Source organism: Amblyomma mixtum, chromosome 9, assembly GCF_055824585.1.
Source record: "Amblyomma mixtum isolate Tamu chromosome 9, ASM5582458v1, whole genome shotgun sequence".
Lineage (NCBI taxonomy): Eukaryota > Metazoa > Arthropoda > Arachnida > Ixodida > Ixodidae > Amblyomma > Amblyomma mixtum.
The window spans coordinates 66,765,162-66,836,629 of NC_143020.1; the positions used below are offsets into that span (position 1 = coordinate 66,765,162).

Genomic DNA, 71,468 nt, shown 5'->3' on the forward strand with positions numbered 1-71,468 from the left:
TGACTTAAATAATGAGAGAAATATTTCATATGCTTGCTGAGCAGTTTTGCACGCAATAAGCGGACTCCAGCTTAAACTGCTTATTTCATTCCCAAACACCTCTAGGGTCCTGGAACTTATATCTCTGACAGTGTACGAATCAGAGTGGCTAACCTTTCTTTTAAGAAATGTATTGCATTTGTAGATCATGTATATCGGAAAGTGATCACTTAGTCCCGTAATTATTCAGCCCGACTTAACACAGTCACTCATATTATTAGTCACAAATAAATCTAAAAGGCTCTCTGAATGATGGGTGATTCGTGTTGGCTCTGTTATGACATTGCCACAAGATAAGGAAGTAAGCAAAATTTGAAATCCACGGGAGGCAGCAGTGTTACCCAACAGAATAATGTTACAGTCACCGCCTAAAATGATTTGCAGCTTATTCGTAATTATGAAATTCAAGAACGTTTCTAAAAACTTAAAAAAACGGTTTATGTTCCCATTAGATGGTCGGTAAATGACAGCAAACAACTTATTTTCACTTTGAGTCATTATAACTTAGTAATCAGCATTAATTTAAGAAAAGTCTGGCTGTACAGCACATGCAAACTGTTTTGATACCAGCTGTAGCACACCGCCACCACGTCGGTGGGACCTGTTCAGAAAAAAACTCTCGCATCCCGGGAGATTCAAAACATCAGCTGTAGAAGATTACCACGTTTCGGTAACCATAAAAACTTGAAACTTGAAACGGAATTCGGCAAGAAACATAACCAGTTCGTCGTATTTCTTTCACGCACTTTAGGCGTTGCAATGCAGAACACTGATATAACTGTTGCCAGAAGGACAGGTAACATCGTGAGGAGCAGCTATCAAAAATAATCATACAAGTACAAAAGAGCACGCCATAGGCACTCAGGGAGAGGCGGCTACATTCCGCATCTTATCCAGGTCGGACTCACAATCAATTCGGATAACTCGGGACGTTTCCGTTTTCCGTGCGTAAACCCTGCGGTTCCCGACCCATGCGCAACGCCAGGCCACCTCCCGTTTCTTGCCAGTTGTCATCCCAAGCAACTTTCTCATTTTTGGGCACAGACGCTCATCAACAAAGACAGACTTTCTCTGAGAAACCCAGTTCATCTGCACCGCACCGAATTTTTCGTGCTTCCCGAAGAATGGCATCGCACTTAGCGCGGTTGCTGAATGCTACTGCAATGTTGCCGTTACTATTCGTTTTTTGCTGCGGCCTTTTTTTCGACAGTATCGTCGTCGCCATCTTTCTGGTCAGCAGCAGTGTTTCGCACAGGAACCCTGTGGCAGATCTCAATATCTTCTTGTGTTATACAATCACCAAGTGCGTCACCAAGCCTGCCCAGAACATCCATCAAATTTTCGTTTTCGTCCTCAGGAATGCCTCTAATCTCAAGAATTTTTTTCCTCGAGTACTGATCCTGTGCGGTGATCCACATCGAGTTTTCATTTGCCATTTTTTTTAGTTGTGCAAGTTCTTTGATCAGCTCCTCATTTGTGACTTTCAGAGCGGCATTCTCTTTTTCCCGATCACCACAGTCTCTCCGAAAGTCCTCAACATCTTTGTTCATGTGCTCTAGACTAGCCTTCAGTTCCCTTATTTCTTTGCGCATTTCACGCTTCAAGTCAGCTATCTCAGTTCCGATGATGAACAAGAAACACGTTTACACTGGTCGTAGGTAATAGCAAATGGTAACAGCAACTGGCAGCAGAAGCAACGGGAACGACTTAGAAGTACTAATGCAACAAAGTTGCGAGAATTCGAACCTGCGAAACAAGCAGAAAATGAGCGTGTGTTCGGTCCAATGCAGAAAAGCAGGAAAGGAATACGTATGTGGAAGCCTTTTGTCTTGTTCATATTCGCGATCCGGTGGGGGGAGGGGGGGTCGAATTTTGATGGAGGCGAAATTGTAGAGACCGCTGTGCTGTGCGTCACTGTCATGTGGTGAAGCGTTCAGGCCAGGGTACTCGTAAATACCACGGGGAAGCCAACCGAAGTGCATAGTCGCGACGAAATCCCCATAGCGTGCTCTTATTAGCATCACAGCAGGCGTTATAGGAACCATGTCTTAGAAATCGACGCTATTCTCCCCTCCTCTCCCTCTCATCAACGACTTTACTCCTGCAAGACCCTGTTTCTGGCACTGAACCTCATGCAAGCTGGGGTAGAAATGGCCGCTTTGCATATAGGCTGACGTATTGGGTCAGTGTATACACTTTCAGGGCCGCCTCGAGAGCACTCGGTACAAGTGTTGGCCTCCCTCGGCACGCATCGACGGCGCACTGAAAGCTTTATAGGTTTTCCTCTATCAAGGCGGTATTATGCACGCCTGTTCCAATGCGACGTATGCGATCAAGGCAGCCTATGAATACAATTAAGCAACGATTTAGCAAAGAGGTCGTGGGGCCACTTCGACTTCGTTATAATGAAAAGCAACGGTGCATATATTTCGCCGACGTGTACTTTGTATTGCGTCGTTGTCATCATAAGGCGTAGAGTCGAAGTTCTGAATCCTTTGTGTGAAATAGTTTAATTCTTTTAGCGTATACTGATGTATACTATATTATTCTATTCGAACCCTGCCCTCTCGGGTGCACTCTGTACGGCGAAGTTAAAGTAACTGAATTTAACCTAAAATTAACTTTCATATGAGAGCTTAGGGTTCGCAGCCATTGCTTGAGGCATGGCGTTCTTGGTCAGACAACTGGTCTTGCTACCTTGCCTCGTGATGACGTCACTCACGGGAAAAAGAATTCGAGAAAGCCTCCTGATAACAAGTAACCTTGCGATGTTATCAAGGGAGGAGAATCAAGATCAATGCCTGTTTTTCAGCAGGGCTTATCATTTGAAGCAGTGCGAATGCGCAAACGAATGAAACACGCCCCTGAGGTCATAGCATAGCTTTCGCTCTAAATTAGCGATGTGCCTGGACTCATCAGCTGGGAAAGAGTTTTGGCGGATAGCGGCACCAAAAGCTATCCCACAACAATCATTCTTCTTTCACTCCTACCTTCCTGCCTTCCCTTGCGGCGCGTTTCAGGTGTCCGCCGAGATATGTGAGACAAATACTTCGCCAATTTCCTTCGTCAAAAACCAATTAACCAACAATCATTATTTCGCATATTTTTTAGCGTACGGGATCAACACGTGTGAGTGACACAGCTTTCCACCGGCGACAGATTTCGCTCGGCGCGCAGTCCGGCATACGCAGCAAAAGCGGCAGCCGATAACCCTGCGATAATCGCCCTGGCAAACGGGGAGGGAAAAAAAGGAAAGACGTTACTGCGATCCTTGTGGCGGCGGAATACGCATTTCTTCGACGCTCAGTGCAACGAGCGTAGGTCAAGAACGATGCCTGCTGCAAGCGCGCAGAATGCGACAGTGGGATTTTCCCCTGAGCTCGACTGGAGGGCACTGAAGTTCGTCGAACCCCTGCCTCCACATCGGATATGCAGTGCCTGTGGCCTGGTGAGGAAGAGAACGGCCCTGCTACCATGCACACACGTGTTATGCGAGTGCTGCTACGAGCAGTGCGTGCGGGATGCATCGCATGCGTGTCCGCTGGACGGCAACCACTACGAGGATGAGGACGTCGCTCTGGTGGACTTCCCTGCGGAAGAGCTGCTTCGGAGAGAGGTAAGCGAAGCAGATAAAACATCCGAAATGTTTGTCCAAAGGAACTTTTCACTAGAACAGCGCTGTATCAAATAGGTCATGATTTGTCGCCAGAGAATCGTGTGTAAAGCGAAATTAATTTGTTTTTTGAGTTGGAAGAGGAGTTTGGTCGCGACGAACATAGTTGGTCGAACATAGTGTTTAATGCACGTACTCCTTTGCCGCGGCAGAGTGAGACCTGCATGCCTGTTTTCTTCGGTTTCTCTGAAATTACAGGGTTGTACGTACAATGCTCACATTTCTCGCGTTCAGCTCTCTTATTAATTTCATATAACAGCAGACATTACGCGAGAACAACGCAAAAACTGAGAACGAAAGGGCAAAAGGCGCGACTTGGTGCATTGAAATACACAAGACACCTGACTTCCGGGACAAGCCGTCCAACTGCCGGTGGCCTCACTCGCGCTCGTCTCGGAAAGCGGGAATGCGGCATCCAGCCGCCTAGTGGAGATCTGTGGGCGTAGACGCTGTGAGCGAAAGACAGCATGAGGCGGCGCACGTGCTTTGTAAAGGTGCAGAAGCTTCTACTTTTTGCTGAAGCCATCTAGCGGCGCTGCAGAGCTGTGACGTCACCTCTTGCATGAAAATAAGGAGGGGCGCGCGAGAGAAGAATAATTCAGGGCGGGCGCTCGGCGGGCCTAAAGCGCGGAGAGGCGAAAGCCGTAAGCGCGGTGTTGTTGCTAGTGTCACTGATGTCTGGTTACTATGTTAAGCTTCGCCTCTGAGTATGGAACTCGTAGCGCCATGCAACCTTCCAGGGAGTCCTCAGAACGACATCGCCCATTCGGTAAATTAGTTTTTGAGGAGAGTAAAGGAAATGTATGTCTCGCATGTCTCCCTGGAGACTTGAACCTCGCCCTAATGGAAGGGAGGAAGATGGGAGTGAACGAAGACACCGTATTCACTAGACGCGCTTTTGTTCATTCCGAACCATGGAGCTGGCATGCCGGATTTTTTACCGTGCTCGTCTCGCACTCCGGAGACCCTGGTTCGATACCCCAACTCGACCAATTTCCTACTGTTTTATTTATTGATGTGGTCTGGCTAGAAAGCTTAATTAGAATTGGTTGATTAAGCAATGAGCTAAACTCAGTCCCACTTAGTTGGAGGATCACTATGCGATACCTTTAATTTGTTGCATGGTTAATAGCCAAAGTACAATTTGACCCGTTTGAAATTCGCGCACTGTGACGTCACAATCATTTCGACCAATTGAAAAGCGTGACATTTCTGTCTACAACTCCTGCTTACAACGATGAGGCACTAAAGGCTTCCGCCTTAATAAATGAACCATGGGGGAATGGTGGCACAGAGGTATCTGCTACAGCCAGCGTCGACGCTTCAGGGGACGCGATTGTTGCGACGCGCGTCTGTTCTTTTACTCTTTCCTCTCATACCTTTCAACAGGTGCGGAAGCGTGCGTTTCCGAAGTGAACGCAAAGAACCATGGGAAAATCGTCTGTCAGCTACTGCCGGTTATAAATTTTTTCCAGGCTCTGCCTTGTGCATAGCAATTGCCGTACATTCGTGTATCAATTATTCCCTACTCTATTTGTCCTGCGACATTGCTTATTGCACAGCATCACTTTAAGATCAGCGCGTGCTGCGTATGAAAGCATCCTGAACGCGGAAAATGCAAATAACAAAAGTTGTGTGTTTATTCGTGGTTATAATATGTCAGCGTAGGCTGGCTGTTCTGCGTAAGCACGGCACTTGGTTGAGTAGGCGGTTAAACTAGTTTAACGCGTTGGTCATTACATATTAGTTTTGTTTTTTTCTCGTGCGAGCTATACTTGTCGTGGATGAGCAGTTTCGCGAGAGAGCGCATGAGCGAAGCTGCGCATGCGCGAGGAGGGAGTGACGTCACAGCTGAGCAGCTGTTGCGCCGGAGGCGCCGCCGCGCACTTCAGAACCGTAGATTCATAGACCTGGCAGACGCACCGGCGCCGGCGCGCTTTCCAGAGGGTAGCAGACGCCCTATGGCTTCAGCGTCGTGTTTCTGGCACAACATTGTAAATGCCGTCGCATGCAGCACACACCTGTCACTACCGCCACTTAGCTTAAAGCACATTTTGAGGTGTCCACTGTTCCAAGAGAATGGTTTTCCGCCTTCCCTGTGGTTCAGGTGTCCACCGAGATGTGGACACCTCGCCCTCACTTAAAGCTACGTATATCCTGGTATAGCAGAGCTAAGCCAGCGCAAATTTTTATTGCGAAAGCAATACTACGCTAAGTTTTGAGCCTTCAGCGCGGAGCGACGGTAGTTACGGTGGACCTTTCGCTGAGTGACGTGATACCAGCTGCGAAAAAAAGGGCCCCCAGCTCAATCCGTCGGCGGAGGGCGGCGGTAGTCACGGCGGAGAGCCTCGCGCTCCTCTCACCAGTGGCGCTACAGTCGAAGTGACGTCATACCAGCTGCGAAAAAAAGGGCCCCCAGCTCGATCCCTCGGCGGAGGGCGGCCGTAGTCATAATAATAATAATAATGCCTTTATTTTCCATCACAAGGATGAGGGAGGGAGAGAGAAAAAGCTTGGGATGTAGCTTGACGAGCTCTCGCCTCCCCAAAAATAGATAGAAGTTCTACAGGAAAAATATGCAGACAGCATAACAGCATACCAGCAAAGATTAAAAAAAAGAAAGAAAAACCCAGCAGTAATACTAAAGAAATAAAGGAAGCATGAACAGAACCTATTTTTTGATACAACTGTAACACTTTGTAGCGCGTAAAAATGAAACGTAAAGACAAAATTACATAAAATGACAAATTGCAAAATTGTAATCACATAAATTTAAACACAATTACAGGAATTACCATTCAGAAGTTACAAAATCACAACCACAAAAAATTATACAAAATTACAGAAATTACGATTCAAAAGTTACACCCGGTAACAATATATTTGAAACAAAGTTTTGCAACTCTTTTTTTTTTCGAGTGCTCAACAGTCATGTTGTGGCTATGGGAGAGGTTAAGATAGTGCAGCAGACTATACCTATGCATCTGTTTGCCATAACCTGTTCTGTATGCATAAATGTGCCATATTTCGTTGCTTCTTGTTTTGTACGATGCGTGTTTTTTGCATAATGAAGCCAGTGTGGCAATGAAAGGAGTATTGTTTTTATTTTCGGTTTTCTAATTAGAGAGTAAGCAGTATGCATATAAATCAGTAATTGGCATTATGTCGCCTTTCTCAAAAAGTGGTTTCGATGGGTGGTCATATGCTACATTATATACTATTCTAAGAATTCTTTTTTTGGGGTAAATAATCTTTGGAGGTTTGTGAAAGATGTATTTCCCCATACCAAGTGACAGTAATTTAGATGCGAGCAGAACAATGAATTATACAGGAGCATTTTTACATTTACAGGGAGAATGTTTTTGTGAGCGTAAACTGTTCCTATGACACGGGATAGTTTAGATGCTATGTAATCTCTGTGCTCGTCCCAAGTCATTTTCTCATTGAAAAATACACCTAGTATTTTGAGAGCTAACAACATCTATTTTCAAATTATCAAGAAATATACCAGCATTATTTTGGATGTTCTTGTTCTCGGGCCGGAAAATAATGGCTTTAGTTTTTGAGGTAATAATCTTGAGGGCGTTAAATCTTGCCCACTTTTCAAGTTGAGTAAGCGTTGTGTTTGCTTTTGCAATCATAGATGAGGGGCATGACCCGGAAAAAAGCAAGGTGGTGTCGTCTGCATATATTACAATTTTTGTTTCTATGTCTATTTCTGTTATGTCATTCACATATATATTGAAAAGGAATGGGCCCAAGATGCTGCCTTGGGCCACACCAGATAAGATAGCTTTGACATCTGATCGGTGACCGTTTAATGCTACATACTGCGGTCGATGCTTAAGATAACTGCTCAAAAGTAACAAGGATTGTCCACGGAAACCTTATACTTGAAGCTTTTTAAGCAGTAACATGTGGCTAAGATGATCAAAGGCCTTTGAAAAATCTACATATATTCCTAAAGCTAAACATTTGTCATCAAAAGAGTTTAAAACGAATTCTTTTTGTTCTAACAAAGCAAGTTCCGTAGAAAGATTTTTCCGAAATCCAAACTGTGAAGGTGTTACTATATTATGCTTATTACAGAAGTTATTCATCCGGGACAAAATTATTTTTTCAAACCCTTTGGAGAAAACAGGCAATATTGACAATCGCCTATAGTTTGCAAAGTCATTTTTGTCTCCCTTTTTGTAGACAACTGTTACCTTTGCAGTCTGCATCTTCTGTGGAAACACACCATTTGCTAGACAAAGGTTAAATATGTGTGTGATATAGGGTGCAATTCTGTCGAGGACATGTTTCACAGGTTTAATCTTAACACCGTCAGCATCGCTACTTCCGCTGTTATTTAATGCCAGAAATACTGACACTACTTCAGCCTCTGTAACAGGACTTAAGAAACAGGTGTGATCCACGGTGCACTTTATGTAATTCAAAGCCATTTCATCATAATCAATTCTTTTCAGTTCCACAAGTCATTAAATGCATCTGCTAACTTCTTGCCAGACCATTCTTCATTTTGGTCACGGCGGTGACCCTCGCGCTCCTCTCACCAGTGGCGCTACAGTCGAGGTGACGTCATACCAGCTGCGAAAAAAAGGGCCCCCAGCTCGACCCGTCGGCGGAGGGCGGCCGTGGTCACGGCGGTGAGCCTCGCTCTCCTCTAACCAGTGGCGCTACAGTCGAGGTGACGTCATACCAGCTGCAAAAAAAGGGCCCCCGGCTTGATCTGTCGGCGGAGGGCGGCGGTAGTCACGGCGGTGAGCCTCGCGCTCCTCTCACCAGTGGCGCTACAGTCGAGGTGACGTCATACCAGCTGCGAAAAAAAGGGCCCCCAGCTCGATCTGTGGGCGAAGGGCGGCGGTAGTCACGGCGGTGAGTGTCGCGCTTCTCTCACCAGTCACGCTACAGTCAAGGTGACGTCATGATCATCATCATCAGCGTGACTACGCCCACTGCAGGACAAAGGCCTCTCCAATGTCTTACCAATTAACACTGTCCTGCGCCAGCCGCGGCCACCTTATTGCCGCAAATTTCTTAATCTCATCCGCCCAACTAATTTTCAGCCGCCCCCTCCTACGTTTGCCTTCTCTTGGAACCCACTCCGTTACCCTAAAGGACCAGCGATTATCTTCCCCTCGCATTACATGCCCTGCCCAAGCCCACTTCTTCCTCTTGATTTCAAGTAGGATATGATTACCCCGCGTTTGTTCTCTCACCCACTCCACCCGCTTCCGATCTCTTAACGTTACACCTATCATTTTTCTTTCCATAGCTCGCTGCGTTGTCCTTAAAGGGACACTGAGGAGAAATTGAAGTTGGCTTGTATCGACAGAATACCAGCTCCTGATTACAAAAACGCCACTCATACTGATAACAAAGCTCTTGTAACGTAGAAAAGAGCAAGAACCAAAATACAGGTATCGCCGCCACAGGCAAACTCGCAAGTACAAGCGTGATGAGATCATAGAACAAAACAGTGTTGCTAGAACGAATGGTTCTAGCAACACCAGGAACCGAGAAACCATGCATCACTGAGGCGCAGCCAATCATGCGCAAATCTCCTTGACGTCGCCAGATGGCGCCACGTGCCCGGCTGCTACGCGCGCTCCTGAAGCATCGGGACAAATCAGCGCCTTTTTTCCGGCGGTAGGCGGGCTCCCGGTATTCCGCTAGCGGTAACAAGGTGCACGGTATGCTAAAGGTGTCTATTTGCGAGAACTTCGTTAACGACTTCGAGAACGAGATCCATCGTAACGCTGGCAAAACGCCAGTGCAAACTTAATCGAAGCGACTGTAGCGACGGCCGCAATAGCCGATAGATGCCTTCAACGTGCGGCCGGCGGTAGCTTTCTTTTCGGCTGCTGCTAGGCCGCACTGCTGGCAGCCAGAAATCACGGAGTCTGCGTTACGTCATGTGCACGTCATGTTTCACGTCTCTTAGTCCTCTGTCGTCATAGACGAATCCCAAGTTTGAATCAGAGCGGCGGGAAAAACTTTTTCAACTTCGAATCCAAATTTCTTAGAAATAAATGCATCTTTCGCTGCCGACCAAGTGGCAACAAAGCCATGACATGCCGAACTATCGGATTTTACTATAAAAAAAATATTAATAGTGCTCTCCTCAGTGTCCCTTTAAGCTGAACCCTCTTTGTTAGCCTCCACGTTTCTGCCCCATAGGAGAGTACCGGTAAGATACACCTGTTGTATACTTTTCTCTTGAGGGATATTGGTAAACTGCCATGGATGATCTGAGATAACCTGCCATATGCGCTTCACCCCATTCTTATTCTTCTAGTTATTTCCCTCTCATGATCTGGATCAGCTCGATCTGTCGGCGGAGGGCGGCGGTAGTCACGGCACGGCCGGTCTCGACGCGCGCGCTTTCTCGCTCTCTCCTTACGGCCTGAGCAGGCGCCGAGAGAACAAAGCATTTTTTCTGCGCTGCACCACCGCTGATGTCCGCGAGAGGGCGCTGTGAGCCGACCCGTAACCCGTCCAACCCGACCCGGCGCTGGAATCGAGGCACCCTAACCCGTCCTGCGGCTGCGCCAGAGCCAGTTTTGAGCAGTCGGCGCGCACGGGCCCATTTTTTCACGTGTTGGTTTTGTCGCTGTGTTTAGCTCGTCAACGAAAGGATTGCGATGTGTCTCATGCTTTGCGCGTCTTGCTTGCAGGGTCACGTTTCTCAGCAAGTTTGCTGCAACGGACTTTTTATGGATATTCGTTTCAGAAACTTGTGAAGTGAAGCTGCGCATATGGTGTACTGCTGTGTCGCTGTACTTAAACGCGTGTACGAAAGGTTTTCCACGTGATGTCATTTATGCGCCTGCCTCATGCTTCGCGCGCCTTGCTAGCGTGCTTGTGACGACGAACAACACTAGCAGTCCTCTGCACAAACTTCGGCGTACTCAACAGAATCGTGAAGTTCACTATCCAAAGCCGTAGTTTCTAGCTCTCCTGGAAATGATTTCGGCGTCTTTTGTTTTTAAAAAGGCGGCCAAGTATCTCCCTTCGAAAACAGCGCAAAAAGGAAACGGACGACACAGAAGAGGAGAGGACAGGCGCTAACTTGCAACTTTATTTTCGGAATGCCACCACGTCTAATATATAGGAGCCCATCACCAACATCAAGCGATGAGCATGAGCAAAGAAGAGCACAATAGCGTGTGGACAATAAGCAAAAAATTCCGGTAAATTAAGAAAACGAAAACACGGTGCCGGGGGAACACCGAGAGAAATGAGACATCGTGTACTGAAACTTACTGCAAAAAGCGCTTTTCAAGCTTGTCAAAGTTAACAGCCAAACAAATAACGCCGCAAAACGGGGAGACAAAAATATATCGGCTAAAAGATGAAAGGATTGTACAAGGCTCTACACTAAGACAAGCACGTGGTGAAGACAGAATGACAATGAGGAAACTACATTTATGGGATTGGCAATGGAAGTAAAAGATAGCAGACAATTAGGCCGAAAACAGGTAAGGGATGTGATACTGTACATAATAAAATGGAAAAAAAATTAAAAACTAGGAACCGATGAAGAATATGTGCATGAAAAAATACAGAAAGACCGATACAGAAAAGGATAAAACGAGAAGTATAAAACAGGAGTGTAGAGGGCTCCACGAGAAAACAACGAGGGGGGGGGGGGATATGCAAATATGAGAAATGGCAAGGACAAATGAAGTAAAAGCCAATAAAATGGCAAGGAATAAAAGCAGTAAGAAAACGAAAAGGAAAAGCGGGACCGTTCCAGTTCACAAGAAAGGGTGCTTACGGTAAGCAGTCTTGAGACATGGTTCACACCTACAGATAGCCAACAAGGAATTCAGCTTCACTGTCCAGTAATTGAATACAAGGTGCGCTAACGCAGTTTTTCCCAGCTTTTCTTATAAAATACGCCTCCATGACTTCACGCTCTGTTTTTCCTTTAGCTGATGTTAAGAATTCTGTTTTATCTATTTTTGGATAGCCTCCGTTCTCTCGCTCTGTTTCACATGCTTTGCAATGGTCGGCTAGGTTGCTTCCTGATTTGTTGCGTACGCATAATCTTTGTTCTCTTGCCCTCTCATTGAAGCATCTTCCTGTCTGCCCAATGTGACGCCCGCAACTGATAGGAATTCTGTACAGAACGTTCGCCTGACATTCCGTAAACTTCGTTTATGTTTGGTCGTGCAGTCATCTCGTTTTACCATTTTCTTAGTGCAGATCTTGGAAAGCTTACATGAGGCAGAGAAAACTACTTGTACATTATAACGCGCAGCCAGCTTCTTGAAATTATGTGAAAACCTATGATAATATGGTATTACCTGGACCTTTTGATCCCTTCACTCCCCTGCTCACTACAGGAATCCTTGGGGGCTTTCGCAACCTACCAGGCTAAAGATAAGCCCGCGCCAATTTTTCATATTTCATAGGCTTTATTTAAACTACGAAAAAAAGCACCATGTAGAAGATACGTTGCTGCAAAAACAGGATCGGTTTCTTGCTTTACTCCCTCTCCAACGTAAGGGAACGCACGTGACGCTGAAATAAATAATAGAAAATTTGCATAAGTGATCTTAGGTAATTAACAAATAGAGCGGATTTGAAAATTACTATGAGGATCCCCACATGACGGGAAACAATATGTTGTTGGTTTCGCCCAGCTCCGGTGAGCCAATTTTGTAGCGAGAGCTACACCACGCAACCAAATCGAGCATTTTGCCGCGAGCCTGCGAGGCTGATAGTGCGCATGCGCGCAACCATAGAGGAGCAGCAGGTGCGCGGCGCATGACGTCACAGTTCGCCGCCGCCGCCACGCGAGAATGAGCGGCGGAGACGCCTGTGGAAAGAGAAGAACGTCTTGCGAGGCGCAGACGCCAGGTAGCTCTCGCTACGTATATCCTGGCATAGCTGCGCTAAGCCAGTGGCAACTTTTTTTGTCATTTATTCGTGGTACTTGAAACAATTTGCAGGTATGCAGGGTGTCCCAACTTACTTGGACAAAGATTTAAAAACAAAACCGAAGCTTTCTTCAGAGCTGATATTGCGATGATGTTGTTGGTGTTTATCTTAATTTACAGTAACATTTTTTTCGCTCGTCCTATTTGAATAATTTGTCTAGATAAATCAATTAACTTTTTTAATATAGCACGAAACGCGCGAAGCGAGTGATGCATTTTTACAAAGCACGCATGAGAGCACTATAATCGCGGCGCATTCGGGCGCAAGGGGCTCGTTGCCACGTGGTATTTTTTTATACTCCGCGGGCTTTCGTTTACCCCAAATAAAAACGGCCACGCTAAGCGTATCTCGTTGTCAGTGCCTGGGTTGGACAATATTTTTGGAACTCCACAACTTTCCTATTGACGCCTGAACGTATCAAGTTTAAAAAGTTAATTTATTTATCTCAACTAATTATTCAAATAGGAGCAGCTAAAAAAATGGTATCGTAACATCAGATAAACCCCAACAACATCCATGCAATTTCAGTTCTGAAGAACGCTTAGGTTTTCTCTTATTCGCTTAAAACTTGGTCCACGTTAGCTGGGACACTCTGTATATGCTGCTCCGTGAACGCGCGGAGCAGGCATAGTGAAGGTTGTAAATTGGTACTAGCATGCTTGAATTGCTCGCAGATATGTTACGAACATTTATACAGGGTGTCAAGCCTAACTTTAGCCAAGGGTTAAAAAATAAGACATTTGAGGTAGGCCAGGTAAACCACTTACATACAGCTACCAGCCAGCTTGCGCATCCAAGGCAATTTTTATTTTGTAAATAATTAATTACCTATTAAGATCATTTTTCTCAACCCCTAAATATTGATATTATACAGCAGATGTGAATAGCACAGTTGGAGAGCACCTTCAGAAACACCCATTGCATTTATTTGGGATAAAGAAAGCCTCACGTGTATCTTTTTTCCGAGCTGCAAAGAAAGCACGCGAAATGCAAAAAACAAAACAAAAAAACACGTGACTAGCGCATTCGCGCGTCACGATTGTGCTGATGTCAACCGTGGCTTGAGTGAATGAAGTCAGCTGCTGGTATGGCGCGACGACCTCATTTTTCGGGAATACCGATATGTCGGCGGTGGTTGCGGCGCCCGCGCGCGCCAGTCTGGAGCGCGATGGGGGAAGTTGCACTTTCTACATTTCCTTCAATTATTCAATGCAGGTTAGGTGCTGGAACGAAGTCAACGGCTGCGAGACCGTGGTGGCTGCTTCCCAGCTCCCCCAGCATTTCCAGCGGGAATGTAGACACCACTCTGCATGGTGCCCCAAGTGTTCGGCCTCGGTTCTGTGCAGCGATGTGTGCTCACACCTGAGATCGGAGTGTGCTGCACCGTCGACGCCTCTTGCTCCAGAATCTGGCCATCAGCCCAGCGACACGGAAGACGCAGCACTTCCAAACTCCTTCCAACGAGTCATTCAGGAGAAGGCGGTGGAAATGAGAGAGCATCTTGGGCAGCTGGTTGCTGATGTTCAATGCCGCGGTGATAGACTAAACGAAATGTCTCACGGGAGAAACACCTTTAAAGAAGCGCTCAGAGATGAACTGACCCAAGCAACGAGACAAATCCAGGAGAGTGTGACAAGGGGTGTGCGCGAATCCGCCAGTGGTAACGAGCAGTTGAAAGAGCAATTGATAACGCGTACTGATAACCTTTCGAGCAACCTAAACAAACTGGAAAAAATAGTTAAAGATGAGTTGGCGACTGCAAAGAAAGAGAGCTGTGACAATTGCTCGCGAATTCTAGAATCAATTCATGAAATGAAAGTTGAAACTGTGGATAATAGCGAGAGGACTCTGGACCGCATTAAGGCAGTGCTTGGAAGGCATGAACCACGACCAGAGCATACAGTCTTCTATGTCAGAGGCATCGAATCGCTCGAAGAAAAAGTGCTGAGAGAAGGCCATGCTTACTACGAGAGCGACCAGGTGTACATGTGTGGATACTGCATGTCACCTGGAGTCTACTTGATAAAGGATGGCGAATCAGTGCGCCTGCACGCCAGTCTCCGCTTGCATAAGGGTGACAACGACGGCGCTGTTGAGTGGCCATTCCAGCACAGAATACGGCTGGGCGTAATACACCCGCAAGATAAGAGGCAGTATCTCGTTGAAATTAAGTCACCCCGTGAATATCCATGCATACAAAAGCCTACAACACCAAGTAACTCAGCATTTTGTTTTTCTGATCCTTCGTTTAGGCTTAGCACTCTCAGGCTCAGTGGCGTCGTGGTGGAGGACCAGCTTCAGATTAAGTGGGAAGTGCTGCCGTGAGCCGCGCTGGCGGAAGGCGTTGGATGGAAGCCATTCTTCCCACAGGTTTTGCTTTCAGCAGTTTGTTGTTAATATTTAGCGCATTTATCATGGACTAATTCGCCCGTCTATTCAATTTCTTTCACGATGTGCATGCGTTCAGTTCGCTTCTTTTCTTTTATTCTGGTCTAATATGAAGAAATCGCATTAATTGCCAGTGAAACGTGTGACGCAATGTCCTAAGCACAGAGTCTTTATCTAGTTATTTTCTTAAGCAGTGTTTTTTGCTTCATGTATTTGACTTAGTAACTATAATAGGATACAACTTATAAAAACAGCAGTTGCTAACACTGGGCCACGGTCCGCGGCGTCTTGTATTACTCCGCTGGCGAATCGAAACTGTAAACGAAATCAATTTTTTAATGCTTGACTATATCAAACAATCCACGTATGAAAACTGTAGAGCTCGTAACTTTTTTCTTGTGCTAAGCTTCTTGTTTACGTAACAAGAAATGTTTCAGCCACAGACTACTTTTTCGTCGTGGAGGAATTCTGCGCGCGGAGCCTGAATGTGGGCGGAGCTTCACTGCAGACTTGAGTTGTATCCGACTATAGACTTGTGTAATTGGGCCCGCGTCAGCCACAGTGCACCGAAAACAGATGTTTCTCTGAAATGATACTGAATGCTTACGAGGATAGATGGTGCGTTACAAAGTAAACAGCTGGGATGCTCCAAAGCGCTGCCTTTTACTTTAGCTACGAACTGGAGGGAATAAATGCACCATAAAAAATAAATTCACGTTATTTTCGTTCTTTGGTTTTTCTTCTTTAGTGTACCACGTATTTCAGCGTCTGTATAGCAGAAAGCGCAATTTAGCAGGAGGTAAACATGCCCTTGTAACCGGTTTGGTCGTGATGAAAATAAATAAAAAGCTTTGATTTGAGGGGTTGCAAGCTTCATTTTTTCCCGATTTAGCCTTTGTGGATGAGCCTGTCACAGTGGGGAAATAACATTGACAAGTGTACGGTTTTTCGGAGGAGACGAACATTCGTGTCTCAAAAAGTTTGGCAGGAAGTGGAGTTTTAAAAGCACTTCTCGTTATACTGAGCGCTTAATTTTCCGGTCAATGCTCAGTGCCTCATTGCGGTCTGATAGATGAAGAAGCCTACCGCACGAGAGCTTATTTATCGCGTTGCACCGAATCCTGGCAGGAACTTCATTTTTCTCGAGCAGCTCCTAGTTCAACTTTTAATAAGTAGTTCGATCATGCGCAGTGGGAACGACCATTGCTTTATTGATATATATTTATTGCTTGGTTTTGCACAATACGTTTCCGAAAAGAGAACTCCATAAATAATCACAGAAAAATATGAGAGTTAAGCTTTTAATAGTTGTGCATGTACCGATACTCTTTATCGCGTTATGGTCAAAATATATGATCACTCCACGCCAAAACGACCCGGAAGTTGCGCCTGACCTCGTCTGTCTGTTAAAGAAAATGCACGAAAACTCACCACAACGAGCGCAATGTTAGTCTGCAGTATTTTTGTCGGAAAAAATTCATTCTTGAGGGGAGCGCAGCTTGAACATTTCGAAATGACGTGAAATAAAGCACCGCTCAGTAATTGAAAAAAAAAACAAAATAACATTTTACAGCACAGTGCATAGTTATTTTTAATGGCATTGCAAAGAATCTTGTTTTTTTCGAGATTCGAGTCATGTATTTTTATACGCATTGAATATTTTTTAGAATGTATGCAAATGTAAAATTTACACCATTTCGTTTTTCGTTAATATGAAATTGCTCTCAGAAATTAGAAAACATCCGCTTGGTTTCCCTGGACGTCTATTACCTGGAGAATTGTTACAGCTGATGAAACTGAGCTCGTCGAGCTAAAAAATAGAACTGAAGTAGCAGAAAAGTGAGGTTTGAACCAAAAACGACCGTTCATTCATGTCCTAAATCACATCTAAAGCCGAACTCTGTCATTACGCTATTTATGGATATGAAGCATTGTGGAAAAAAAATTATTTTTGATATGTTATTGTGCGTTGCCAAGCGTCATACCTTTCCTAAATGTCCCGAACTGCGCTCTCCTCATGAATAAATTTTTTTCGGCAAAAACATTTAAGGCCTGGGTTACGAACGTTCTACTAACTTTTCGTGATTTTTTTAACAAATCGTAGATGGTTCAGCGCAATATCTGGAACCTTTGGCGTGAAATGACTAGAAAGCAAAGGCATTGTAAACGCATGGTAAAGGCATCGTAACTCCATGGCCGAGGTCACCCAATGAGCGGCAGAGTACGCGGCACAACTCGCCGACTCGAACTGGGTGAACCGATTACACCCGACTACACATCCACCACCCAACACTGACGGAAGAGCGCGTACGCATCCCCGAAGTCTCCAGAAACACCCTGCACGTGCGTCCTCTTCCAGCCAACATGACACGTGACGACCACAGTGGCAGGTGCCTTGCGCGGACCGAGGCACTGACCCACCACCAGAGAAAGAAACGCGGAATCCTCTACGTGGACGCCTCCGGCCCTCACCATGGGGGGTGGTACATGGCCGCAGTCATCCACCAAAACGTCGTGGTGAACGGCCTATCGTTCCGGGCTCAAGACATAACACATGCGGAGGAGGTCACCACTGCGCTAGACGCCGCATATCAGGACTCGCGAGTCATCATTACCGACTCTAGAGGGGCCTGCAGAAATATTCAAGAGGGATACATTCCTTTCTTTGCGTATCGCATCCTTAAATATAGCGACTACCACGAGGCCCCCGCGTCTCGAACGATAGTATGGGCTCCTGCTCACATGGGCCTCAAAGGCAATGAAACGGAAGATGCCGCCGACCGCACGCTCACTCTCCGGGCAAAGCCTTTAGATCCTTGCGAAACTGATCCTGAACCCAATCCGGCATTCACTTTTCGACAAATTACTGAATTATGCCAATCCGGCCATGCAATTTATCCTAAGCCCTGAAAGGGCCTTGCAATGACGGAGGAACGCAAACTCCTCCGTCTTTACACGAAAACACTGCTGTGCCCGGCAGTTCTAAAGCAATATTGGTCCCGCATGTACAGGAAAGTGTCCGTACTGTGCGAATAAGTATTCGGACATCTTCTACATGGTATGGGCATGTCATTCAACTCCGAACTTCGTCCCAAAACCCAGCCCCACCCGGCAGGACTGGGAGGCAGCCCTGCTCGGCTGCTCCGACCTGGTGAGCGAGAAGGCCCTGGTCGAGCGCGCCCGAGCCGCAGCCGTCGCCAATGGGCTCCTGTACTCAAGAGCGCAACTAGTGCTTGTGAGAGGTGGCCATTTCCGGGATACCTCAAGTATGTAACGATAATAAATTCCAGAAGAGGGCAAAAACGGGCTGGTTGGTACATGTTTTCCGAATTGGAAAAAAAGCGCAATGAAAGACGACACAAGAGAAGGACAAAACACCAGCGCTGGTGTTTTGTCCTTCTCTTGTGTCGTCTTTCATTGCGCTGTTTTTCCAATTCGTAAAACAATAATAAAGTTTTTCAGACAGAGAGACTGGTAAACGGCGAGCACTAAAGTAAAGCAATACTAGCTGCTTGAAACGACATGCCGGCGTGGACCATATGCATTCATGACAGCAGTTTTCGGGGCCTTGCAATTTTCAGACCAGCTACACCGATGTTAAGTTATGTAGCGAAAGCTACACTGCTATAGCTTCTACTATAGCTATATATGTCTCAGTGAGCCACCGAATGGCGTTGAAACGACCTCGAGTTAAGTCATGGCTAGTGTTGCTATGCACGTATACCTAACCACGCATGGTCCGCTTAGTGGGCCACCTTTCACCTTGAACATTGACCTCCAACTTTTACCGCGACCTTTGACATCAACCTTTGATCTTTCACCATGATATTTGATCTTATACTTTTAAGTTGAACTTTGAGCTTGAACTTTGACATGGAATTATCACCTTTCAAGTAGTGCGCAGAGGCTTCAAGAAAGCCACGTGGTAATCAAGTTGTGGCCCCTGATTCAACTCACAGTTGTGACGCCAAGTATTGAGTATATATAGCGACAGCTGCGCGCTATGGATGAAGGAGAGCGCGCTGAGGATCGCACGCATAGTGAACTACGTCTTGGAGCAATGCGGCCAGCTGCTTCTAGCTTTCGCTGTGTGAAACTGGGTTCAACAGGGTTGAACCACTGGCATTTTTGATCTTAGGTTACCTCCCTTTGAGCTTAACGCTTAATTCGACTCCTTCTATATTCATTTAACCATGACATAATACATAACGAGCCCGGTATGTGGCTTGCGAGGGTTGCTGCAGTCCACCTTGGCACGTGACCTTGACGAATGCGACATTCTCTCCAGAAACATTTGGCATCGATCATAAACGATTAAAATGTCGCTTATAAGCGAGAACGTAAGAAAATTCTTCGCCGTAAGGAAAAAGAAGAAATGAAAGTCATTTAAAAACACGCCGGCTCAAAGTGGAGCTCGAAGCTTTGATTAGGGAAGTTACCTTGTAGAAAGACGCAACCAGCTATGCAACAGGCGACAACGCGGTCACAGTTCGTATCCTACTAATCAGGGAGTAATCACTCATCGCCATCCACCCAAGCGCTGCAATATGACGACAAAGGAAAGGAAACAAACGCAAAAAAACTTCATTGGTAAAGAAAAATGCCCTCCCTAGTCCAAGGTTCGAACCAGTAGCCACAGCCTGACTGGAGCAGCCGTTTACCAAGTGGGCGAAACGCGACTGTTGGTCCGTCGCTTCTCCGAAGCTCCTTCGCACCACCAGTCCGTGTCCCAAGTTGGGCAACTCTGCAAAACAGCGCCACGTTTCCAATAACCGGCAGAGCCCGTTGGTTTCCTGTTGCGAAGGATGCGTCTGCGGAGGCGGCGGGCAGCAAGAGCTTAAATGTGGACGAATGGACAGAGCAACTACGAGTCCGCTGATGACGAGGATACGGCCCGGGGTATGCGGGGCAGAAAAAGGGCCGGAGGATGCTGCAGGAAGCAGATACCACGACGGAAGAAAACTTCTGCACACCGTGCCCTGACGGCAAAGTTGTCACCCCCATACTAAATATTTGGGAATGCCCACCGCGGTGGCTCAGTAGTTACGGTGCTCGGCTGCTGACCCGAAAGACGCCGGTTCGATCCCGGCCGCGGCGGCCGAATTTCGATGAAGGTGAAATTCTAGAGGCCCGTGTACTGTGCGACGTCAGTGCACGTTAAAGAACCCCAGGTGGCCGAAATTTCCGGAGCCCTTCACTACGGCGTCTCTCATAGCCTGAGTTGCTTTGGTACGTTAAACCCCAATAAACCAACAAACCAAACCAAATATTTGGGAATGATTTCGGCACTTAGTAATCTGCAATCTCCGATATTGTCTGGCTGACTCGGGAGAAGAAGGAAGATAGAACGGAGGAAGGAACCTGCCTGACTCAAGTTGTGAGAGAAATATCTTCTTAGCATAGTCCCGGACTTGCTGCCTGTCACAGCTTCAACGCTGACAGCGTGAACGCGTGAATGTGGGCATGTTGGTTATCCATGCAAACAGCTAGCGAAAGAAACGGGACGACAGAAAGAGGACACACCACGAGCGCTCGTGGTGTGACCTCTTTCTGTCGTCCCGTTTCTTGCGCTAACTGGTTTCACTCACGGTGTGGAAGACATGATTGTAAAAGGAGATAAAATGCCCCGCAGACCACAGTCTTACCTGTGGCGCTTGAACATTCCGGTCTAGAATGTTTCTAGACACCTTCGTTATTTTTTCTGAAATAGCTGGGTAAAGCCTGCACCTTTATCAATACAAGGGCGGAACTACCCTTGTTTCGTCAACCGGGTTCGAAGTCCCTAAAACAAGGTGGATTTGTGAAACGTGGTTTGTGGTTTATGGGATTTCTCGTCTGAAAGCGACGCAGGCTATGAGGGAGGCACGTCGTAGTGAAGGGCTCCAGAAATTTCGACCACCTGGGGTTCTTTAATGCGCACTGACGTCGCACAGTACACGGGCCTCTAGAATTTCTCCTCCATCGAAATTCTACCGCCGCGACCGAGTGTGAAAATACAACCGAGGTTACACATCAACGTGTATTTATTTCTGTTAGGCAGCCGCGAACACACAGCAGCAGAAGGAGCCGAGTTAACTCAGTGATAGTGACAGAAGCCTCAAGGAATTAATGGGTTAGGGTCTACAGCACTGAACTAATAGTACTGGCAAAGAAGGAATTCTTATTTCATAAACCTTTAATAATGAAAGTGTTCCGTGAGAGCCCAGACGACGAGTAATACACATACATTAGAAACAGGTAAGTGGCTTGACAGTGTGAGCATGTTATAAATATATTTACCAGAATTAAAAGCTCTAAATTCATGCATGCGTTCCTCGCCTCTTTTGGGATCAATAACTCTCCGCCTTGGTTTGTGCTGGAGTGGCTACTGAACAAGTTCCTCCATGTTCCTATTATGCAAACCGAGCCTTATGATGTTAAAATGCGGACCTGAGGGCGGACCTGAACGCTGTGCGCAGCGTCAAGGTGCCACACCAGACGCAGTGCGACACCTACGCGAATACGGCGATGCCGGCGCACATACACCACTAAAAAGTGTCATCATCACGAATGAATCTGTCCAGCTTACAATGACTTCTAACCTTTGTGCAGCCACGTTCAACCTATTAACACTTTTGTTTTTGTAGCGAAAGCTACACAAGCCTAGCAGGAGCGCATTTTGTGGTGCCTGCCAAGGGCCACTACTGCGCATGCGCCGTTACCATGGCAACCAGTACTATGGCAACCATGGAGCCGCAGGGGCTCTGGTTCACAGCGCATGCGCAGAGTCGCACCGCGTAGCTGGGATACAAGCCGGAAGCGATGCCCTCGCTCCTCAGACGCCCACTGTGGGAGAAGGAGAGCGGTCGTGCTCTTCACGGCAGCAGTAAAGACTGCGTGGAATTGAGTCTACCGATCCAGAAGTCGTCCCATGGTACAAGGCCGGCCGACCGCGTGAAACCGAGGAGAGAAAGGCTGAGCGGGTGGCCGAGACGCCCGAAGAACGCCTCGCAAAGACACGCCGTCAAGCTGCTCAACGACAACGACGGCGTGTCGCAACTGAAATCTCAATACACGACATTGCTTTCGCTACGTATATCCGGACCTATATGAGCTAAGCCACTGCCGATTTTGTTTTGATAGTCTTCTGTACGTTGCGGCTCAAATAATTGTGAAAGACCCATAAAAGAGGAATACTTTGTCAGCCCATACTGATATAGGTTCTCATCACGAAGTAGGAAATATGCCGTTCTCACGGAGAACAATGCCTTTGCGTGTGCGAAACAGCGTCAAAGCGAAGTACTTATTGCTCCGCCCTCTTAGATTCATAGAATTGTGGCTGGTGACGTATTTATGCGCTTTCTTGAGGAGCACTATATCGCCGTCAATGGTCACTTACGTTCCAAACATGAGCAATGCAGCTTGGCCAAGGAGCCAACGAGCCACAGCAGACGACGGAGAGAACCTTAAGACGCAAGCACGGGTTCTGAATCATTCGCATCGCATTCCGTGCACCCAGGCTGCGCGTGGTCATTGTACGCAGCAAAAAGCACGAGCTCTCAAAAGCATTGACGCTCTGTTGGGCTCGTTAGGTGGCCGGTGACGCGGTTTCCTTCTTACTTCAGTCGTTTAAACGGCTACTTTGTGCAGGCTGCGGCCGGTAAGGAATTCCAAAAGGCCTGTTTCATTATTTTTACTGGTCGGTCAAGCATACACGCGCACGCATACTCTTAATAGCTATATGAAGCGTGATGCGAGCTCGTGGTCTTGCTTGTCTTCAGAGCAGTGAAAAGGCCGATATACTTTAATAAATGCTCAAAAATATCTGAGGAGTACCACACGCATGCGCCATCACCTCTCATTTGGCTCAATAAAGAAAAATGTTTCCCAGCACGGGTCATCATACACGCAGTATGTGAAGCCCCGGCAGGCGAGAAAGGTTCTTCTGGCACAAAGCGTCGTACCGCCGTTCATCAAAGATATGTGCGCATCCCCTGCCCACAGCTGTGGCCGGCAGGCGGCGGACTACACTGAGGCGGATCGTACCCTAACTAATTTCAGCTTGCTACCCGCAGGAAGCGATTCACGATCATAGAGACTGTTAATCACAGAGTTAATCACAAGGTTTGTCTGCGTTCATAATTACTGCGTACTTAGTCAAAAGCATGCGATAACCGATAGCTCAGTGCGCCGTTAGATGATAAATGAGCGTGCCGTTTTTTTCACTCAGATGTGGCGTTGAATTCCAAATTGCAACTGCGACTGCTGCGACTGCTGCTCGCATACTTTTGAGGATAACTCGAAGCTTGCGTGTACGCTGCATGATGTGAAGGAGTACTGAAGTTTGGGCTAGTTGATGTTGATGCATAATACAAAAATCTGTCGCAGCGCGAATGAAACAGGGACAAGAATAGAGAACAAACACGACAGGGCTCGTCCTGTCGTGTTTGTTCTTTCTTCTTGTCCCTGTTTTTTTCGCGCTGCGACAGATTTTTGTATTACGCTCCATGACAGGACATAACACATGAAATCCCAAAATTGCACACAAAATTGCACTGCGCTCTCAGTAGAAGTTGCGGTCAGCTTGTACCAAGAGCGCCGAGCAATCGCAGACATTTTTGAGTTCAGCTTCCATTGAATACTGGTCCCGGTGTCTATGACCAAGCAAAGCACTGACCGAGCCGGTCAACTCAAACATCAGTAGCGTATTTTTCGTTTTTAATAAACAAACACTGCTTTCCAAGGTGAAGTTTCAACGTCGCAGCGTGAGAATTATTATCTCTCAACGAAATCGCATGTGCTGGCAGCCTTACAGAAAGATTGTGTACATCATTCGCGCAGACTCTGTAAAACGTTCGACAAGAGACTGCAGAGTGGGTGCAATTAACGCCATGTCCACTCTTGATAAAGAAAAGAACGATAAAACAGCGCTTCATGTGCCGAAAAAAAAAAAGCATTTCTTGAATGGATCTTTGTAGTGAGCGCCTCAGAAGAGCAATGGACGCTGCAAGTTTTCGGTGCACACTCGTTGGGTTCTCTCCGGAACTCGACTGGAAGCCGCTCAACTTCGTCAAGCCTATACCACCAAACCGGGTTTGCAGCACCTGTGGCCTCGTGCGAAAGGTCACCGCTTGGCTGCCCTGCATGCACGTGCTGTGCGAATCTTGCTACGAGCGATGCGGCCAGGACGGCCTGCACGTCTGTCCACTCGACGGCTACGAGTGCCAGGATGGAGACGTCGACTGGAAGGAATTCCCTGCCGACCAGCTGCTGAGAAGAGAGGTGAGCTGATATGATTAAGAGGCATCGAGCTCGCATGTTTTAGTGCTCTAGCTCATTTAGTGGCCATTCCCCGCATATAGGCGTTGTTTGTTTGTCTATCTCTCTGCTTGTTTGAAGTCGGTTTTTTGGCAGGTTGCTCGCCTGCATACCTGGTGGTGGGCAACCCGCCAACCGTGTCAGGCGGTAGACCTTTTATTCGTGAGAGGCTGCTCGGGAAGAGGAACTTGGGGCGCAACGCAACCAAAACAACCCAAGCCCAACCGATGGCAGCACCTTCCAGAGCACCTGCCCTGTGCCACTGCGCCACTGGGGGCTTAATTGCCAATGTGTAGCCGGCGGGAAGGTGAGCAGTGGCACAGTTTCACAAGGCAGGTGCTGTGGAAGGTGTTTCCATGTGCTTCTTTTACTTTTTCATGAAAGAACACACACGTCAACAACCACCTTAACCTAGCAGAGAGGCGCAGCCCCGAAACACGTCACGCTAGCTCACATATCAGCATTTGACCTAATTACCGAAATCGACTGACATTTTTTTTTTCTTATTCTCGTTTCCAATTCTCATCGTTGCACACAGAAAGCTTTGCACGGCCGCTGCTCGTGTCCAGTGGATAACAGTCTGAGTGTGCAGAGGAGATGAATTCTCTCGTTAAAAAGTGTGAGAGCCGAGCAGTTTAAACGCACACGATGCTGTGAATTACGTGTTCTGGCTGTAGTGAAGCCAAAAACACGGCAATCAAAATTCGGTTTTCTTCGCTCAGCGTCGCATGGTTTATTCGAGTTCGGGCAATTAGGTATCAGGGGTTGTTTGTTTTTTTACGAAAACACGCAATGCCAGGTAATTCATTTGTGGCCCGCGTAGCTCACGCCTGGTCACCCCCCTCATTCTACTGCATGAAACTTCTAAACGTCGGAAAAGGGCACAACTGTTACACCTTATGAGAGTTCCAGCGATCGAGACGATTTATCAGCCACTATGCAGTCGCTGAAACTAAACCAGGGGCGTGGAATTTTCTGGAAGTTGGATGCTCAATGCAGCCTACTCAGTGCTTCGATGTTCATGTTTCTGTTGGAAGCCGCCAGAATTATTCTAACCTTAGGGATGGTGTGCTTTGACAGGTTTCGTCCACGTGCATAAAAGACTATCTAGAAATTAGTTTTGTAATGTCATAGTGCTTGGAAATCTAGTACCAACTTTCATTTGAGCGCAACACGCAAGAATACCATATTACACGGCTTCCATTTTCGCGAAAGGCAAAAGTTAGGAAATATTCTCTTATTTCTTTAGTATAATCTTGCGCACAAGGCTGGCGAATGCAATGCCTTGTCAGCCTCAACGAACCCGCTGCTGCAATTGCTTGCGAAGCTCTGAAGAGACGATATGAATGAGCATCTCCTTTGTTCAGCACACGACGCTCCGAGTGCACTCCGAGTGCACACCGATTGCACAGGTGCGATTTCCTGTCTCCTCCTGCTGTCGTAGTGCTTTAAATGCTGCTAAAAACCCACCTTAAGATAGCTCAAAACTTCGAGAGCACCACAGATTAGTTCATAGAACAGCAGATATAATTGCTTTGTACACACCGTTTCCATTATCCCTGCAGGTGACTTGCTGGAACAAAGCGAGTGGCTGCGAGACTGTGACGTCTGCTTCGGATATCTCCCGCCATTTTCACACCGAAGGCGGACACCACTCGGTTACTTGTCCCATGTGTTCAGCCAAGGTTCTTTGCGTGGACGTGTGCTCTCATCTGACATCAGACTGCTCTACGCGAAGGAAAGCAGTTGAATCCGAAGACCAAGAAGGGCAGGCAACAAGGAGGAAAAACCAATTCTCCCTTCTTTCCCAGTAGCATTTCACCACCAGGTAGTAGAAATTAGACGATGCGTAGAACAAATAGCTGTTGAGATTCGCACGCACAGTGATAGCTTCAGCGAAATTTCACAAGGCATAAATAAGTTCAAAGAAACAATGAAAGATTAACTGACCCCTAAAACCGAGCCAAATGGAGAGGTTTCAAGTAAATTTCTTCGTGAGCTGAACGTCCGTAATGAAGACGAACACAATGGTTTGACAGCTGAGCTTGATACAGTAAATAATCTTCCTGGGAGTGTAACGCTGACAGACGCACTGGTTTATGTGACAAACTCTACTCGAGAACATATGAAAAGCATCGCTGCTTCGTTTAACGCCGAACTGAAAGAATATAGCGAGACGACACTCGAGAGAATCACAGAAGGATTGAGATATACGCACCTCCAAGTAACGGTCGGCAACTTTATTGTACCAGGCGTGAATGCACTTAGAGAAGAGGCGCTTCACGAAGGCGTTGAAAAGTATGACCACAATCAGGTGTATCTGCGTGGATATTGCCCGTGCCCCGGAATCTGCCTCAGAAAAGTTGGCGGATCTGAGAATCTTTATGTGGTCTTGGCTCTATACAAGGGGGATATGGACGACCTTGTTCCATGGCCGTTCCGGCATAAAATGAGCCTAAGCGTTGTGCATCCCAAGGACTGCTCAAGAGCGGGCTTCCAAGTTATGGGGAGTTACGGCAAGTGGTTTGAAAGGCCCCAAGAATCGCAAAACGCAAGTGCTTACATAGATGGCGAATGGCTTAACCTGGACAACCTCATCACTCGGGGCTACGTTGCTAACGACAACCTCCACGTCAAGTGGGAGCTGCTGCCGCCAGATGCAGTGAGAGGAGGGCGAAAGAAGGCTTCCTCAAAGAGTGGCACTGCTCGGAGAAATATTTCGTGAATCTTCCGCTTGATGCTGGACGTATTGCACAGGCTTCTTGGCTGTGACTTAACTTGTCTGTCCTTACCATTCTCGTTTTGTCACCGAATTTGAAATCATTGTCCACTTCTTTTCTGTGCTTCGCTGCGATTTTGACTGGATCTTGAATGACTTGCCTCATTGCTACAGTATCTTTGGCATCCTGCTGTGTTTTGAGAGGCGCAGTGTTTGAATCCAAACACCGGCAGGCCCACTGGAATGGAAATTGAAAAAAAAGATCGGTCATGCACTTATGATTGCTTACATGTGGGAGAGTGGAAGCATGAGGCTGTGCGGCGTTTCCGTTGGCCGATGTCAGACCCCGCCCCCCCCCCCCCACACACACACACACTCGTGTGACACCACCCGGAAGGAGGAACAGGGTGTTGGTACACGTAATCCCCACCAGGGCTCCGCACTGCCGCACTGTACAGAGACGTCCGTGATGGTCCGTGACATCAGCGGCCCGGTCCGTCGCAACCTTCTTCGTGTTCGTGTCCGCAGAGCGCAACAAGGTCTCCCATTCCGCCCAGCCGGTCAGGTACTCCAGGCTCCGCGGTGCAGGATCCTCCGGGCATTGGAGACGGATATGAGCGAGGGGGTCGTGTAGGTGGATGTCGAGAGAGCAGGGGGGGGGGGGGGTATAGGCTTTTGGGGGGATCCAGGAAAGGATATAGGGGAATGGGATGGTCACTATCCGGAGGCCCCAGCAAGTGTAGAATAACTGCTGCACCTGAAACACATTAGACCCGTTCTTGAATATGCCAGTGATGAGTGGGATACGTGTATGGTTGCATTATTAGGTCTTTTAGGAGGCGTACAGTGCCGTGCAGCTCGTTCTGTCGCCAGTAACAACAATTTTCAAAACAGCGTTTGAGCCATGAAAGCATCTTTTGGTTGGGAACTTCTTAGTACTAGGCACCTGTGCAGTGAATTATAAATGTTCTACCCATCTAGTTCGATAAAACTCGGATTGATAAAGCTCTGTGTTCTCCTGCCACATTTTGAATCGGCACGTTGTGGCCACGCTTTTAAGATACAAGAATGCAGTTGTCAAAGTAACGCTTATAAGAATTCAGAATTTTTTTTCACATGACATATCTGTGGAACAAACTGCCTAAAAACATCGTTGACTTCACAAAAGTTGAAGTGTTTCATTTCATAAACTGATTTTATGCTAAGATTCCACAATTCAATGTACGTGTGTGTTTGCGTGTTTTTGATGTTTTTATGGCTGTTCCATGTGTCCTTCGAATAGTACCATCATCTGACTATGGCACTTGTAATGCTTCATTTCCTTGTACATCACCCCTGTAACTATGCCTTCGGGCGCTCCAGTAGTCCTTGAATAAATAATAAATAAAAAAGACGAACGGTTGCATCACAATCTTTATACGAACGTGCACATGTCAACGTTCGTATCCTTGCCCCAAGCTGGCTTCTAGCTTCACAGGCACATCTAAGATATACGAAACGAGAAATCGTACGACACCACCTGAAATGTTTTACGACAAAATGTTGCGCCACAATTTTGGAACGAATTTCGCGAAAGCTGGTGGCGAGTATACCAGGTGTCCCAGCTAAATGTAAACAAGCTTTTAAAAAACACGGGGTGTCCTAGCCGTCTGAAACCAAATGAGGGTTGTTTAGAGTCGCGTGACCTAGCCTGCAGTTTTTTTTTGCTCTTCAAAGTTGACTAATTGATCATCATCATCATCATCAGCCTGACTACACCCACTGCAGGGCAAAGGCCTCTCCCATGTCTCTCCAATTAACCCTGTCCTTTGTCAGTTGCCGCAACTGTATGCCCGCAAACTTCTTAATCGCATCCGCCCACCTAACTTTCTGCCGTCCCCTGTTACGTTTCCTTTCTCTTGGAATCCACTCCGTTACCGTTAAGGACCAGCGATTATCTTGCCTTCGCATTACATGCCCTGCCCAAGCTCATTTCTTCCTCTTGATTTCAACTAAGATGTCATTAACCCACGTGTGTTCCCTCACCCACTCCGCCCTCTTCCGATCTCTTAACGTTACACTTATCATTTTCCTTTCCATAGCTCGCTGCGTTGTTCTTAACTTAAGCTGAACTCTCTTTGTTATCCTCCACGTTTCTGCCCCGTAGGTGAGTACCGGTAAGATACAGCTATTGTATACTTTTCTCTTCAGGGATATTGGTAAGCTACCATTCATGATCTGAGAGAACCTGCCATATGCGCTCCACCCCATTCTTATTCTTCTAGTTATTTCCCTCTCATGATCCGGATCTGCGGTCACTACCTGCCCTAAGTAGACATATTCTCTTACTACTTCCAGCACCTCGCTACCAATTGCGAACTGCTGTTCCCTTGCTCGGTTGTTGAACATGACTTTGGATTTCTGCATGTTAATTCTTAGCCCCACGGTTAATCAACTAACTTTTTAATTACTGACTTGAGGAAGAAAGTGTCAAAGGAAAAGTTGTAGATCGCTTTGAGAAACACCTTACTGAGACATTTTCAGCAAAGTAATATTTACGTAACGTAGTTTTTTTACCCGCCTTTAACCATAACCCGCACAATAAGAAAAAGCTTCCGGATGCCAACTGTGCCACTTCAACGTCCCAAGACGCGCCTTAAGGAATAACATTTATTTTTTTCTGAAGTCTTGTCTTGTCCTCGATGAGACTTTGGGTGCACATTGGGGCAGAGAAGTGAGCGAACAGCAGGTCACGTAACAGCTTTCTTTTAAAGCCGATAAATGAAGCTACGTGAATCGTAACTTGACGGAAACAGCGCTACTAGCGGTTTTTCGAGGTCATCTAAAACTTTTGCATTGACACTTTCTCCTTGCAGTTAATAATTAAAAAGTTAGCTAATTAAATTTAACTAAATAATTAACTTTGAAGAGCGAAAAAAATACTAAAGACTAGGCCACGCGAATATGAATAACCCTGAGTTGGTTTCACTGGACTAGGACACTGCGCCTTTTTTTAAAGTTTGGTTACATTAAGGTGGGACAACCGGTATATATATAGACGAACAACGCGCACAACATTTGTTTGAAGTCGGGGTGTGCGTTTTGCTCTGCGGGCCACACGGCCGCTTGATGACGCCACCTTATTTTTAAGGCGAAAGCCTATAATGGCTCATATTGTCGTCCGTCCACTAACAATGCGTGTCACACGCGTTTAACTCGGGAACTAAAAAAGATAGATGAAAGCCAGTTCCTGCTTCAAATAGAGGATGATAATATGAACGCAGAAGCAGAGTTTGACGACTCTAGAATAGTTAGTTAATTAATTATAGGCAAAAACGTCGAAAATGCGTCGAAATAGCGCGGACGCCGATATAGCCACGGGAATGGTGTAACGCCACATCCACCGGAATTCATCACGGCAGAGTGAAAATTCTCACAGAATGGTCGGAGAACCGTCGGATGTGTGTCAAATTTGATGGAAACCTGTAATCAAACGTAAATAACTTTAAGGATCATCGTAAGATATATAATTTGAAAAAAGAAAAAAATCGAAAGAAAAAAATCGCGTCAGCAGCTACAAAGGTCCAGATACAATCGGGTGTACACAAGTTCACGTAATAGAAGCAGGAAAATAGACGATTACCAAAAGATACAATACATCCGCAGTACAAAAGCAGTTTGTGTCGGAGAAATGAAACATAATTAAACCCATATGTTTTAAAGAATAAGGTATTTCTGCCACTCGTACTTGCTAATGTTATTTATGTCTATATTTTTATTTTGTAGGGACATCAAATGTGTATGCATGTGGTATTGCAGCATGTGCCGACACTGATTAGTGCGGGAAGATGGTATACACCAGTATTCTCTGTTTCTGAATATGTGGGGCACTGCTAAAGGTCGATGTAAACTACATAAGTTGAGGAAAGCTTCGTTGTTAGTTTGAACACTGTGTTTGTACTTTATAACGAGGTTATGTTCATGTAAGTGGTTTATGGGGAGTACATGAAACAAAGCAAAAAGGTCTCTAGTATGGGCGTCATATGAGGCATTTGCTACATGACGAATTGCTTTATTTTGTAATAGCATTAATTTGGAAAGTTTGGATTGAGTTGTGTCCGTCCATACAAGACTGCAGTAGTTAACATGCGAGCGCAAATTGAATTATAAAAAATTAACTTAATTTTAGTCGGAAGATCTTGCCAGGTTTCCAGCGACGCGTTCCACGTGGGCATTCCAATTTAGATGTTGACTGAACGTCACACCCAATGTGTTTATTTCTTTAACGACTTTTATTTGTTCGGAACCGAGTTTTATGTCGATATCCCGAATAATAACCTTCTGTACAGGAGTAAATAATATGGTTCTTGGTTTAGAAACGTTAATGTGTAAACTATTGAGTCAATTGAGAGAATTTTTCAAGTGTAACATTTGCGAAAGCAGTGAGTTCTTCGATACTAGCTGACTGGAAAAAAATGCTTGTATCATCTGCATAAATGGTGTAAGATGGAAGTGTGCTGGTCTTTACTATATCATTTATGTAAATATTAAATAAAACCGGTCCGAGTACACTGCCTTGCGGCACACCTGAAGTGACATTTAATAGGGAAGAGTGAGCTTCGTTGATTACGACGCATTGCTTACGGTGGTTTAAATATGACTTGAAAAGCTTACCAGAAACTCCTCGAAACCCATAATGCTCTAACTTTGTAGATAAAATTTTGTGGTCCATTCTGTCGAATGCTTTCGATAAATCGATCAGAATACCTAGGGTCATTTTGTTATTTTCAAACCCTCTAAGTATTAATTCCTTCTGCGTCAACAAAGGTAACTCAGTGGACATGCCTCGACGGAACCTAAATTGCTGTACAGATAAAAGCTTGTGCTTATCACAGAAACTGGTGATTCGCTTGCATATTATTTTTTCTGGACCTTTTGAAAAAACGGGCAACACTGAGATCGGTCGATAATTTGAAAAGTTATTCTTATCGCCTGATTTATATATAACCTCTGCTCTTGCACACTGCATAATATCTGGAAAGGTACCAGTATGTAAACACGCATTGTAAATTTAACAAAGAGATGCTGTCAGCAGGTCTAAGACGTATTTAACGGGCTTAATTTCAAGATCATCAATGTCCTGGGCTTTACTATTCTTTAAGGACATAAAAATAGAGTAAATTTTTTCCCCAGTTGTCGGTTCAAAAAAGGTAGATTTAGGATTAGGTGCACCTAAATATTTTTTTAATTTCAGCGCTGTCTTGTATAGGTGTTCCTGAAGAGAGATTTGTAAAGTATTTGTTAAACTCGTCCGCGAGGTCCTTCCCTTTCTGTGTTTTAGCATTTAGTATTAGTTGAAGTACTTGATTGTTTCGTGTGCCAGTATTCAATATTTTGTTAACATCGCGCTATAGAATATCATTCTGACTAGTTGAACCATAACCATAATAACTTGAAACTTGAAACGGAATTCGGTAAGAAACATAGCCAGTTTGTCGTTTTTCTTTCGCGCACTTTAGGCGTTGCAATGCACAACACTGATATAACTGTTGCCAGAAGGACAGGTAACATCGTTAGGAGCAGCTATCAAAAATAATATACAAGTACAAAATAGCAGGCCATAGGCACTCAGGGAGAGGCGGTTACATTGCGCATCTTATCAAGGTCGGACTCACTATCAATTCGGATAACTCGGGACGTTTCCGTTTTCCGTGCGTAAAGCCTGCCGTTCCTGACCCATGCGTAACGCCAGCCCACCTCCCGTTTCTTGCCAATTGTCATCCCAAGCAACTTTCTCATTTTTGGGCACAGATGCTCATTAACAAAGACAGACTGTTTCTCTGAGAAAACTAGTTCATCTGCACCGCACCGAGTTTTCCGTGCTTCCTGAAGAATGGCATCGCGCTTAGCGCCGTTTTTGAATGCCACTGCAATGTCGCCGTTACTATTCGTTTTTTGCTGCGGCCTTTTTTTCGACAGTATCGTCGTCGCCATCTTTCTGGTCAGCAGCAGCGCTTCGCACAGGAAACCGGTGGCAGATTTCAATATCGTCTTGTGTTATAGATTCACCAAGTGCGTCACCAAGCCTGCCAAGAACATCCATCAAATTTTCGTTTTCGTCCTCAGGAATGCCATTAATCTCAAGGTTTTTTATGGGAAGCATATTACAATAGGTAACCCAAGCGCTTCGTGACGGTTACACGCCGTGCACACCACGTGATACAATGACGTCACGACAGATGAGAGACGGGGCTCCAACTCGTGCCGTCACTGCGGTTGCACGCCGTGCAGACCACGTGGTATGGTGACGTCACACCACGTGACACAATGACGTCACGACAGATCAGAGACGGGGCTCCAACCTGTGCCGTCGCTGCGGTTGCACGCCGTGCAGACCACGTGGTATGGTGACGTCACACCACGTGACACAATCACGTCACGACAGATGAGAGACGGGGCTCCAACTTGTGCCGTCGCTGCGGTTGCACGCCGTGTGAATCACGTGGTATGGTGACGTCACACTCCCGCGCATTTCGAACGCGCGTTCACACTCGGTGTGGGTGAAACGCTCGCTCCACCGGGCAGGCGGACGCGGCTTCCTTGGCAATCCAGGCGCTCACAAAACGCGCGTCTCGGGGTTAGTCGGTGTTCCGCTGTAGCCATCAACGTTTTTAGATCCCTTTAAATTTGAAAGCTGCGGTGCGCGGATTGTCAACACTTGTTTTGCTAGTTGGTAATACATACTTCTGAAGGAACCAGCGCACAAAACACAAAACACACAAACATAAAGTTGTAAGTTCAGCGCTCCTGTCCGTCGTGTTCCGCCTTTTTCTTGTCCGTTGTGTGTTGTGCGCTGGTTCCTTCAGAAGCGCGGATTGTCGCCTTTCCGTTTCCTTCCGTGCGGTGGCGCTCGCCACGCTGTGTGCCCGACCAGCGTGGCCCTTCGCGTCTACGCCATGGTCACCGACGCCTGATTTGGAGCAGCCAGCAGATATCAGCATGGAAGATATCAGCTGTCCTGTGCCAGTTGTTGGCAGTGACGCTTGTCTTACAGTATACAAAAGCTTCAAGCAAGGGTGCTTAAAGCATCCCACCCGAAAAGATGCTAGAGTTTACCAACATTGTAAACAAAGCAATCCCGATTTCTTTGAAGGGAGGTCCCGTTTTTGAAAGGGACGTTTCTTGGGAGCTGCTAGATGAGCTTGAATTGCAAAACCTTGTTCGGCTTGGATGTGCAGAGCATATGGCCACTTTTACATGCCAAGTGCTGCATTTTGTCATAGTGACACGCATCCACTTCTAGGCGAGAGACGTGAACCGTCGGCTAGAGAACAGAGAAATATTGTCATTGCAAAAAAAAAAGCTCGCCTTCAAGTAGCCATTCCCTCCGTGCTTCCGACTTAAGTGTGTCTGCATTTAATGCTAGTCTGTGTTCAATGAAATTAACATTCTAAAAATGAAAGTGTAGTACGCTGCTCCTGTCTGTGCTATCATTGCAAATAAAAAGCTCTTCTATAGTTATTCCCTCCCTGCATCCAGCTAAGTGTGTCTGCATTTATACTTGTGCTCTCTGAAATTGGAATTCTAAAGAACATGCAAAATGCTGCTCGCATGTGCGGTGCTTCGTTGATAATATAGCGCGGAATTTCGTGACTGATCTAGAAGCGGAACATCGCTAGTTTTATCCTTTCATTAAAGTTTCGTGCATTCTCCCGAAGAAATATTGATAGCTCTACTCCAACATACGCATATCATCAGCGCTAAACGTCGCAAACGTGATGCGATAAAGCGCAATGCAAACGATTGGTTTTTTGCGAACTGGCATCAGCCTGCTCTTTATCTCACCCTTACTAGCCAGGTGAAACATTTCTTTAACCATAAGGCTGAAGTTTCAACGTGACAGCTCCAAAAGTACAGCAAATTTGAGTTCGACGTGTTCCCTCCCAATGTTATCGCGGATGAGAAAAGGCTGTCACAGCAACTGCCAAGCGCGAGCGCTCCGGCGCCTCCAGGCCGACAGCGACAGCAGCGCCGCGTGGTGAGTGGAAGCGGACGGGGGCCGCTTTCTCGGGCGCGGAGCGGGAGAGCTTGCAAACTGAAAGGGATTTAAAAACGTTGGTAGCCATGCCGTAGTCTTCCCCCAAGACGAAGGCTTCTAGTGGTTGTATTTAAATGGCCAAGTATTCAACCAAGGAAAGCCATGTATTATCAAGCCTAGCCATCAATATGCTTCGCATCTGACTAGGCTTAACCTTAGCTAAGCCTCAGCAATTTTTTTTTCCTCGAGTACTGATCCTGTGCGGTGATCCGCATCGAGTTTTCATTTGCCATGTTTTTTAGTTGTGCAAGTTCTTTGATAAGCTCATCATGTGTCACTTTCAGAGCGGCTTTCTCTTTTTTCAGATCAGCACAGTCTCTCCGAAACTCCTCGACATCTTTGTTCATGTGCTCAAAACTAGCCTTCAGTTCCTTTACTTCTTTGCGCATTTCACGCTTCAAGTCAGCTATCTCAGTTCCAATGATGAACAACAAGCACGTTTACACTGGTCGTAGGTAATAGCAACTGGGAACAGCAACTGGCAGCACAAGCAACGGGTTTGGTTTCGGTTTGGTTTGGTTTTGTGGGGTTTAACGTCCCTAGGCTATGAGAGACGCCGTAGTGAAGGGCTCCGGAAATTTCGACCACCTGGGGTTCTTTAACGTGCACTGACATCGCATAGCACAGGGGCCTCTAGAATTTCTCCTCCAAAGAAATTCTAGCCGCCGCGGCCGGGATCGAACCCGCGTCTTTTGGGCCAGCAGCCGAGCACCATAGCCACTGAGCCACCGCGGCGGCACAAGCAACGGGAAAGACTTAGGAGTAGTAATGCAACAAAGTTGCGAGAATGCCAACCTGCGAAACAAGCAGAAAATGAGCGTGTGTTCGGTCCGTTGCGTTCGCTGCGAAGTGTCAGAACCAATGCAGAAAAGCAGGAAAGGAATACGTATGTGCAAGCCTTTTGTCTTGTTCCTATTCTGGCTGGGGGGCTCGCATTTCGATGTAGGCGAAGTTCTAGAGCCCGTGTGCTGTGCGCCACTGTCGTGTGGTGAAGTGTTCAGGCCAGGGTACTCGTAAATACCACGGGGAAGCCAACCGAAGTGGGTAGTCGCGACTAAGTACCCAGAGCGTGCCCTTTTTAGCATCACAGCAGCCGGTATAGGAACCATGTCTTAGAAATGGACGCTATTCTCCACTGTCCTCTCCCTCTCATCAACGACTTTACTCCTGCAAGACCCTGTTTCTGGCACTGAACCTCATGCGGGCTGGGGTAGAAATGAGCGCTTTGCATATAGGCTGACGTATTGGGTCAGTGTATACATTTTTTGGGCAGCCTCGAGGGCACTCGGTACAAGTGTTGGTCTCCCTCGGCACACGTCGACGGCGCACTGAAAACTTTATAGGTTTTCCTCTATCAAGGTGGTATTACGCAGGGCTGTTCCAGTGCCACGTATGCGGTCAAGGCAACCTATGAATATAATTAAGCTAAGATTTAACAAAGAGGTCGTGGGGCCACTTCGACTTCGTTATAACCAAAAGCAACGGTGCATATATTTCGCCGACGTGTACTTTGTATTGCGCCGTTGTCATCATAAGGCGTAGAGTCGAAGTTCTGAATCCTTTGTGTGACATAGTTTAATACTTATAGCGGATACTGATGTATACTATATTATTCTATTCGAACCCTGCCCTCTCGGGTGCACTCTCTACAGCGAAGTTAAAGTCACTGAATTTAACCTAAAATTAACTTTGATATGAGAGCTTATGGTTCGCAGCCCATCTTGCCATAGCTTGACGCATGACGTTCTTGATCAGACAACTGGTCTTGCTGCCTTGCCTCGTGATGACGTCACTCACGAGAAAAAGAATTCGAGAAAGCCTCCTTATAACAAGTAACCTTGTGATGTTATCAAGGCAGGAGAATCAAGACCAATGCCTGTTTTTCAGCAGGGCTTATCATTTGAATCAGTGCGAATGTGCAAACGAATGAAACACGCCCCTGAGGTCGTAGCATAGCTTTCGCTCTAAATTAGCAATGTGCCTGTACTCATCAGCTGGGGAAGAGTTTTGGCGGATAGCGGCACCAAAAGCTATCACACAACAATCAGTCTTTCGCATATTGTTTAGCGTACGGGATCAACCCGTGTGAGTGACACAGCTTTCCAGCGGCGACATATTTCGCTCGGCGCATTCCGGTATACGCGGCAAAAGCGGCAGCCGATCAGCCTGCGATTGTCGCCCTGGCAACCGGGGAGGGAAAAAGAGGAAAGACGCTACTGCAATCTGTGTGCCGGCGGAATACGCATTTCTTCGACACTCCGTGCAACGAGCGTAGGTCAAGAACGATGCCTGCTGCAAGCGCGCAGTATGCGACAGTGGGATTTTCCCCTGAGCTCGACTGGAGGGCACTGAAGTTCGTCGAACCCCTGCCTCCGCATCGGATATGCAGTGCCTGTGGCCTGGTGAGGAAGAGAACGGTCTGGCTACCGTGCACACACGTGTTATGCGAGTGCTGCTACGAGCAGTGCGGGCGGGATGGTTCGCATGCGTGTCCACTGGACGGCAACCACTACGAGGAGGAGGACGTCGCTCTGGCGGACTTCCCTGCGGAAGAGCTGCTTCGGAGAGAGGTAAGCGAAGCAGAGAAAACAGCCGAAATGTTTGTCCAAAGGAACTTTTCACTAGAACAGCGCTTTTTCAAATAGTTCATGATTTGTCGCCAGAGAATCGTGTGTAAAGCGAAATTAATTTGTTTTTTTTGAGTTGGAAGAGGAGTTTAGTCGCGACGAACATAGTTGGTCGAACATAGCGTTTAATGCACGTACTGCTTAGCCGCGGCAAGGTGAGACCTGCTTGCCTGTTTTCTTCGGTTTCTCTAAAATTACAGGGTTCTACGTAGAATGCTCACATTTCTCGCGTTCAGCTTCCTTGTTTCTTTCATATAACAGCAGACATTACACGGGAAACACCCAAAAAACTGGGAACGAAAGGGCGAAAGACATGACTTGGTGCATTGATATACACAATACACCCGACTTCCGGGACAAGCCGTCCAGCTTCCGGTGGCTTCACTCGCGCTCGTCTCAGAAAGCGGTAATGCGGCATTCAACCACCTAGTGGAGATCAGTGGGCGTAGACGCTGTGAGCGAAAGATAGCATGAGGCGGCGCACGTCCTTTGTAAAGGTGCAGAAGCTTCTACTTTTCGCTGAAGCCGTCTAGCGTCGCTGCAGAGCTGTGACGTCACCTCTTGCGTGAAAATGAGGAAGGGCGCGCGAGAGAAGAAAAATTCAGGGGGGCGCTTTGTGGGCCTAAAGCGCGGAGAGGCGAAAGCCGTAAGCGCGGTGTTGTTGCTAGTGTCATTGATGTCTGGTTACTATGTTAAGCTTCGCCTCCGAGTATGGAACTCGATAGTGTCTTGCAGCCTGGCAGTGAGTCCTCAGAACGACATCGCCCATTCGGCTCTACGTCTTCGGTAAATTAGTGTTTGAGGAAAGGAAATGTATGTCTCGCATATCTTCGTGGAGACTTGAACCTCGCCTTAAGGGAAGGGAGGAAGATGGGAGTGAACGAAGACACCGTATTCACTAGACGCGCATTTGTTCATTCCAAACCATCCAGCTGGCATGGCGGATTTTTTACCGCGCTCGTCTCGCACTCCGGAGACCCTGCTTCGATTCCCCAACTCGACCAATTTCCTACTCGGTTTTATTTATTGATGTGGTCTGGCTAGAAAGCTTAATTAGAATAATTGGTTAATTAAGCAATGAACTAAACTCCGTCCCACTTAGTTGGAGGATGACTATGCGATACCTTTAATTGGTTGCCTGCTTACTAGCCAAAGTATAATTTGCGCCGTTTGAAATTCGCGCACTTTGACGTCACGACCATTTCTACCAATTAAAAAGCGTGACGTTTCTGTCTACAACACCTGCTTACAACGATGAGGCACTAAAGGCTTCCGGCTTAATAAATCCGCCATGAGGGAATGGTGGCATAGAGGTATCTGCTACAGCCAGCGTCGACGCTTCAGGGTACGCGATTGTTGCGACGCGCGTCTGTACTTTCACTCTTTCCTCTTATACCTTTCAACAGGTACAGTGAGGTGCGTTTCCGAAGTGAACGCAAAGAACCATGGGAAAATCGTCTGTCAGCTACTTCCGGTTCCAAATTTTTCCCACGCTCTGCCTTCTGCATAGCAATTGCCATACATTCGTGTATCGATTATGCGCTACTCTATTTGTTCTGCGACATTGCGTATTGCACAGCATCACTGTAAGATCAGCGCGTGCTGCGTATGAAATCGTCCTGAACGCGGAAAATGAAAATAACAAAAGTTATGTTTTTTCGTGGTTATATTATGTCAGCGTAGGCTGGCTGTTCTGCGTAAGCACCGCACGGCAGAGGGTAGCAGACGGCCTATGGCTTCAGCGTCGCGTTTCTGGCACAACGTTGTAAATGCCAACGCATGCAGCGCACACCTATCACTACCGCCACTTAGCTTAAAGCACGTTTGATGTGTACACTGTTCCAAGAGGGCAGTTATCCGCCTTCCCTATGGTTCAGGTTTCCACCGAGATGTGGACACCTCGCCCTCACCTCAAGCTACGTATATCCTGGTATAGCAGAGCTAAGCCAGTGGAAATTTCGATTGCGAAAACAATACTACGCTAAGCTTTGAGCCTTCAGCGTGGCGCGGCGGTACTTACATTTGACCTTTCGCGGAGTGACGTGACACCAGCTGCGAAAAAAAGGGCCCCCAGCTCGATCCGTCTAAGGAGGGCGGCCGTAGTCACGGCGGTGAGCCTCGCGCTCCTCTCAACAATGGCGCTACAGTCGGTGACGTCATACCAGCTGCGAAAAAAGGGCCCCCAGCTCGATCCGTCGGCGGAGCGCGGCGGTGAGCCTCGCGCTCCTCTCACCAGTGGCGCTACAGTCGACGTGACGTCATACCACCTGCGAAAAAAAGGACCCCCAGCTCGATCTGTCGGCGGAGGGCGGCGGTTGTCACGGCGGTGAGCCTCGCGTTCGTCTCTCCATTGGCGCTAGAGCCGAGGTGACGTCATCATCATCATCAGCAGCCTGACTACGCCCACTGCAGGACAAAGGCTTCTCCCATGTCTCTCCAATTAACCCTGTCCTGCGCCAGCCGCGGCCACCATATTGCCGCAAATTTCTTAATCTCATCCGCCCACCTAATTTTCTGCCGCCCCCTGCTACGTTTGCCTTCTCTTGGATACAAATCCACTCCGTTACCGTGAAGGACCAGCGATTATCTTCCCTTGGCATTACATGCCCTGCACAAGCCCACTTCTTCCTCTTGATTTCAACTAGGATATCTGTTGCATATCCATAGCGTGCCCGCAGAACGCCGAACCAGGGAAGCAGCCGCACAGCCAGTAGAAATAGAAAAATTAACGTTTATTCAAAAGTGTAGGACGTATTTATAAGCAGCCTAGTGGCCGGAAGCTAGGAAGGAGCACGTTTACATAGCGATAGCTCTAAGCTATGAAGGGTCACCAGATAAGGCGATAAAAGGTGCGCGCACATCGGAAACACACGTGAAGATGCCACATTCCTTCCTCCTCAGAAATGAAAGCGTTGCACTGGCTTGCGTTCTCTTGTCGAGCGTCTTAGAGCTTGCTGGGCGACACCCGTATTCAACGGGGCCACCGGCATATCTGGTGCTGGAAAATGTGGAGAATCGTTGCCATTTGGGATGCGCCGCGCATTGGTGTCTTCATCCGGGCTCACAGTTTTTGGATGCTGTAGTTGTGTTGCTTCGTCTGGCTCACTGGGATGTGTGGTGGTTGTAGTTACTGCCGGGGTAACCCCTGGTGCTTCTTGCCGCGGGCGGACCTGGTCTACGTGCCGCTGGACGACTCCGTCACATGTTTCCACTGTCACCATTCTTGATCCAGACGTCGCCTTCACATGGCCGGGTGTCCACTTGCTCCCCGCACCGTAATTGCGGGCATATACCTCACTTCCAGGTAGTGGCAGGCAGTCATCGTTGCTCTCTTTTGGTCCCGCAAGGGCTGGAGGAAAACATGTGTCCAAGTGTGAGCGTGTTTGATAGCCCAAAAGCAGCTCTGCTGGGGATTTACCCGACTTTTGCGGAGTCCTCCGGTAGTTAAAAAGCAACCTTGCTAGGTTCTCTTCCAGGTTCCCTTTACTCATTTTTCGAAGGCCATTTTTCACAGTTCGCACGGCCCTTTCCGCCGCACCATTAGACTGGGGATGGTATGGAGCGCATCGAAGGTGCACAATGTTGTTGTTTGCCATGAACGACGCGAAGTCTTCACTGGTAAACTGGGTACCGTTGTCAGAAACGACTGTGCGAGGTATTCCAAACCTGCTGAAAATGTCACGCAGACCGTTAATTGTAGTCTGCGTAGAAGCATGCGCCAAAGGCAGTGCTTCGAGCCACTTGGTATGTGCGTCGACTACTACGAGTATCATTTTTCCACAGATCGGACCCGCGTAGTCAATGTGAATACGGGACCACCTTTCGCCTGTTTCAGGCCAGTTAACGACGGGGGCCGCGGCTGGCATGGGCAGATTTTGCACACAGTGCTGGCACTGAGCAGACACCTCTTCAATGTTTCTGTCGAGGCCTGGCCACCAGAACAGCGAACGTGCGACGGATTTCATTGCCGGTGAACCCTGGTGCGTTTCGTGTAGGATATGCAGCACTCGCTCCCTAGCTTCGGTCGGTATTATGACCCTATTACCCCAGTACACCAGTTCATGTGCTACGGATAGTTCTAGTTTACTGTCAAAAAACGGCAGCACAGCCCGAGTCATTCCGTTTGTGTTCCTGGGCCACCCATGTAGTATGTACCGTTTGACCTCGACCAGGACAGGGTCAGAAGACGTCAATGCCTTCAGCTCACGCGTTGTTACGGCGCCATTGTTCAGCTGGTTCAGCGACAGCACATATTCGGGCGGCTCACCGTCATCGCCAGATTCCGGAGACCGCTGCGGAAGTCGGCTCAGGGCGTCCGCATTCAGCATCTGTCGTCCTGGTGCGTACTGTAGCCGGTATCGGTAGGCCCCCAGGTGAAGCGCCCGCCGTTGTATCCGTGCGGCGGCCATTGTGGGCGTTTGCTTGTCCGATCTCAGCAGGCCGAGCAGTGGCTGATGGTCCGTCACCAAGGTAAATTCCCGACCTAGAAGGTAGTCACGGAATTTCGTGACGCCGAATACCAGAGCCAGTGCCTCTCGCTCGAGCTGTGAATACTTGCGCTCCGCCTGGGTCAATGTTCGCGAGCGGAACCCGATTGGCCTGTGAATGTTACCAGTCGTGTGAAACAAGACAGCTCCCACACCGTACGAAGATGCATCACATTCAAGCTTAAGTTCCTTCGAAGGGTCGAAATGAACGAGAGCCTTGGGTGTTTTAAGGCTGTCCTTAGCACGTTCAAACGCGAGCTCTTGAGGCTGTTTCCATTGCCAACGTGCATTTTTTTCAAGCAGCTGATACAATGGACCAAGTGTGGTTGACATGTTCGGCAGAAACCTCGCGTAAAACGTAACCATACCCAAAAATGCACGTAGCTCGCTGACATTACAGGGGCTCGGCGCCTGCATGATAGCGTCAAGGTTTTTCTCTGTGGGATGAAGGCCATCACGATGGATGCGATGACCAAGATAAGTTACCGGTGGGGTACGCAACTTGCACTTATCGATCCTTAGCTTTACACCGCACTCTCGGAAGCGCTCCAAGACGTTTTTGAGCCTCTCACCGCTGTCACTCGCTCTCTCGGAAATGAGCACATCGTCAAGATAAGCCTGCGCTCCTGGAACGCCAGCCAAAACTTCATCCATTTTTCTTTGGAATATTGCGGGTGCAGAGGCTATCCCGAAAGGAAGCCTATTGTAGCAAAATAGCCCTTTTGGCGTATTAACATGGTAACGAAAGAGTTAATGACGCAAACTTTCTTCGCGTTATCGTCTAAAGCCACTTGGCTGTATGCATCCCGTAAATCAAGAGTGCTGAAATAGTCCCCATCATGAAGTTGGGCAAACATATCCTCAATGATTGGCAATGGGTATTGCTCTGTTGCACACGCTGGATTTACCGTGGCCTTGAAATCGCCGCAGATTCTTACTGCACCGTCTTTCTTAAGCACTGTGACTATTGGCGTTGCCCATTCAGAATGAGCAACCGGGGACAGTACGCCCAGAGAAACTAAGCGGTCTAGTTCAAGTGACACTCGCTCGCGTAACGCGTATGGAATGGGTCTGGCCTTACAGAACTTGGGTATGGCGCCTTCCTTCAGGTGCAAGCTGGCGAGGACCCTTGATAAGCCCCAGTTCCTCGGAGAACACGTCGTGGTAGTCATGGAATATGTTGTTCACGCTGGCTTCGCTTGCTTCTTTTGTTGACACGGAGTCCTCGACAAATCGAACCACAGGAACGCCTGCGCTGTTCAGCTGCTGGATTAATTCACGACCACAGAGGCTTGGTCCCGCACAGTCCAACACGGTCAGCGCACACTTTACTGTCGCCCCTTTATGGCAAACCTGGAGCGCAAGCTCCCCAACTATTGGAAGGCGTCCTGTGTAGGACGATAAATTCAGGCTGGACAGTTTGAGTTTCGGCCATTGCTCGCGATGCTTATCGTACAGCTGACGCGGAATGACACAAACGGGCGACCCATTATCGACTTCCATGCTAAGCTGCACGCCTCCCCAGGCAAATGTTCGGCGGATCGGTGGTTCCAGACAGTTTTTTCGTTGAGATACCAAAGTACAAATGTGGGCGGCATCGTGTTCCTCGTCTACTGGGGTTTCCACTGCCACAATATCATTAACCGGCGTTTTTTCACTTACCCACTCCGCCCGCTTCCGATCTCTTAACGTTACACCTATGATTTTTTTTTCATACCTCGCTGCGTTGTCCTTAACTTCAGCTGAACCCTCTTTGTTAGCCTCCACGTTTCTGCCACATATGTGAGTACCGGTAATATACACTTGTATACTTTTCTCTGAGGGATATTGGTAAACTGCCATTCATGATCTGAGATAACCTGCCATATGCGCTCCACCCCATTCTTATTCTTCTAGTTATTTCCCTCTCATGATCTCGACCTGCTCGATCTGTCGGTGGAGGGCGGCGGTAGTCACGGCGGTGAGCCTCGCGCTCCTTTCACCAGTGGCGCTGCAGTCGAGGTGACGTCATACCAGCTGCGAAAAAGTGGGCCCCCAGCTCGATCTGTCGGCGGAGGGCGGCGGTCATGGAGGAAGGTAAAAAAAGGGGGAGAGGCCCTTTCCACTCAATACCCTGGGAGAAAAGTGTGAAGGAAATCACGTGGTTTTTTTCTCGATTGGGAGGCCATCTTGTCCCTGCAGCTTGGCGATGGCGTCGTAGTTGCTGTTTACAAACCGGGCGATAGCAGACGGCCGCGGCGTAGCATTTGCGGTGCGGCGTATTCGTACTTTCCTCAACTGCTCGAGTTAGTTTTTTTTCATGCTCACAGGCTGACGTTGGCGCCGTTCACTCATATCTCAGGTTGAATTCGCTGCAAAACTCTCGTAGTTGCGTGCATTGATTTCAACGCGCTCGGCGACAATGATCGCACGGGCATTTCGTCTACTCAGTCACTGCTCGGAGCCGTCGGGAGACCGCCGCTGCATACGCGCTGTTCGTTCACCAGTGATTCAATACGGCGTGCGCTAGAGCGGTCGTCGGCGCATTGTGCGGACGTTTCGCATCCTGTTCACCGCTGTACAGGCTGCTCACCACTGTACGTGCAGTGTGTGTGTGCCATTCGCGCTCCCGTTTACATTGGCAGTGAAACCTCGTTGCTACCAATGCGTGTTCTTGCAACGCTCCATCGAATGTCACTGAAGTTGGTATAACTGTCATTTTCGTTTTTCGGTGATTGAGCTTGTTAGAGCGGCGGTGGCCATGACATGGGCGGAGAGCGATATTGTAAAGGAAGCAGTTGCTCTCGCTTTACTCTTAGTATACAGAAACTTTGTTACATGCCTATTTGAAGCGTGTAACGTTTGAAGCGTGTAACGTTTGAAGCGTGTAACGTTTGAAGCGTGTAACGTTTGAAGCGAGTAACGTTTGAAGCGTGTAACGTTTGAAGCGTGTAACGTTTGAAGCGTCTAGCGAGCTATTTGCTTCAGGGACGTGCCGGGCTCAAGTGTGTTCGTTCATATCGTGGCCAATTCTGTGTTTCTGGTTGCGCACTATGTTTAGACCGGTTTCCTGTAGCAGGTTTGCAATTACTTTTCTAGCTGATGTCATGGCCAAGAAGTGCGAAAAAGGCGAAGCTCTAACTGAATTTCGAGGCCTTTTCGCACATGTGTTTATTGTGCCCATGTCCTGTAATAGTGTTATTTTTCGTAAAAAGTACTTAGTGAAATGAGGATCCACATGTGCACTGAATTTCATTGTTACCTGTGGTAATTGTGTTCAGGAAAGTAAAAACAGCACTAAATTTTACACAAACCACACGGAATGACGGACTGCGCCCCTCCTGTCAGTCTTTCTGTGTGGTTTGTGTAGAATATAGTCCTGTTTTTACTTTCCTGAACACAATGTCACACCAACTAGGCCAGGAAAAGGGCCCGTGGTTATGTTGAAGAATAATAATTTGATGCATTCATTACGGGCGATAGATCGACATTCATTGCCTGCATTGTCCATCACAAGTAAAGTGTGCTACTATGCCATGACATTACAAGCTAGTATTCCACCAAGTACAGAAAAGCGGAGCGTACAGCTGCAGCTCTGCACATTAAATATCAAACATAGCATTGAAATGAGGCACAACACCATGAAACTTATACTGCAGCCACTGGGTACTCCTAAACTTCTAGAAGTCTGAAAAGCTACGGTCATATACCGGGTGTCCAAGCTAAATGTAACCAAACTTTTAAAAAAGGCGAAGTGTCCTAGTCCAGCGAAAGACTCAGGGTTGTTTATAGTCGCATGGCCTACTTTTGAGTATTTTTTCGCTTTTCAAAGTTACTTAATTAGTTATGTTTAATTAGCTAACTTTTTAATTATTAACTTCAGGAAGAAAGTGTCAATGCAACAGTTCTAGATGACCTCGAAAAACCGCTAGTAGTGCTGTTTCCGTCAAGTTACCATTTACGTAGCTTCACTTATTGGCCTTAGAAAAAAGTCACGTGACCAGCTGCTCGCTTACTTCTCTGCCCCAATGTGCCCCCAAAGTCTCATCGAGGAGAGGACTTCAGAATAAATGGATTTTATTCTTTAAGGCGCGTCTTGGGACGTTGAAGTCGCACAGTTGTCATGTGGAAGCTTTTTCTTATTGTGCGGGTTATGGGTAAAGGCCGGTAAAAAACTACTTTACGTAAATATTACTTTGCTGCAAATGTCTCCGTAAGCTGTTTCTCAAGGTAATCTACAACTTTTCCATTCACACTTTGTTCCTCAAGTCAATAATTAAAAAGTTAGCTAATTAAGCTTAACTAATTAATCAACCTTGAAGAACGAAAAAAATACTGCAGACTAGGTCACGCGACTCAAAACAACCCTCATTTGGTTTCAGACAGCTAGGACACCCCGTGTTTTTTAAAACCTTGGTTACATTTAGATGGGACACCTGGTATATTATGCACAATACTATATAGATCTGTGGGTGTGAAACATATGCTATGCTGCCATACTACAAAGGGCGCATTTACAGAGGGGACAGTGACATTTTAAGCGCATATTTCTTGAAATTTTTTCATTGAGAAAAAGGTGTTCAGAATGGTTGTCCTATGTAATATTTAAGTCTTTTGGAAAAAAGCGACCCCCCCCCCCGCCCCCCCCTCGTCCATAAATCCTCCCCTCCCGTCTACTATGTGCACTTTGGCCCTCTCCATTTCTGTCGCCTCTATGAGTGGCTTTTGAATTGTTGAATCAAAAGTCATTGTTGGCACAGCCACCATTACAACACGTTATGATACATTTTGTTTTGAGGGTCAAGAACTCAAACTTTTTAGTATATTTGCCCCTCCTCACTGCTGTATGAGAAAGCATTCCTTGCTTTTCCAGCCGCACGAAAACATGCTATGAAGACAAGTATGGTATTCAACACCAACAACAAAATAGTGCAGAATTTTTCTTACCCTAACTGCTGCAGCAGAATGCACTGTTGACACTGCCAGCTTCCAAAACGCATGCAGTGGAGGCAGATTGCAACATTCAGCAACAAGAGCTGCAATAAAAGGCAGGTTCAACACTTAGGTGGGGCGCCTGGCCATGCATGTCAGCATTGTTCACTGCTGAATCGAAAGCAGACACGTGCACAATTCAGCGACAAAGGTTCATTAAAATATTTGTCTTAGCTGCTAGCTCATTTCATGGCCTTTACGTTTTTCATATCAGTGGCATGCACTGCTTTGCTGGTTTCGGACTGATTTAGTTGTAGACTTCGCGTATTATTTTGTTTACTTAGTAAATACGCAAAAACATGGAAGCATTGGTATCAGTTAACATGATTTTTAAGACATACGAATATACATTTTTTCATTTTAAAGAATACATATTTCACTGTTCTAGACAGTGAACTTTATACAATGCACAATGGCATTCTCAATGGCAATGCAGTTATTCTTGCGTTTGATCCCTCCGCAAATTCTGAGGAGGCCGCGCTGCAACACGAGCCCCCCCCCCCCCCCCCCAAACAAAATTTCTGGCTACACCACTGCCTTATAGTCTGTGCCATCAGAAAACAAAAAACATAGAAAAAAGTGGCGAGGGATAATGCATGTCAAGATGGGTCACCGCAGTAATTGAAAGCCAAGGGCACTTCCTGCGCTTGCAGGAGTTGAGATTTTTTCCCGGCTGCTACTAATTGTGACCAGGGTCGAGCAGTTGGAGACGGCACGAATACGACGAAGTACGAAGCAGTCACTGGAAGTAGCCGCCTGTCTCACACGGAGATTTCCGCTTTAACTTTTCCGCTTACGAACACCAGCATAGGGCACCCTGGACCGAAGAGTAGCCGAGGACCACTAGCGCGGGGGCCTGTTCCCATGCGGTAGCACGCTCCTTCGTTGGCTCTGAAACGCGCGCGCAATCGGCGCGGCGACGAAATGTAAACACGAGCCCGTCGGGACAAGATGGCGCCGAGCTTGTTTCCGGCTTCACAAAATGTCCCGTGATGGCCTCTCCTCTAAATATTCCTTCCTCCAAGCTGGCGGTAGTCACGGCGGTGAGCCTCGCGCTACTCTCACCAGTGGCGGTACGGTCGAGGTGACGTCATACGAGCTGCATAAAAAAGGGCCCCCAGCTCGATCCGTCGGCGGAGCGCGGCGGTAGTCACGGCAGTGAGCCTCGCGCTCCTCTCACCAGTGGCGCTACGGTCGAGGTGACGTCATATGAGCTGCATAAAAAAGGGCCCCCAGCTAGATCCGTCGGCGGAGCGGGGCGGGTAGTCACAGTGGATCTTTCTCACTGTGTACAAAGATACTTTGCCATGCCGTCTACTGCCAATCAGAAGAAGGCAGCTCGCCAGTGTGAAGCCAGGAAGAAAGAACGAGCTTTCGCAACCTACCGGGCTTAACCAAAGTAAGCCTCTGCCAATTTTTTGTAGCAACGTACGTGCGTAGTCGTTTTATTGCGAAAGCAATACTACGCTCATGAACGGCCTTTGCGCAGCGGCGGCCGGTAGCCACGCGTGACCTTGTGAGGAAGTAACACTGCAGGTGGAATTTCCGCATCAAAATTCATTAGTTAAAGAAAAGAAATAAACGAGGCAGCATTTGCAGGAAAGGAAACTTTAATTTTAAGCATTGAAACGAAACGCGAAAAAGAAAACAAGAGAACAAGGAGGCAAAAGAAAAGGAAAACAAAACTCTGGCGAGAAGGGAGTCAAAAAAGGAGAATCACACTTAATTTATCTGTCTCCCAGTGATGAGCCTGGTGCGTCGAGCGAGGAAGCGTGGCTGGGCGACGGGGCAGTGTTTAGGCACGTTTCGGGTTCCCTTCGTTGACACCCGTTTGGAGGCGTTCTCTACGGCGGCCTCAACGCTGCCGTAGAAAATAGTCAGCGTCTGTGTGCTCCGGCATGGCCCCCAGGTCAGGTAGCCCGGGTATGCAGCGCAGATGTCAGAGGCGACCAGTCCTGAGAAGCTGTCGGCTGGGAGGGGAGAGATGCGCCTAGGTCTCATGGCTGAGGCACCCGACTACGGCTGTCCGGGTCTGGTCACCCGCACGTCTGCAGCCGGGGCCCAAGCCTGGGAACTCGGGGACCCAGCAGAACACGTCCACCTCTGTCGCCGACCGCCGTCTTCCTCTTCTCGCCCGCACGTTCTCTCTGCCACATATTCCCTACCTTTTCTTCACCGTCCGCCTCCCGTGCGTCTTGTGTCGCCGCAGTGTGGCGCTGGCTCCTTACAGACCTGTAGACGCGGCGCACAGCGTACCTTCAGTTGTAGGCGCTGCACTTTTGCTTTCGCAACCTACCAGGCTAGAGCTAAGCCCCCGCAAATTTTTCAATTTTTCATATGTAGAATAAATCCTCAAAAATCAGAAGCCATTCTGTTTGCTTCAAAAAACAAACCAGTAAGTTTGATTGGCGGGCTTCGCTTGGGCAGCTCTACAATCGATATAGTAAAAGAGCACAAGGTTTTAGGAGTGGTACTATCGCACTTATGACTTGGGATGCGCATATACAGCAACTGGTGAAAAACCTCTCTTCCGCCGTTGGCTTAGTACGTCGATCTCGAGATATTTTTCCGACTAACATTAAACTTCAAGTTTTTCACTCCGTCTTTCGGTTGCACATTAATTTGGGCCACGACTACTAAAAAAAAAACATAACTCTACTACACAGGCTCGAAAAGAAAGCTGTTCATTGCATTGGTAATGTTTCATACTTTCACCACACTCATGACCTCTTTAATGAGTTCAAGTTGGTCAGTATACAACAGATTTACGATTACCGTCTACTGTACCTGCTGTACTTCTCTAGTTTATCTTACCAGCAGTTCCTGAAGGAGCTGTGTACTCTTACTTTCCAAACTCGCACCTATCGAACCAGGTCGTCTGAGGAATAGTTTGTACCGCGCCCACGCACTAATTACCTTCTGCAAACATTAACGTACAACGTACCATTTCTGTTAAACAAGATTAAAACACAATTTTCAGGTTCCATTGCCCTAACGCGCACAGCTTTGCGTAGCATGTTTGTTTCTGGGCAATTTTCTAAGACTGCGTTATGATTTTGAGTGGTAATTGTGAAATTGGCCACACAGAGTGAGTGTGTGTTTGCCTTCTCATGGGGATCTCACGTGTAAAACGCTTTATGGTACTAATTTTATTCGTTTATTGCGTAGTTTTATTGTAGTGCACATTGTTCTTTTGTGGCGTAGTTAAGTTGATAAATGAAGTCCGTGTATTCCATTACAATATTCACTTGCATTTTAACTATTGTACTCAGTAAGTAGGACACTGTATGTATTCTGTGTCATATTTCATTCGTATTTGAATTATTGTAGTGCATATGATGTGTTGTGTTGTGTTGCACATTTCATTTGTATTTGAATTATTGTAGTGTATATGAAGTCGCTGCTGCCAAAATGGTTCCCTGATCTAGTCAAGCTGTCCTCACAGCTTTTTGTCACGGAAGCCGTCAACATTGTATCAGTGTTGAAAATAAATTTGATTTGATGTGTTTTGAAAAAGTTAATTTGTTTATCACGACAAATTATTCAAATCGGACGAGCTAAAAAAGTGGTACTGTAGCCTAAGATAAACCCCTATAACATCCATGCAGTTTTAGTTCTGAAGAACACTTAGTTTTTTCTGAAATCTTGGTCCAAGTTAGCTGGGACACTCTTTATATGCTGCTCCGTCAACGCGTGGAACAAGCGTAGTGAAAGTTATAAATTGGTGCTAGCTTGCTTGAATTGCTCGCAGATATGTTACGAATGTTTATAGAGGAGGTCCAGTGTAAATTTAGCCAAGGGTTAAAAAATAAGACATTTGAGGTAGGCCAGGGAAACCGCTTACATACAGCTACCAGCCGGCTTGCGTATCCTAAGCCATTTTCTGTTCTGTAAGCAATTAATTAACCATCAGGCTGACTACACCTACTGCAGGGCAAAGGCCTCTCCCATGTGTCTCCAATTAACCCTGTTCCTTGCCAGTTGCGGCCACTGCATCCCCGCAAACTTCTTTATCTCATCCGCCCACCTAACTTACTGCCGTCCCCTGCTACGTTTGCCTTCTCTTCGAATTTACTCCGTTACCCTAAAGGACCAGCGGTTGTCTTGCCTTCGCATTACATGCCCTGCCCAAGTCCATTTATTCCTCTTGATTTCGATTACAATGTCCTTAACCCGCGTTTGCTCTCTCACCAACTACGCCATCTTCTGATCTCTTAACGTTAAACCTATCACTTTTCTTTCCATAGCTCGCTGCGTTGTCCTTAACTTAAGCTGAACCCTCTTTGTTAGCCTCCACGTTTCTTAAGGTAATTTTTCTTAAGATTAAGATAATTTTTCTAAATGCGTAAATATGGACTTTATATAGCAGATGTGAATAGCAAAGTTGGAGAGCACCTTCAGAAACGCCCATTCCATTTATTTGCGATAAATAAAGCCTCACGTGTATCTTTTTTCCGAGCTGCAAAGAAAGGCCGCGAAATAAAAAAAAAAGTCGCGTGACTATTGCATTCGCTCACCACGATTGCGGTTTTCTCAACCGTGGCTTGAAAGAACGAAATCAGCTGCTGGTACGGCGCGACGACCTCATTGTTCTTGAAGGCCGATATGTCGATGGTGGTTGCTGCGCACGCGCGAGCAAGTGTGCTAGCGGGGCGGGGGAATTTGCACTTTCTACATTTCCTTCACTTTTTCATTGCAGGTCAAGTGCTGGAACGAAGACAACGGCTGTGAGGCAGTGCTGGCTGCTTCCACGCTCTCCGAGCATTTCCAGCGGGAATGTCGACACCACCCTGCGCGTTGCCCCAAGTGTTCGGCCTCGGTTCTTTGCAGCGATGTGTGCTCACACCTGAGATCGGAGTGTGCAGCACCGGCGACGCCTCTTGCTCCAGAACCTGGCCATCAGCCCAGCGACACGGAAGATACATCACTTTCGACATCATTCCAACAAGTCATTCAGGAGCTAGCGGAGGAAATGAGAGAGCATCTTGGGCAGCTGATTGCTGAGGTTCTAGGCCAAGGTGATAGACTGAACGAAATGTCTCACGGGATAAACACCTTTAAAGAAGCGCTCAGAGATGAATTTGCCCAAGCAACGAGAAAAATCCAGGAGAATGTGAAAAGGAGTGTGCACGAATCCGCCAGTGGTAACGAGCAGTTGAAAGAGCACTTGATAACGCGTACTGATAATCTTTCGAGCAACCTAAACAAACTGGAAAAAATGGTTAAAGATGAGCTGACGACTGCAAAGAAACTGAGCTGTGGCAATTGCTCGCGAATTCTGGCATCAGTTCATCAAATGAAAGTTCAAACTCTGGATAATAGCGAGAGGACTCTGGACCGCATGAAGACATTGCTTGCAAGGGATGAACCACGAGGAGCGCATAGAATCTTCTATGTCCAAGGAGTGAACTCGCTCGATGAACGAGCGCTGAGAGAAGGTCTTGCTTTCTACGAGAGCGACCCGATGTACATGTGTGGCTACTGCATGTCACCTGCAGTCTATTTGATAAAGGATGGCGAATCTGTGCGCCTGCATGCCGGTCTCCGCTTGCAGAAGGGTGACAACGACGACGCTGTTGAGTGGCCATTCCAGCACAAAGTACGGCTGGGCGTAATAAACCCACAAGATAAGAGGCAGTATCTCGTTGAAATTAAGCCACCCCGTGGATATCCATCCATACAAAAGCCTACAACACGAAGCAACCAAGCATTTTTTTTCAATGATCCGTCGTTCAATGTTCGCACTCTAAGGCTCAACGGCTTCCTGGTCGATGACCAGCTTCAGATTAAGTGGGAAGTCCTGCCGTGAGTTCCGCTGGAGAAAGTCGTGCGATGCAAGCCATTCCATTCCACGGGCATTGCCTTCAGCAGTTTGATGTCAATGCGTAGCGCATCCGGCGTGGACAACTTCCTCCGTCTATTCGATTTCGTCCCTGAAGTGCATGCGTTCAGTTCTCTTCTTTTCTTTTAGTCAGGTCTAATCTGAAGAAATCGCATTAGTTGCAACTAAAACTTGTGGCGCATTGTCCTAAGCGCAGAATGTTTATCTAGTTATTTTGTTAAGCACACTTTTTCGCTTTGTGTTTGACTGGGTAACTAATCTTCTGTAATTGGGCCCGCGTCAGCCACACAGGACCGAAAACAGAAAATGTTACTCCGAAATGGTACTGAATGCTTATGAGGATAGATGGTGCATAACGAAATAAACAGCTGCAATGCTTCAAAACACTGCGTTTTACTTGGGCAATGATCTTGAGGAAATGAGTTCAGAATAAAAAGTAAATTCACGTTGTGAATTCATTCTTTAGTGCTTGGTCTTTGGTTTACTACGTGTTTAAGCCTCGGTATTCTGGAAAGCGCAACTTAGCAGGAGCTAAACAACCGCTGGTTACCTGTTCGGGTGACGAAAATAATAAAAAGCATTGATTTGACGTGTTGCAATCTTCATTTTTTTCCCGATCTAGTCTTTGTGGATGAGCCTGTCACAGTGGAGATATAACATTGACACGTGTATGATTTATCGAAGGATGCGAACATTCGTGTCTCAAAAAATTTTCCGGAAGTGGAGCTTTAAAAGCACTTCTCTTTATAGTGAGCGCCTAATATTCCGGTCAATGTTCAGTTTGTCATGGTGGTCCGATGGACCAAGGCGCCTACAGCAAGGGAGCTTATTTTTAGCGTTGCCCCGAATCCTGGCGGCACCTTGATTTTTTTCGAGCAGCTCTTAGTTCAACTTTCAACAAGTAGTTCGATCATGCCCAGTGGGAACGAAAAACGCTTTATTGCTTTATAGATATTGCTTGGGTTTGTACAATGTTTTCGAAAAGAATACGACATAATTAATCTCAGAAAAAAATGACAGTTGTTCTCTTAATAGTTGCGCAGATATCGTTACTCTTTTGACGTTATGGTCAAGATATAAGGATCACTCCATGCCAAAACGATCAGGAAGTTGCGCCCTGCCTTTCCGATTTTAAGGAAATACATGAGAAGTCAGCACGACATGCGCAATGTTGTCCTGCTGTATATTTGCCGGAAAAAACTTTATTCGTGAGGGGAGCGCTGTTTGAACATTTTAAAATGGCGCGAAACAAAGCACTGCTCAGTAATTGAGAAAAAATAAAATTTTACAGCACCGTCTTAAATTTTTTTAATGACATTGCAAAGATTCTGGCTTTCTTCGTGAATCGAGTCATGCATCTTTATACACATTAAATATTTTTTAGAATATATGCCAATGTAAAATCTATACCATCTCGTTCTTTTGTTATTATGAAATAGCTCTCTGAAATTAGAAAACATGCGCTTTGCTTCCCTGGACGTCTGTTACCTGTAAAATTTATTACAACTGATGAAACTGAGTACGTCGAAGTAAAAAATTCATACTCTAATAGCAGAAAAGTGAGCTTTGAACCAAGAACACCCTTATATTTTAAGCTGAGGTGGTCCAGGTTAAAAAGAAACGTGGCGGTTTCAAAAGAAATTTTTAAAGCGAGAAACATTTAAAGCGAGAAACAAAACCACTTTAGTTCGCCGTCTCTCGCAGTCTTGCATCTTTAAAGGTGAAGCTAAAGAAACCGTAGATGTTGCTACCATCTGACTGGGACCTGTTCCAAGTGAAGAAATGCGATAGGCGAGGTCGTTTTTTCTTTTGAAGATTGAATTACCAACTTTGGAACTTAGGAGCCAAAAGCAGAAAACGAGGAAATTCAACGCGCTGAGTCACGTGGACCCCGACTAAGGTGGAGTAGCCGGCACGGCATCCATAACACCAATGCTTTATACAGGGTGTTTAAACTAAGACCTTACACAGGTTTGAAAAATGGGCTTTTGAGTCTGAAGAGCGCTTTTTTCGGCATAGCATTGTCAGCGGTGGAGTGCATCAGAATGGACCTAATATGTGCTAACTATCAGGCAGCCTAATATTGAATAGTTAACTTTCTAACTGTTACTGTCACGCTCCTTGATTGTATAGAAGCGTGTAGCCCACCGTAATCTTCAGATCAGTTCTTGGAATTTCGAAAACGTGGTTACCCAAGGCGCTGCGACCCAACAAATTTTGGCTCTTGCGACGAGCTACGTGCACTGGAGAGGTTGCTTTGCCTGCAAGCTTCTCGAAAACGCACTATTTTGACGCGATGTAGCAAAAATTTGTCAGGCCAAAACGTCGAGGGTAACCGCGCTTTCGAAATTTTATAAACTGTTGCGGATATAAATTACGGTGGGCTACATGCCCCTGAATAAATAAGAAGCCTAAACGTAATAGTTAAAGAGACAACTATTCAATATTAGTTAAGAAGCCTCGTAGTTAGCACGTTTTAGTTTTATTCTAATGCACTACACTGCTGACAGTGCTATTCAGGGGCTACATGCCCCTGAATAAATAAGAAGCCTAAATGTAATAATTAAAGAGCCAACTATTTAATATTAGTTACGAAGCCTTGTAATTAGCACGTTTTACTTTTATTCTAATGCACTACACTGCTGACAGTGCTCTGGCGAAAAAAGCGCTCTTGTAACTCAAGATGTCTATATTGAAAAATTGTGTAGAGTTATAGGTAACACACCGTGTATATGTCCGCATAATATCGCATAGATGGTGTCCCTCGGAGCGCACGTGACAAAACGCAGTCAGAACCTCTGCGGGAGGCGACGCTAAACACGCTGGTGGCGACGGCCAGTTCAGTTTTCGATCCCATGGATGAACGATGATCCTCTTTAAATGTAAGTCAGTCTGCCGTTTCTGTGGATTCTGATGTGAGCGAGTGAGGAAATCATGTTATTCCGTAAGCAATACTGCGCCAGGTTTCGAGCTGTCGCGTGGGCCCCGGCAGTGGCCACGGTTGACCTTGAACAGCGTTTCTTCAGCCGCGCTCCGACAGAAGGTAGCGCCGTCGGCGCGACGCGCGGCAGCGGGGTCGAGCAGTTTGCTTTGTCTACGACAGATGGCGCCACTAGGAGGTCCGCCATAGGGTGCCTCGATGCCCGCCACTTCTGGGCTTCGAAGCTGACGTTAGCAGCACTGGAGCGCAGTGCATCGACGGCATTCGAATGATATCGGTTAACCAATTAGCCTCATTTCTACTCAGACCACATAAGCAAAAAATTGCTGAGGCTCAGCTTGGCTAAGCCTGGGGAATGCGAAGCATATTAGTGGCTAGGCTTGGTAATACATGGCTTTCCTTGGTTGAATACTTGGTCATTTTAATACAACCACTAGAAGCCTTCGTCGTGGGGGAAGACAACGGCATGGCTACAGCGGAACGCCGACTAACCCCGAGACGCGCGTTGGGTGAGCGCCTGGATTGCCACGGAAGCCGCGTCTGCCTGCCCGGTGTAGCGAGCGTTTCACCTACACCGAGTGTGAACGCGCGTTCGAAATGCGCGGGTTTGACGGCTAGGGGTCCCACGGCGACGGCGCGAGGTGGAGGCCGGCTCTCTCATCCGATGTCACGTTGTGTGACGTCACGGTGTCACGTGGCGTGACGGCTAGGGGTCCCACGGCGACGGCGCGAGGTGGAGGCCGGCTCTCACATCCGATGTCACGTGGTGTGACGTCACGGTATCACGTGGTGTGACGTTACGGTGTCACGTGGTGTCACGGCTAGGGGTCCCACGGCGACGGCGTGAGTGGTAGCTCTAGCAATATGCTTCGCATAAAAATAAAACCGAGTAGGAAATTGGTCGAGTTATGGAATCGAACCAGGGCACCGCAGTGAGAGACGAGCCCACTAACCACTCCGCCATGCCAGCTCGATAGTTTGAAATCAACACAGGCGCGTCTAGTGAATACGGTGTCTTCGTTCCCTCGCATCTTCCTTCCTTCTCGTTACGGCGAGGTACAGGTGTCCACCGAGATATGCGAGACTGGTACATTTCCTTTCCTCAAAAACCAATTTACCGACGACCAAGGTGTAGAGCCGAACGGGCGATGGCGTTCTGGCGACTTCCTGGCAGCGTGGCGGAATGGTCACGGGACGAAATACGGCGGCGCCCATGCTCCTGCCCTGTTAAGCGTCTATAAATGCGCGCTTGCCTTGTCGTGAAAGCTCTGCTATGCAATCCTCTAAGGAGAAGTGCATGGATGGATGGAAACAACTTTATTACACAAAAAAATTCTTCCAGGGTGGTCCCCTACTGGTCCAGGAGTCCACGGGCTTGTGCTTCACGTAAAGCCCGATCCACCAGCCATTTCTGGCCGGCGGGCTGAGCGGTCCGTAAAGCAGCCTCCCAGGAAGAATGAGTGGGATCGGGGATGGGGGGTACTGCCTTTGGGAAAGGACATTCCCAAAGGTAGTGGAAAAGTGTGGATCTGGGCACGCCACAGGTGCTACAAGGAGGAGAAAAGGTGGGGTGAAAGCATGAGAGAGTGGCCGCCGCGGTGGCTCAGTGGTTATGGTGCTCGGCTGCTGACCCGAAAAACGCGGGTTCGATCCCGGCCGCGGCAGTTGAATTTCTTTGTAGGAGAAATTCTAGAGGCCCGTGTACTGTGCGACGTCAGTGCATGTTAAAAAACCACAGGTGGTCGAAATTTCCGGAGTCCTCCACTACGGCGTCTTTCATAGCCTTAGTCGGTTTGGGACGTTAAAACCCATAAACCAAACCAAAGCATGAGAGACGGCGGGGAGAAATGAAGCAGCCTGTCTGTAACTGTGGCCATGTGGCGCTGGATAAGGGCGACAAGGTGCTGTGGGGTGGTGGCAGTGTCATGCGGCTGAGTTTGTAAGGAGAAGTGACAACGGCAGGAAGACGCGAGAAAGCGACAACGTGCACAAGAGACGCCAGAACAGAAGGAAAAACGTCTTGCAAACCGTTGTGCTAAGGATGCAGCTCGGCGACAATGTTCTTCTACCTCGCGGAGTGGTTCCACGTCATCGCTCAAAGATGGTTCTTAACACCTGACTGCTCAGGAATGCCGAAATGCTACCAGCCGACGGCAAGGCGCCGAAGAATCGCCAGGAGAACGCGTGCAAACACTCGAAAAACAGCTGAAATGTTTCTCTGTAGCTGTAGTACCGACTGCGCAGAAAGCGCAGTTGCAGCTACAGTCCACATCTTCTGGGCTTCCCCGTTGACGTCCCTAAGCCAGCGCTATCGCTAAGTACTTTCGAGCAGAGGGATACTGCACTGCTCAGCTTTTAGCCGGGTGGCCAACGCAAGGACAATGAGCGAGCCACCGAGGTCATCGCGAGTGTCCTCTGACTGCCTAGCGTCAACCTCAGGTTACGTTTTTAAAAGCAATAAAGATTTTCTCCTCCTCCTCTCGCTTGAAACAAAAATCATTTCGACTTAAACTTTAGAAATGAAAGGCAGTAAACTATTGCACTGACGCAGCTGTTCCTTGTATCTTTACTTGAACGACTTCAGGGGGAAATAAGCGGATGCTTACGGTTGAAACATAAAGGAGCTAGACACCGCAGCGGACACGGGACAGAGAAAGACGACGACACAGGGCGTCCCGTGTCCGCTGCGGTGTCTAGCTCCATCATGTCTCACCAACTGGCCTACACATCTACCCTCCTAAGTTACGGTTGAAAACGCACTTTTTCCTAACTTCAGGGTAATTTTATTCGACGCATTCAGTTTAGTCTGCTGCAACATTTGGTGTAGTTAATTGTCATGTATGGAAACAAAACGTTAATTTTTAATTCCGGATAGCAAGTTTATATATTTTCATAAAGATATGAGAAAATGGCAGAATTTTTACATCTCATTTACATTTCAAAAAATATTTATGCCGCACAAAAATACTTGGCCTGAATCACATAAAAAGCCAAAATCTGTCACTGAACTGTTTATGGAGTGTTGTAGAAAAAAATTAGATTTCTGATAAGTTATTGAGCGCTGCTAAGCGTCACAGGTTTTCGAATTCTTCCCAACTGCGCTCACATCACGAGTAAACTATTTTCGGCAAAAACATTTAAGGCTTAGTTTACGACTTTTCAGTTAGTGTGCGCGTTTTTTTTTAACGAATCGGAGATGGTTCAGCGAAACATCTGGAACATTTGGCGTGAAATGACCTGAAAGCAAAGGCATGGTAAACGCATGGTAAAAACATGGTAATTAGTAAAAGGGAAGGACAAAAGTAAAGCAACAGTAGCCGCTTGATACGACATGCCGCCGTGGACCATATACATTTCATATCAGCAGCTTTTGGGCCTTGCAAATTGCATACCAGCTGCACCGTTGTTAAGCTTTGTAGCGAAAGCTACATTACTATCGCTGGGACGCTTTTCTCCGTGAGCCTCCGAATGACCTTGAGACGAGCTTGAGATGAGACATGGTTAGTGTTGCTATGCACATATACCTAACCATGTGTGGTCCGCTTAGTGGGCCACCTTGGACCTTGAACTTCGACGCCGACCTTTGACATTGACATTTGATCTTTGACCGTGACAGTTGACGTTAAACTTTCATATTGAACTTTGATCTTGAGCTTTGACATTGAATTCTGACATTGGAAGTTGTCGGCAGAGGCTGCAAGAAAGTCACGTGGTAATCACGTTGTGTCACGTGATACAGTTCACAGTTGTGACATAAGGTACGGGGTATATATAACCAGAGCTGTGTGCTATGGAGGAAGGAGAGCGCGCTGAGGCGCGCACGTGTATTGAAGTACACTCCTTCTTATAACTTTCTTTCTTTTTTACATTATGTCTAATGGCAAACACCTCGATTTAAAAAAAAAGTTCATCTTGGAACAATGCGGCAAGTCGCTTGAAGCTTTCGCTACGTGAAACTCGGCTCGGCGGAGTTGAACCACGGGCATTTTGGAAATTAGGTTATCTCGTTTGGATCTTGGCGTTTCACTTCACTCCTTCTCTATTCAATTCACCGTGGAAGCGTACATAGCGAGCCCGGTGTGTGGCTTGCGGGGGTTGCTGCAGTCCACCTTTGCACGTGACCTTGACGAATGCGGCATTCCCTCCAGAAGCATTTGGTATCAATCATAACTGATTAAGATGTTGCTTATAGGCGAGAACGTAACAAAATACTTCGCCGTTAGGAGAAACAAGCAGTGAGAGTTCATCAAAAACACGAAGGCTTAGAAGTGGAGGTCGAAACATTGATTAGGGGAGCAACCTTCTAGAAAGACGCCACCAGTTATGGTACAGACGACAACGTGCTAACACATTTTCCACTATCAAGGGAGTAATTAATCCTCAAAATCCTCCCAAGCGCTGTCAAAGAAAAGGAAACAAACGCAAGATATTTCATAGATAAACAAAAATTCCCCCCGGTCCGGGGTTCGAACCAGGGACCACAGCCTGACAGGGACAGCCGTTTACCAAATGAGCGAGACACGAATGACGATCCGTCACTGCTCCGAAGCTCCTCCGCTCTGTCGCTCAATTCCGTCGCTGCTACAGCAGCCCATGTGGCAAGTGGTGCAACTCTCTAGAACAGCACCGCGTTTCCAATAACCGGCGGAGCGCGTTGGCTTCCCGATGCGAAGGAAGTGTCTGCGGAGGCGGCGGGCAGCAAGAGCTTACCAATGGAAGGATGGACAGAGCAACCACAGACCCGCTGGTGACGAGGATACGGCCCGGGGTATGCGGGGAAGAAAAGGCTTCGGAGGATGCTGCATGAAGCAGACACGGCTTGGGAAGAAAGGTTTTGGACGCCGTGCAGAAAAGCCGCACCTTGACGGCAAAGTTGTGTGAACCCGCTTCTAAATATTTCGAAATGATTTCGGCGCAGTGTAATCTGCAATCTTCGATATTGTCTGGCTGGCTCCGCAGAAGAAGGAATATAGAACGGAGGAAGGAACCTGCCTGACTCATGCTATCAGGGGAACATCTTCAAAGTATGGTCCTGGACTTGCTACCTGTCACAGCTTCAACACTGACAGCGTGAACGCCTGAATTTGGGCCTGTTGGTTATCCATGAAAACAGCTAGCGCAAGAAACGGGACGACAGAAAGAGGGCACTCACCAGCGCTCGTGGTGGGCCCTCTTTGTGTCGTCCGTTTCCTGCGCTAATTGCTTTTACTGACAGCGTGGAAGAGTTGATTGTAGCAGGTGCTAAAATCCCCAGGAGACCAGAGCGCTTGAACATTCCGGTTTAGAAGATATCCAGACCCATTCGTCTATTTTTTTTTTCAGAAATATCTGGCTAAAGCCAGCACCTTTATCAGTAGAAGGGCAGAACTCCCCTTTTTTTGTCAAACGGGTTCAAAGCCCCTAAAAGAAGGTGAATTTTTGAAAATGTGGTTTGTGGTATATGTGGTTTAACGTCTCAAAGCGACTCAGGTTATGAGGGATGCCGTAGTGAAGGGCTCCGGCAAAATGTCGACCACCTGGGGTTCTTTAAAGTGCACTCACGTCGCACAGTACACGGTCCTCTGGATTTTCTTCTCCATCGAAGTTCCACCGCCGCGGAACTGTGAAAATACAACCAAGGTTACACATCAACATGTATTTATTTCTGGTAGGCCACCGCGAACACACAGCAGCAGAAGAAGCCGAGTTAACGCCACTGATAGTGATAGAAGCCTCAAGGAAAATATGAACTAAGATCTACAGCACTGAACTAATAGTATTGGCACAGAAGGAATTTTAACAGTGAATGCTTATTTTATAAAGCTTTAATCATGAAAGTGTTCCATCAGAACACTGACGTCGAGTAATGCACGTAGATGACAAACAGGTGAGTGGCTTGACGGTGTGAGCATGTCATAAAAATACTTACCCGAATTAAAAGCTCTTAATTCATGCACGCGTTCGTCGCCTTTTTTCGGAATCAGAAATTCTCTGCCTTGGTTTCTGCTGGAGTGGCTACTGGAAAAGTTAGTCCATGTCCCTATTATGCAAAGAGAACCTCAGATGTTAAAATGCGTACATGAGGGCGGATCTGAACGCTGTGCGCAACGTCAAGGTGCCACACCAGACGCAGTGCGACACCAACGCGAATACGGCGATGCCGGCGCACATGCGCCGCTAAAAAGCGTCATCATCACGAATGCATCTGTCCTGCTTTCACTAATTTCTAAGATTTGTGCAGCCACGTTCAACCTGTCAACAATTTTGTTTTTGTAGCGGAAGCTACACTAGCCTAGAAGTAGGCGCATTTCGTGGTGCCTGCCAAAGGCCCCAACTGCGCATTCGCCGTTACCATGGAAACCAGTACTATGGCAACCATGACGCCGCAGTCGCTCTGGTGCACTGCGCATGCGCAGAGTCGCACCGCGCAGCTGGGATACAAGCCGGAAGCGAGGCCCTGGCTCCTCAGACGCGCACCATGGAAGAAGGAGTGCGGCCGTGCTCGTAACGGCCGCAGTACAGGCTGCGTGAAATTGAGTCTTCCGATCCAGAAGTCGCTCCATGATACAAGGCCGGCCGACAGCGCGAAACAGAGGAGAGAAAGGCTGAGCGGGCGACCGAGATGCCCGAAGAGCGTCTCGCGAAGAGACGCCGTCAAGCTGCTGAACGACACTGACGGCGTGTCGCTACTGAAATGTCAATACACTAAATTTCTTTCGCTACGTATATCCGGACCTAGCTGAGCTAAGTCACTCCCAATTTCTTTTTTCATAGTCTTCTGTTCGTTCTGGCTCACACAATTGTGAAAGGTTCATAAAAGTTGAATACTTAGGCAGCCCATACTGATAGGTTCTCATCACGAAGTACCAAATATGCCATTTTCACGGAAAGCAATACTTGTATAGGCGCAAAAGTTCATAAAAGCAAAGCACTTATGCTTCCGATACTCTTGGATTCGTACAACTGCGGCTGGTGACGTATTTATGCGCTTTCTCGAGGAGCACTATATCACCGTCAATAGACAATTACCTTCAAAACATGAGCAGTGCAGCTCAGCCAACGCACCCAAGAATGCGACGCGCTTTGTAATTAAAATGGCGCCGAACAGACGACGGAAAGAACACCAAGACGCAAGCACGGGATCTGAATCCTTCGCCTGGCATTACGTGCAAGCTGCGCGTGGTCGTTGTACGCACCAAAAACTGCAAGCTCTCAAAAGCAATCACGCTGTGTTGTGCTCTTTAGGCGGCTGGTGAGGGTGTTTCGTTGTAAGTTGAGTCATTTATCAAGCTACTTTACTCAAGCTGCGGCCGCTGTGAAATTGCGAGATGTCTGTTTCATTATTTTTTTACTGCTCGCTCCTGCATACATGCACACGCATGCTCGTAGTCGCTATGTGAAGGGCGATTCGAGCTCGTGGTCTTGCTTGTCTTACGAGCCGTGAAAAGGCGATATACTTTAATAAATGCTCAAAAATATCTGAGGAGTACCGCACGCATGCACCATCACCTCTCATTTGGCTCAGTAAAGAAATATGTGTCCCAGCACGGGTCATCATACACACAGTATGTGAAGCCCCGGCACGCGAGACAGGTTCCTCTGGGACAAAGCGTCCTACCAGTGTCCCTTGCCCACAGCTATAGCTGGGAAGCGGCCGACTACAGTTAGGCGGAACGTACTCTAGTACATTTAAGCTTGCTACCCACATGAAGCGATTCACGAACATACAAACCTTTAATCACGGAGTTAATTAGAAGCGTACTCTTTGTTCAAAATTACTGCGTACCTAGTCAAAAGCATGCAGTTACCGATAGGTCGGTGCAGATCGGTGCTCCATTAGATGATAAAAGTGCGTGCAGTTTTTTCATTCAGATGTGGCATTGAATGCAATATTGCGAGTACAACTGCTGCGTCTGCTGCTCGCATACTTTCGAGGAGCCCTCGAAGCTTGCATGTGCACTTCATGACAGGACATAACCAAGGAGGATATATAAAACTTAAATTCTATATATATCCTCCTTGGACATAACGCATGAAAGCCCACACGGCCGTGTCACCGACGCCTATGTATACGTGCGTGAGCGTGATCAGTAGTTCGTTTTGTAGTCTGTCGCTGCCCTCAGCTTCCATTGTAGACCTCATGCGCTGCCGCGACTGATAGCCAGAAAGGATCAAATTGGTTAGTTCTGCCGCAAGGTATCGGCCTACTAAATGCAGAAATAAAGAAGTTTAAAAAAAAAGATCAAATTGGTGCGCATGTTATCATCATTAAGCATGAAAATGCGCTGATTCTTGAAGGAGAAACTTTCGAAAGTTTCGATGCAACGGCAGCATAGGCACCAAGTCCATCCGACATCGGACCGAAGCGTCTGCCGTGGGGTGCGAGGAACGAGTGTTCGCGGGGCAGTGCTGGGTGGACTTTGCGGCACCTGGAAAAACATGTACGGATGTCCGTAAGCTTAAGGAAAGCAGCATACGACAGCTCTGTGTTTTCGGGTATGTTGTCTACACCTACGCAGTGATTTTTTGCAAGGCCCTCGAGATTCTTGATGTCGATGCGTTGATTCCAGACCCCAGAATGCGACGAAATTGCATTGCACTCTCGGTCGAAGTTGTGGGCAAGTAGTACCAAGAACGCCGAGCAATCATAGACATTTTTGAGTTCGGCTTCCACTGAATACAGGCCCCCGTGGCTGTGACGAAGCAAAACATTGATCAAGCCTGTACTAAGTGTATTTTCCGATTTTAATGAACAAACACACACTGCTTTCCAAGACAAAGTTTCAACGGCACAGCGTGATAATTATTAGCGCTCATCGAAATAGGATGCGCTGTCAGCCTTAAAGAAAGATTGTGTGCATCACTCCCGCATGCGCTGTAAAACGTTCGACAAAAGGCTGCAGAGTGGCTGCGATTATCGCCATGACAGCTGTTGAAAATAAAAAATAACGATAAAACAGCGCTTCATGGGGCCGAAAAAATCTTTTCTTTAATCCACCTTACCAGTGAGCGCCCGTGAAGATCAATGGATGCTGCAAGTTTCCGGTACACGCTCGCCGGATTCTCTCCGGAACTCGACTGGAAGCCCCTCAACTTCGTCAAGCCTATTCCTCCAAACCGAGTTTGGCAGCACCTGTGGCCTCGTGCGCAAGGTCACCGCTTGGCTGCCCTGCATGCACGTGCTGTGCGAGTCTTGCTACGAGCGATGCGGCCAGGACGGCCTGCACGTCTGTCCACTCGACGGGTACGAGTGCCAGGATGGAGACGTCGACTGGAAGGGATGCCCTGCCGATCAGCTGCTGAGAACAGAGGTGAGCGAATATGAAAAACAGGCATCGAGCTCGCTTGTTTTAGCGCTTTAGCTCTTATAGTGGCCATTCCCCGCATGTGGGTGCGGTGTGTTTTTCCGTACGTGTGTTTTCTTGAAGCCGATTTTCTGGTAGGATGCTCACCTGCGTACCGGGTGGTGGGCTACCTCCCCACCGTGTCAGGCGCTAGCCCATTTAATTGTAAGAGGATGCTCGGGAATGGCGACCTGGGTTGCAACCCAACCCAAGAAACCAATGTCCAACAAATGGCACCACCTTCCACACCACCTGCCCTGTGCCACTGCGCCACTGCTCACCTGCCCACTGGGGGCTTAATTGTCAAGGTGTAGCGGGTGGGAAGGTGAGCAGTGGCACAGTTTCACAAGGCAGGTGCTGGCGAAGGTGTTGCCATGTGCTTCTTTCACTTTTTCATGAAAGAACACACACGTCAACAACCACCTTAACCTAGCAGAGAGGCGCAGCACCGAAACACATCACGCTAGCTTACATATCCGCATTTCGCCTAATTACCGAAATCGGCTGACATCTTTTTTCTTATTCTCGTTTGCAATTTTCATCTTTGTACACAAAAAGCTTAGCATGGCCGATGCTCGTGTCGAGTGGATAAAAGTGTGAGCGTGCAGAGGAGATTAATTCTCTCGTTGAAACGTGTGAGAACTGAGCAGTTTAAAAGCGCACGATGCTGTGAATTGTTACGTGTTCTCGCTGTAGTGAAGCCAAAGAACGGGAATAAAAATTCGGTTTTGGTCGCCTATCGTCGCATGGTTTATTCGAGTTTGGGCGAACAGGTATCACGGTTTGGTTTTTTTTTCGCAAATACCCAAGGCTAGGTAGTTCGTTTCTGGCCCTCGTAGCTTACGCCTGGTCACCCCCCCCCCCCCTCCCTCATTCTACTGCGTGAAACTTGTAAATGTTGGAGAAGAGTACAAATTTTCAACCTGTTGAGAGTTTTAGCGATCGAGACGATTTATCAGCCACTATGCAGGTAGCTGACACTAAATCAGGGGCACAGAATTTTCGGGAAGTTGGATGCTCAATTCGGCCTACTCAGTGCCTCGATGTTCATGATTCTCTTCGAAGCCGTCAGAAGTATTCTAGCATAAGGGATGGTGTGCATTAAGGGGTGTCGTCCACGGGCAGAAGACGCTATCTAGAAGTCAGTTTTCATTTCATTTCATTTATTGTCCTTAAAGGCCCGGTGAGGTCATTACATAAGGGGTGGGTACAATGTTCGTTGGCGGCAAGTGTTAACACGATGAAAAATGAGCATGAAGATTATCAGCGAAGGTCACGGAGAACGTGATGGCTGCAATCTCGCTGGGAAGGTCGTTCCAATCCACAATGATACGGGGGGAAAATGAGGCTGCTAAAGCGACCGTGCGGGCACGTGGTCGAGAAACTTGGAAAGGATGACAAGTGCGATCAGATATGCGGGTTGGCGGGCTATGTAGGGCGCGCAGGAAACTGAACTGTGGAAGAATTTGTAGAATAAGCAAAGGCTGGCGATGCGACGGCAAACTGAGAGGAGTGATAACCCTGATTTATCTTTCAACTCTGACACACTGATGTCGTAGAAATATGAAGAATGAATGAATCTGGCTGCTCTGTTTTGCACTACTTCAAGTGCGTTGATAAGGCAAGCATGATGCGGGCTCAACATAGGTGAGGCATATGGCGCTTGGAAATGTAATACCAACTTTTATTTGTCCGCAACAAACAAAAATCCCATATTACACGGCTTCCATTTCCGCGAAAGACAAAAGTAAGGAAATATTCTCTTTTTTCGTTAGTATATTCTTACTGCCACAACGCTGGCGAATGTAATGCGTTATCAGCGTCAAAGATCCCGCTGCTCTAAATGCTTGCGAAGCTCTGACGAAACGAGATGAATGAGCATCTCCTTTCTTCAGCACACGACGCTCCGAGTGCACTCCGACTGCAAAGTTGCGATTGCCTGTCTCCTCCTACTGTCGTCGTGCTTTAAATGCCTAGGCGAACCGCTCCCTAAATCCCAGCTTAAAATAGCTCCGAACGACGAGAGGACCGCAGTTTAGCACATAGAGCAGCAGATATGATTTTTATGAAAACGCTGTCTCCATTATCCCTGCAGGTGGCTTGCTGGAACAACGAATGTGGCTGCGGGACTGTGACGTCTGCTTCGGAGATCTCCCGCCATTTTCAAACCGAATGCGGACACCACTCAGTTCCTTGCCCCATGTGTTCAGCCAAGGTTCTTTGCGTGGACGTGTGCTCTCATCTGACATCAGACTGCTCTACACGAATGAAAGCAGTTGAATCCGAAAACCAAGTAGGGACAGGCAGCAAGGAGGAAAAACCATTTCTCCCTTCTTTCCCAGTAGCATTTCAACATCAGGTAGCAGAAATCAGACGATGCGTAGAACAAATAGCCGTTGACATTCGAAAGCACAGTGATAGATTCAACAAAATTTCACAGGGCATAAATAAGTTCAAAGAAACAATGAAAGAGGAACTGGCCGCTAAAACCGAGCCAAATGGAGAGGTTTCAAATACATTTCTTCGTGAGCTGACTGTCTGCAATGAGGAAGAGCAGTATGGTTTGACAGCAGAGGTTGATACACTAAATAATCTTCCTGCGAGTGCAACGCTGAGTGACGCACTGGTTTATGTGACAAAAGCTACCCGAGAAACTGTGACGAACATTGCTGCTTCGTTTAAAGCCGAATTGAAAGAATACAGCGAGACGGCACTCGATAGAATCACAGAAGGATTGCGATATACGCAGCTCCAAGTAACCGTCTGCAACTTTATTGTACCAGGTGTGAATGCACTTAGAGAAGAAGCGCTGCTCGAAGGCGTTGCTAAGTATGACCACAATCTGGTGTACCTGCGTGGATATTGTCTACGCCCCGGTATCTGCCTCCAGAAGGTTGGCGGTTCTGTGAATCTTTATGTGGCCCTGGCTCTATACAAAGGAGACATGGACGACCTTGTCCCGTGGCCGTTCAAGGAAAAAGTCGGCCTGAGCGTTGTGCACCCCAAGGACTGCTCAAGGGTGGGCTTCCAAGTCATGGGGAGTTAAGGGAAATGGTTTGAGAAGCCGCAAGAATCGCAAAACGCAAGCGCTTACATAGATGGCGAATGGCTTAACCTGGACAACCTTATCCGTCGGGGCTACGTTGAAAACGACAATCTTCACGTCAAGTGGGAGCTGCTGCCGCCAGATGCAGTGAGAGGAGGTCAAAAGAAGGCTTTCGCAAAGAGTGGCACTGCTCGGAGAAATATTTCGTAAGTCTTCTGGTGGATGCTGGACGTATTGTACAGGCTTCAGGGCTGTGACTTCAGTCAAAGTGATCTATCCTTACAATTCTCGTTTTGTCACTGGTTTGGAAATTATTGTGTCCAATTTTTTTCTGTGCATCTTTGCTGCGATTATGACTGCATTTTGAATGACTTGCCTAATTGCTATAGTACCTTTGGCATCCTGCTGTACATTGAGAGGCGCAGTGATTGATCCCAGACCCCGGCAGGCCCACTGCATTGAAAACTGAAAAAAAAAAAATCGGCCCATACACATATGATTGCTTACGAGTGGGAAAGCGGAAGCATGAAACCGTGTGATCCACTGTGCGGCTTTTGCCTTCGGAGGTGTACGACGCACCCTCTCCCAGCCACACACACACACACACTCGCGTGTGACACCACCCGGAACGAGGAGGAGGGTGTTAGTACACGCAAGCCCCACCAGGGCTCCGCACCGCTTCACTGCACTCAGACGTTCATGGTGGTCCGTGACTTCAGCGGTCCGGTCCGTCGCAATCCTCGTGTTCGTGACCGCAGAGCGCAACAGGGTCTCATACTCCGCCCAGCCGGTCGGGTGGTCCAGGCTCCCCGGTGTGGGGGCCGGGTAGGGGGGGGGGAGGATCCGCCGGCCATTGGAAAAGGATGTGAGTGAAGGAGGGGTCGCAGAGTAGGCAGGGGGGGGGGAGGGCTATAGGCTTCCGAGTGGACCCAGGAAAGGATATAGGGGAATTGAATTGTCTCTATCCGGAGGCCCCAGCAAATGTAGAGTAACTGATGCACCTGAAGCGCATTAGATCCGTTCTTGAATATGCCAGTGCGGAGTGGGATAAGCGTATGGTTGCATTATAAGGTCTTTTAGGACGCGTACAGTGCCGTGCAGCTCGTTCTGTCGCCAGTGACGACAATTTTCAGCACAGCGTTTCAGCAATGAAAGCATCTTTTGGTTGGGAACTTCTTAGTACTAGGCACCTGTACAGTGAATTAGAAATGTTCTACCCATCTAGTGCGATAAAACTCGGATTGATAAAGCTCTGTGTTCTCCTGCCACATTTTGAATCTGCACGTTGTGCCCACGATTTTAAGATACAAGAATGCAGTTGTCTAAATAACGCTTATCAGAATTCAGAATTTTTGCTTTCCACATTACATATCTTTGTGGAACAAACTGCCTAAAAACTTTGTTGACCGCACAAATGTTGAAGTGTTTCATTTCATAAACTGATTTTATGCTAAGATTCCACAATTCAATGTAGGTGTGTGTTTGCGTGTTTTTGATGTTTTTATGGCTGTTCCATGTGTTCTTCGAATAGTACCATCATCTGACTACGGCACTTGCAATGCTTCATTTCCTTGTACATCACGCCTGCAACTATGCCTCCGGGCGCTGCAGTAGTCATTGAATAAACAATAAATAAAAAAGACGAACGGTTGCGTCACAATCTTTATACGAACGTGCATATTTCCACGTTCCTATCCCTGCCTCAAGTTGGCCTCTAGCTTGACAGGCACATCTAAGATATACGAAATGAGAGGTTGTACGACACCACCTGAAATGTTTTACGACAAAATGTTGCGCCACAATTTTGGAACGAATTTCGCGAAACTGGTGTCGAGTATTCCAGGAGTCCCAGCTAAATGTAACTAAGCTTTTAAAAAACACAGGGTGTCCTAGCCGTCTGAAACCAAATGAGGGTTGTTTAGAGTCGCGTGACCTAGTCTGCAGTTTTGTTTCGCTCTTCAAGGTTGACTAATTGATCATCATCATCAGCCTGACTACACCCACTGTAGGGCAAAGGCCTCTCCCATGTCTCTCCAATTAACACGTCCTTTGTCAGTTGCCGCCACTGTATCACCGCAAACTTCTTAATCTCATTCACCCACCTTACTTCCGTCCCCTGCTCCGTTTTCTTTCTCTTCGAATCCACTTCGTTACCCTTAAGGACCAGCGATTGTCTTGCCTTCGCATTACATGCCCTGCCCAAGCACATTTCTTCCTCTTGATTTCAACTAAGATGTCATTAACCCGCGTTTGTTCCCTCACCTACTCCGCCCTCTTCCGATCTCTTAACGTTACACCTATCATTTTCCTTTCCATAGCTCGCTGCGTTGTTCTTAACTTAAGCTGAACCCTCTTTGTTAGCCTCCACGTTTCTGCCCCATAGGTGAGTAGCGGGAGGATACAGCTGTTGTATACTTTTCTCTTCAGGGATATTGGTAAGCTACCATCCATGATCTGAGAGAACCAGCTAGATGCGCTCCACCCCATTCTTATTCTTCTAGTTATTTCCCTCTCATGATCCGAATCTGCGGTCACTACCTGTCCTAAGTAGACACATTCTCTTGCTACTTCCAGCACCTCGCTAGCGATTGCGAACTGCTGTTCCCTTGATAGGCTGTTGAACATTACTTTGGTTTTCTGCATGTTAATTCTTAGCCCCACCGTTAATCAGCTAACTTTTTAATTATTGACTTGAGGAACAATGTTTCAACGGAAAAGTTGTAGATCGCTTTGAGAAACAGCTTACTGAGACATTTTCAGCAAAGTAACATTTACGTAACGTAGTTTTTTTACCCGCCTTTAACCATAACCCGCACAATAAGAAAAGCTTCCGGATGACAACTGTGCCACTTCAACGTCCCAAGACGCGCCTTAAGGAATAACATTTATTTTTTCTGAAGTCCTCTCCTCGATGAGACTTTGGGTGCATATTGGGGCAGAGAAGTGAGCGAGCAGCTGGTCACGTGACAGCTTTCTTTTAAAGCCGATAAATGAAGCTACGTAAGTCGTAACTTGACGGAAACAGCACTACTAGCGGTTTTTCGAGATCATCTAAAACTTTTGCATTGACATTTTCTTCCTGAAGT

General features: G+C 47.2%; 3 protein-coding genes and 1 pseudogene across 3 annotated transcripts; 3 read left to right on the top strand and 1 right to left on the bottom strand.

Annotated features, from left to right (window-relative positions):
- Positions 1-3,370: 3,370 nt before the first annotated feature.
- Positions 3,371-15,087, top strand: LOC149329456 (TNF receptor-associated factor 6-like). Its single transcript, XM_089562232.1, has 3 exons — positions 3,371-3,655; positions 13,880-14,321; positions 14,403-15,087. The coding sequence occupies exons 1-3, from the start codon at positions 3,371-3,373 to the stop codon at positions 14,987-14,989; spliced, it is 1,314 nt and encodes a 437-aa protein (XP_089418358.1). The 3' UTR covers positions 14,990-15,087.
- Positions 15,088-17,416: 2,329 nt separating this feature from the next.
- LOC149329457 (uncharacterized) lies at positions 17,417-18,326 on the top strand (annotated as a pseudogene).
- Positions 18,327-37,415: 19,089 nt separating this feature from the next.
- Positions 37,416-53,568, top strand: LOC149329458 (TNF receptor-associated factor 3-like). Its single transcript, XM_089562236.1, has 2 exons — positions 37,416-37,715; positions 51,930-53,568. The coding sequence occupies exons 1-2, from the start codon at positions 37,431-37,433 to the stop codon at positions 53,037-53,039; spliced, it is 1,395 nt and encodes a 464-aa protein (XP_089418362.1). The 5' UTR covers positions 37,416-37,430; the 3' UTR covers positions 53,040-53,568.
- Positions 40,670-42,181, bottom strand: LOC149329459 (uncharacterized). Its single transcript, XM_089562235.1, has 2 exons — positions 42,040-42,181; positions 40,670-41,121 (listed from the first exon to the last, which is right to left on the bottom strand). Exons 1-2 carry the CDS (start codon positions 42,179-42,181, stop codon positions 40,670-40,672), a joined length of 594 nt encoding a protein of 197 aa, XP_089418361.1.
- Positions 53,569-71,468: the final 17,900 nt, after the last annotated feature.

Coding starts and splice junctions, on each gene's coding strand:
- LOC149329458 (XM_089562236.1), top strand. CDS start 37,431: ATGCCTGCTGCAAGCGCGCAGTATGCGACAGTGGGATTTTCCCCTGAG. Junction 37,716..51,929: donor AAGAGCTGCTTCGGAGAGAG/GTAAGCGAAGCA, acceptor TTTTCATTGCAG/GTCAAGTGCTGGAACGAAGA.
- LOC149329459 (XM_089562235.1), bottom strand. CDS start 42,181: ATGGCCGCCGCACGGATACAACGGCGGGCGCTTCACCTGGGGGCCTAC. Junction 41,122..42,039: donor TCCGGAATCTGGCGATGACG/GTGAGCCGCCCG, acceptor GTTTTCCTCCAG/CCCTTGCGGGACCAAAAGAG.
- LOC149329456 (XM_089562232.1), top strand. CDS start 3,371: ATGCCTGCTGCAAGCGCGCAGAATGCGACAGTGGGATTTTCCCCTGAG. Junction 3,656..13,879: donor AAGAGCTGCTTCGGAGAGAG/GTAAGCGAAGCA, acceptor TATTCAATGCAG/GTTAGGTGCTGGAACGAAGT. Junction 14,322..14,402: donor GGGTGTGCGCGAATCCGCCA/GTGGTAACGAGC, acceptor TGGAAAAAATAG/TTAAAGATGAGTTGGCGACT.